The sequence below is a fragment of the Bacillus rossius genome, chromosome 15 (assembly GCF_032445375.1).
Source record: "Bacillus rossius redtenbacheri isolate Brsri chromosome 15, Brsri_v3, whole genome shotgun sequence".
NCBI classification, from domain to species: domain Eukaryota; kingdom Metazoa; phylum Arthropoda; class Insecta; order Phasmatodea; family Bacillidae; genus Bacillus; species Bacillus rossius.
The window spans coordinates 36,342,241-36,414,329 of record NC_086342.1 but is presented as its reverse complement, the minus strand read 5'-3'; the positions used below and the strand labels follow the sequence as shown (position 1 = coordinate 36,414,329).

The window sequence follows — 72,089 nt, the reverse complement described above, 5'->3', positions numbered from 1 at the left end:
TATTATGATCACTGTTCAATATGTTATTATTCATTTAAATATAGTAAATATTAGATACAAGATACCTCTAAAAAAATTTAATTAAGAAGCCATTGTTAATATTTAAAATATCTCTGAGCGGATATTGATGATTTTTATGATAATGTTGTTAAAATGAATATAAGTCACTTTTGTTCCAACATAAAGAAATATAAACGTCGAAATCTACCTGCTCCTGTAGGCTGCGCCGAAAGGGATTTTTTTCCACGTTTTATAGTGTCAACCTTGTTCAAACAACTAGGCTTATATATATATATATATATATATAAGCCTAGTATATATATATATATCAGCCAGTGAAGCAAATTGACGCAATTTTAAAAATCTGGATACTTTTATAAGTCACTATAGGCAAAACAAATGGTAGTTTTCACTTGCAGGTCATGACATATCTTTTAGTACACCTGATTGTTATTGATGAGTTTTTTCCGTCTCGTATGACCTCATTTTGACGAAACGTTACCCACCCAGATTAAAAATTTTGTTGGCCTATATAAAATTAGAAGTTCAACGAAATTTGTTTTTAGTAAATGGAATATTAATTTTATTAAAACTGTAATCGAAGTCACAATATTCTCATTTTAATACATCTATAAAAGAATATGGACATTAAAAGGGATTACAAATAGAAAGGGTTAAAAAAGCAATGAAATGTGATGGGTGTGAAAGAGGTCTGAAAAGATAATCCAATTAATTGAATACAGTTTTAGGTAGATATTGAATAAAGACTAGCTATTGTAGCCATTATATTAATATTATATTAATAAATAAAAAAGTTAAAGATGGCGGTTGTAACGGAAATTGCAACGGTGACGACATTATCCATGATGACGTCAGAGGCTTATCGGAGGCTGTAGACATGGATTCTTAAGCCTATATATGGACATTTCTAGCAGCTGGGATTTTTAAGGACTAAAAACAGGAAATTTTCCCTCGAAACGGGAATTTTTTCTTCAAAAAGAGAAATTTTTAATTTATCAAGATTTTTGAGATTTTTTGGCGGAATTTTTTTCACAGAAATGGAAATTTTTGGCGATTTTTGAGGAATTTTGGGCAATTTTTTCCAAATTTTGGCAATTATGGCAAGTTTTGAGGGTCGAAGGTCGAGGTCAAGGTCACAGGTCAAGGTCACACACATCCAAGATGGCCGCCGTGACGTTACAATCCAAGATGGCTGCCATGACGTCACAATGTAAACAATCCCCACAATCCACAGCCAGACCCGTGCCAGTAGCCCTATTTACATACTACTCACCCTATTCACATTTTTGGTGCAAAATATGTAAGTTACAAATATGGTGAGTAGGATTTCTGCGTTACACAGTTTAAACCCCACTACAGCCAAGATAAATGCAACACTACTTCCACAAACCCGCAAGAACATAGACAAGTTTTCACGGCAATCTTTATAAAAGCTCAGTACTATCCCTATGCGAATGTCAACAACAAAACTATCGTGTGCCTGTGTGCACATCTACGGCCGTACAAGTCGCTGTAATTCCCACTGGGTGTCCTTAAGCTCCGTTGTCTTATTCTGTAATAGTACCTAGCAGTAAGTTGCATTATAATTTTATTTACTTTGCATTTCCTTCACATATAGCTTTATGATCTCTTGGGTGATTGATTGTATAAGCGTCGATTTTGTTTCTAATGGTAGAAATCAGTCAGCCGATAACTATAATGCTTAAATAAAATATTATAAGTAAACTAAAATTGTTCTTTTGTCGTACACCATAAGTTGAATAATAATTTGTATAGACATACATTTATTGCATTTTGTGTGTAATAGGGTTTTATCTGCGCTGATCATTCAACAATAGGGGACTATTCAAAATTGTCTTGGAATAAAATAAAGAGTACAAACTGTCTGAGTAGCCCATCAGGATTTTACGAACTGATTGCGTACAAGAAAAAAACCTGAAAGGCGGCCATTCCGATGGGGCAAAATTCAGGGTTTACTTTCGCTTAAAACAAAGCGAACAGCCAACTCTGGAAAGGCGGCCCATCAGGATTTTACGAACTGTATGCGCACAAGGAAAATAACTGAAAGGCGGCCTTTCCGATGGGGCAAAATTCAGTGCCCACAACGATCTAACGAAAACTAAAAATTTCTGAAAGGCACCTTTTCCAATGGGGCACAATTCAGGATATTTTCCCGCAAACAACAAGGCAAAAATCAAGACCTGGAAAGGTAGCCTATCAGAATTTTGTAAATTGATTTGCATATGAAGAAAAACATGAAAGGCGCCCTTTCCAATGGGACATATTTCAGGATAATTTTTGTCTTAAAAAGGAAGTCTATAACACGTTATGGAAAGGCAGCCTATCAGGATTTTACATATTCTTTTGCTTATGTAGAAAAACCTGAAAGGCACCATTTCCAATGGGGCACATTTCAGGATTATTTTCAGTTTAAAATTCAGTTAATAATTCGTTTTGAAAAGGCAGCCTATCAGGATTTAAATAATTGTGTGTGCGCTTGAAAAAACCTGAAAGGCGCCCTTTCCAATGGGGTGCAACTCAGCGTCGCCTTTAGAAAGACTCTTAATCAATACACTTTCTTAGAGCTTAAAGAATACGCAAAAATATTTATACAGAAATTTATCACATTGTGCTCTTCAGTTCGTTACAAATCTTATTTTTACCTGTTAGGGTGGCAGAGATTAAATATAAAACTTCCTTTATAAATAATTTGAATTAAATCTTATCCTAAATCTAAACACACGAAAATATGTTAAATAGCGTTTATACATTATTCCGATTGGTTATTGGAAAAATTATTTTAAAACTGCATAAATGGGAAGCATTTTAAGGGACTGCTTTAAGTCGCTGTTATATAGAACTTAATTGCATGTTTTCGGTGATACGCACAAGGTCTATAACAGTAACTAACGGTATGTTATTAAGCATAGTCAACTGTACCAATGTGCAAAATTTCATATTTGCACAAATTTTTCACACGTATGTCCTTTTTATTTCTTTGTTTCCCGGGCGAATAGCTGTTTTGAGCGGCAGGAAATGGGTGCGGTGCTGGATGGTTTATTTCTTGGATTCCCTGTAAATCTTAACTTTACATTTACAGTGACCATGACCTGTCCGTGTATTTTTGTTCAGATATTTGTTCCCTTGCCGAGAGTTAGGCTAATCCCACCCTTGCCTTCATAGTTCGGCTACTTGTGGCTGCCACTGTCGATTTCTACCTCATCTCGCAGCGCAAATTTTTTTCTTTCTTCAATGACTCATTTGCATTAATTGATGTTGGATGTTCTGATGTGTAACATGTTATCTCTCAGTATAAGTTACGGCTGTGTTGGCCTGTGGCAGGTCATTAATATAGACCAAAATTTTAAAAACTTTACTAGTGATATTATGTATAGCATTTAATGTTGATTTATGTTATTGAAAACCATATTGATTTTTGTTCAAAATATGGCAGTCTCTGAAGAAAAGTGATAGTCTATTGTAAAGAACTTTTTAAAAGATTTTGGCAAAAATGGGTAGTAAACTTATAGGTCTATAGTTTGCTGCATCTGTTGTAATTTCTTTTTTATAGACAGTATGGTACAATACCTTCCAGAAAATCTTTATTAGTTTTGATAGTGGCTTAGCAATGCGATGTCCAGCAACTTTTATCATTTTGTTCGATAAGCCATAGATATCCGAAGAATATGAGTTTTTTAATTGTTTTATAAATTTTATTATTTCTTTTGCTGATGTTGTTGATTCGAATTGGTCTTATTGTTAGAGGGACAATGATGTTTCAGACTTTGAATAGCTTCTGTTATTTGTCTGTTTTGTGTTGAATTTAGTGTATCAGCAATATTACTGAAAAACATATTGAATTCTGAAGCAATCTGCTTGTCCTGTATTACCTTACCATTTATTTATAGTTAATCGATTTCTTTTGCCAGTTTATTGTCCCTACATAGTTCATAATTGATATTTTTTCATGTGGTGGTCATTTTATTTTCACTAAGATTTATCCTGTTCTGTAAATACATCCTCTTATCCTGTCGTATGACACTCCTATAAATGTTTTTTTTTTTTTTGTAGTTCTTGTAATACTGCTGAAAATGTGTGGTCTGACTATAGGTTTTACTTAATAAATGTAAGCTCTTTAGCTTTTTACTGGATGTAATTATTCCCTTGGTTAGCCATGGTTTGGGTTTTTGGTTAGTTGTAACGTGTTTTAACGGAAATGATGCATTTATGATTGTCAATTTTTTTGTTATGAATTAAAATTTTTGTTCAATGGTTGTCATTTCATTGATATACAAGTTTCCTTATACAAAATATTTAAAAACAATGTTTTATTGTGCCTATTAATGCACCTATATTTTATTTTAGTTTTCCTATAAGGTAGATGCCATTGATGCACTTTAACTATCTGAGCCATATGATCTGAGAGTCCATAGTAAACTACATTATTTGTAAGGTATTTTGGGTCAAGGTTGGTAATGAAATAGTCTATTGCAGAACTGGTTTGTTTAGTGATTCTGTTGTGCTTATTAATTGTGTTATGTAAGTTATATGAATTAAGGATGTTCACTAGTTTTCTTTTTGCATTAGTCTCTTTTAAGAGGTCAATGTTTAAGTCACCATAGAGTATTAATGTGTTTTACATGCTTTGTTTATTATTTTATCCATCATTAAAAAATGAATCAATGTCTCCGTCAGGTGGCATATAAATACATAATATAATACATCTGTCAAATGCAAGTTTGATTTCAATATAGATACAACTACCTCCATTTATAAGTTTAGTTCGACAATAATTGGAAATCATGGTGTAATTTGGTATTGGGTAAAACGTAATTTCTTCATTATTTAACCAATGTTTAATAAAGCATGTAATATTTGGAGTAGTTGCTTCACTTTTTAACAGTGTAGTGTTAAATAACAAATCGAGATCGGTGAGTATGTTTCTCAGTGACTGAATATTCTGGTGCAATATGAGAAGCATAGGTTTGTTAGAAGCATGGTGTTTGTCTTGTATATTGAGAATATTATGATTAGTTTGTGTACCATATGTATTGCTATTCCTAGATCATAAATTCCGGGACTTTACATTAATACTTCTGTTATTCGGAAAAACATTATTACCATTGTCAGTACTTATAAGTAGGTAGTGTGAATGCAAGCTCACCAAAATCAATTTTACAAATACTTGTGTTTGAGTTTGAGAACCGAGCTTTACTGTATTTATTATTTATTAGTTCGGTTCCATTCTCTAGTTACCCTGTACAGTAAAGCCTAAAGGAATAATCTCGGTTATACACTCCCCACCTGACATTGTTTTGGTAGAGCTATGGATTAGAGTAGTCAGTTTCTGTTTACCTTCTCGGTTCAAGTGCAATCCATGCCTGGTAAACAATTTCCTAGCTAACGTACTAGTTTCTATAACTTGAACATTTTTAAACAAATTACAAACATTGTTGATTCTCCTATTTGTGTCCTTTACTGCTACATTAACACACGACCAAGTTGGTTGATCGTGAAGGAGGGGGTGGGGGGTGGGGGGTAGTTCTGTAACAATCACATTTGTTTCACTAAAAAGTTTCTGTTTTTGTTTCAGCACATTTATCACTTTATCACCTTCATTTTTTTAAACATCATTATTTGATCCACCAATGATTACAGCTGAATCGTTATGACCAAGTTTTTTTACTCACGTTTTCACTTTTTTCCAGGACGGTTTGTATTCTTGCACCTGGTTTAATCATACCAAATACACATTTTTAAGGCATTACATTACTCAACACACCAGCTATGACTCTGCCAAGTTTTAACAAGCATAATATGAATGAATTTTATAAGAAACTCTCTGATGTTTACTCACGTCACCCATCAGGGCTACTTCCTTCAAAAATTTGGAACTGTTATGAAACTGGAGCAACTACTGTGCTGAAACCAAATAAAATTGTCGGAGGAAAAGGAGTCAAACAAGTGGGAACAGTCACATCAGCATAACGTGGTAAACTCGTAACTGTCGCTGCAGCGGTGATTGCACAGGGAACCTTTATTCCTCCTATGATTATCTTCCCAATAAATAAATTCTAAGACCACTTCATATGAGATGGACCAGCTGATTGCATTGCCGCTACTACAGGATCTGGAAGGATGGCTGAGGACAGTTTTGTGCAATTTATGAAACATTTTATTGCCTAAACCAAACCGAACAAAGACGATCCACTTCTATTGTTACTAGACAACCATTCCTCTCACCTTAGTGTTACAGTTTTGGATTTGTGTAAAGACAACGGTGTAGTACTCTTGTCATTTCCACCACACTGTTCACACCGGCTCCAGCTCCAGCCACATTCGTGTTTACGTACCATTCAAGAAACTCTGTAGCAGGGGAGTCGATTCCGGGCTAAAAATAAATCCAGGAAAAACTCTTAATATCTACGACTTGCCAAGTATGATTAAAGAAGCATTCATGAAATCATTCACACCTTGTATTACGTCAGGATTTTCAGCTGCAGGCATTTTCCCACTGAATGTTGATAAGTTTCAAGACAGTGATTTTGCAGCTTCTTTTGTAACAGATCGTACTCTTTCCGAGGAAGGCATACAAAAAAATATGTCAAATAATGAAAGTGAATGAAGTGTTTTCGGGCAGTGATCACCAACTAGATATCGTACCTGGGCCCAGCGGTGTCCAAATATCAGACCCTGGAGATTTAACGCAAACATTTTCACCTTAAGCTGTTCGCCCGTATCCTAAAGCAGGGCCACGGCAAGAATGCAGTCGAAATAGGAAAAAAAGGAAATGTGCAATTCTCACAGATACACCAGAGAAAACATTGCTGGAAATGGAAAAAGCCGCAAGAGAGAGTAAGAAGAAAAATAAACAAAAAAGTAAAACCTGCCAATTAAATGCATTCCGACGAATATCTAAGAAGAAAACAAGAATAAAAAGGAAACTTGAATTCAGTGATAATTCTTCCGAAAATCATCACAACACATTCACTGTCTGAACTGTGGATAAATATATAAGAACTAGCTGACCCGGCAAACGTTGTTGTGCCATATAAATTATTTCTAGGGATTTTATAGTGTAGAAAAAAAAACCTAACTTATTGTAAGTGTTTAAGGATGTGGTATATGAGGATGTGGTGAAAGAGGCATGCAGCGCTGTGAACGATGAGGGAATATAAAAATAACAAAAAACCAAAAATTAATATTTTTAATTTATTTTAATGTATTATTTAAAATTATATATATCATTAGTTTATTACGATAGTAACAGTAACAATCAACATCCATATCTTAATGCTATAGCGTGAACAATATTTTTTGTTAGCCCATATTAGCTAACACAAACAAACTGGATGGCTCGAGAGCATGCCACGTATAATTGTCCGTGCAGTACCCGGCGTTGCCCGGGCTGAACACAGGGTGAAGGGGACCTTTTTCGAAATCAGATGTAGTTAGTAATTGTCTTCTTAATTTGAATGTCAAGTGTGCAAAATAATTTATATCACTTTCAGATCCCGACAGACGTTGTTCTGCCAGTGTATTGTTATTTACCTGTATATATCTAAAAATTTGAGGTCTGTATGTAATCTAGACTCTATAAAGCACTATAGAAAAAAGCTTAAAAATAAAAGATTACTAATATTGAAAAGATTCCATTATCTAGCTAATGCTCGGCATGCATTGCAATGCCTCATTCAGTTTTGTTTTGTAATATGTTTGAAGTAGTTACACATATACAAATCATCTATTGATCTCTCTAAATATATATTTATCTCTATCTACATCTATATATATCTATTTATCTCTTTATATCTATATATACATATATAACTCCCACTATCTCTATCTCTTCTATATATAAATCTCTATATAGCTCTATATATCTATATATCTCTATATCTAACCCATTTCATTCTCTATACCTCGCTCTATCTCAACGTATCCCTCTGTCGCTCTCTATCTCACTCTATATGTATACTCTATCTCTATCTCTCTTTTAAATTTAAATAAATTGTGTCATGCATGCGCACTTATACAACAAAAACAGACGAAGTGCCGTTATATAATAATAAATAAACAATTTTTTTAAAAACTATTTGTGCTACAACTATTGCAAAATAGTTATACCGTCTCAGAAACCTTCACGGGCATGCGCATAACAGCTCACCAAAATTTCATCGCAATCGGATGAATGGTATAGGAACGCATACGGCACAAACAAACGAAAATTAAAGACATGACAAACGCATCAAACGATGGTGCGTTTAAAATTCAAGGCAACTAACTCTATCTATTGACGAAGTTAAGAAAAAATCTGTTATGAGCGCCTTTATTTTGCTAGCCGCTGCGAGCTCCACTAAGCGGGCTGGTCTCACCAAGGAGAAAAATATTAATTTTCCAGACCTTACTATGTGTATGATCGTGTGGCAGACATAGAGAAATGACACTCACTCACTATTTGTATGTCTCTGACCTATGATTTTTTCTGTTAGAAAAATGAAATCATCACTTTTTCACTCCCTTAGGGATGGAATTTCATATTAATATGTGGTCGGTGTGTTAATCCAGGTAATGAGCTCGCTGTAGGCGGGGAAGGTTGATCAAGTGTTAATTGATCAGCTATCGACCGGGGTTGAAAAATATAAAAATCTATTAAAAATTAGGGGTTGGTGATAGAAGGGTGAAAATTTAGGGTTGTATGTATTTTTTAATGCCACATTATAAAAAAATTAAAATTAAAATTTTGTCCAAAAAATTAAAAAAATAAATGTTAGGGGTGGACAACCCTTATCACTTAGGGGTATGAAAAATAGATAGTAGCCGATTCTCAGACCTACTGAATATGCATACAAAATTTCATCAAAATCGGTCAAGCCGTTTCGGAGGAGTATGGCAACGAAAACTGTGACACGAGAATTTTATATATAAGATAATTAAGAATGAGTACAATGTTTAAGATGCAAAATGTGGTCACATTGGTCCTGTGCTAAAAACAATCCTTTTTTTGTGTGTATTGACTGTGCAGATAATGACACAGACGATTTAGAATCTGGAAATTCCGAATCAGATCATGTTTCAATGTGACCCTTCCAATGGTGCAATATGCCCCGCATGTGGGGCAAATTGCAACATGTGCAAGTGCTTTTTAAATACATTATGTCAATGATAATTTTTTTTGCAATCATTATATTATATTGAATACTGTGGTTTGAATATCATAGTATTCATAGGATGTAAGATTTTTTAAATATAATATTCATAATACAAAACCAGAAAAAAAATTACAACTAATTTTTGTTGCAATGTGCTTCCTCTACGTATTCAGATATAGTTCTTGTTCTGAACTCTTTCCAAATGAAAAAAAAAATATTCATGATAGAAATTTGTTTTTTTACTTATTATATAGTTATAGTAATTTGGTTTCTAGTAGAATTATTATTTGGTACCTAAAACCACAGTTTCACTCCGCAACGTCCCACCGACACTTTATTTTCAGTTTTGCGCAAGTCTTCCGCTGCTGTTCTTTCTTAGGATAATACTTTATGGTTATTGCTGGACATTAAACTGAAACCTAGTTTTAAAAACGCACGATTGCAACATATTTTATTTTGTACAAATACGTTAATTTCAGCTATGTTTCTTTCAAACATTAGAATCTTAGCCAGCGTAGCAAAATGCAGTGCAGCTTCTCTGGCAACACCGGACGGTGTATGTACACTAGCATGCTCGAATGAAACGTGTAGCTTGGCTTAGATTCAGTGCACAATTATTGATGAGATCCACAAAGAACTGTTATGTATTAAGATTGTGTACCATGGAAACGTACAAAGCATATCATACATTGATTTAATACAGCATGACTACAATGTTTACACTTATAGAAAATACCTCTAAATTACTGTAGATTACTGTCGTTATAAAAAACAATATTCGTGATAACCTTAGGATATTTAAAAAAATTAGATAATTTTTGTAAAGATGCCTTCTCTACATTTTCACTATCCAAAATACATAATAGTTTGTTTATTATTTTCACTTAAAATTGTAAATTTAAGTAACAAATTAGTTAAAAGTTTTAATTTGGGAAGATTATGATTAATTGTATATTGAGGTCATACAACACACAAAAAATATGGTGAGTTAGCTTTTCAAAATAACTTTATCTCTTCATTATATTAAACGCAACATGTTGCACTAGAAGCTGCATGTTATATTAAAAATGTTTTCTATTATAATAAATATTATTTCGATGTTTCTCTGGTGCTCAGCCACACTTAAATTGTTGTGTTTTTAAATATTTTGGTAGAGATCTGCGTGAGCTACCCTATAACCGTGTTTGTAATTAGTGTTCATTTCCGTATACAATGAAAAATAATAATAAATAATACAGATTTAAGTAAAACCAATTATATTGCGATTTTACCACGAAAAGCGCTTAACTTCGGAACTAAATGACATACAGACTTGAAATTTTATTTTAAGTATGTGATTTTATAGCTTACTGGATGACGAAAATTTCTGCGTTCTGGTCTTATCCAGAGGTTCTCAAATAGGGGCCTGAAAATGCGGCGAAATGGTTCCAGTAAATAATGGTACGGCAGTGTTTTCTTCGAGCTAGACTTGGTGGGGGCACTGCCGTGCCCCCCGAATTGCTGCCACTATGTCTTGTGTGTAAGAAGTTGAGCTGGAAGCAGCTTGTCACAGAAGACAAAAACCTCAGCCAGATGCAGTTGCGCCTTCAATCCGTTATCATTGCTAAGTACCCTGCCGGGACAGGACGACGCCTTTCACCCCATCCCCATATCTACATATTTTGACCAGCTTTGTTGGGAATGGGAAAGATACATGGTTGTTCCAACATTACTGAGAATGCAAAGCTCCTCCAACCCCAAACCCCGACTAAATGCAAGTGTCTGGTAAACCTATCTGACGATCCTAAACAACCAAATGTATGTGGCTGGCCACCGACTGCTTGTGCTTGGCCACTGATTGTACGTTGCTTCTTAATCGACTGTCATGTAGAACTGCCTTGAACATACATGTCAGTGCATGCAAAGAACTCGACCCGCCTTCCAAGAAGAATGAAGAGTCCGAGAAATGCTAGTAATCATTGTTTGTACTTGTGGAAATTATGTAATAAATTTTCTTATTTGTAATTTTGATGCATTTTCCCTTGAAAATTGTTATTCAATATTAAGTTTAAATAGAGAAATATTTTTGAACCTAAAATTATCTGCGCTTTACTGGTGGTTGGTGTATGATGAATATATACCTTAGAATTGTTTTGTTTGATTTTTATTAGATCTTTTTTTCCTGATATTACCATTTGCGAATAAGGAAATGATCGAATACGTGGAGGAATCACTCGAATTAATCAGTAAAATAACAAGCGAATTTTTTGATGATTTTTGGTCTTTTCCCCGAAGTTTTTGGTCAAAATTAAATAATTTCAATCTTACAGTCCATGTCGAGGCAGCTCAGAGTGGCTTGCTTTCAGGAGTCTTAAGCCATATTTAGGACATAAGGTTCTTTCAAATAGAAAAACCTTTTTGGTTTTTAGATGTTAGAATTTTTAGTTGTTTTTTTTTAATAAACCGGAAATTTTCTCTTGAAACGGAAATTTTTCCCTCGAAATATGGAAATTGTTAGGAATTTTGTCATTTATAAAAAATTCCGATAGCGCACACGCCCAAAGATAGCTGAACTCGTACTATCGTTGAAATTGTTTTACTTGTGATGAAAGTTTATTCAAGCAATGATATGGGTAAAATTTTAATTTATATGGTGGCTGCAACCTCTTGCAAACGAAAACAAGTTGATAGATTCAAGATGGCTGCCATGAAATCATACTGGCTGACCAATCTGTTCTGGCATTAGAAGTGGAATGTATATATGCTGGATAAAAATGATTTTAACTTAAAACTTAATCCAGCACAATAAATAAAATTGGGAACGAATAATAACTATACAAAAACCACCAAACTCAACATTACCATTTTGCGCAATTCAAACCCTAAGAAATATAAAAGGATAGGGTTGTTTTTAAATAAAAAACAAAAGCTTCCATTTGAATAAGAAAAAGACGTAAGATAATAAAAAAAATTGCATCTGAAGTTACGTATTAATTTTTGTCGTTTATTAAAATACATCTTGTAATGACGTGGAAAATAAGGTGTTATGTTTTTAAACATCAAATTTCGGTAACTAAGTAAGATGTAAATAAAATGGTAAAAAAATAAATTAAAAATTATTATTTTACTTAGTTGTATTTTTCCGTCCTTACGTGGAAAGGGCGACGTTTCATGTAAAGACAAAAAATACTTCCGAAATTAATAACCATAAGAATTAGAAATTTAGAATCAACAACAAGCACATAAAGGTAAGCACTAAGCATATAATTTTTTCTTTAGTTTTTTTGCCTTCATTTTTAATGGTGCGAATAGGGAGTAAGTTATGTTTATAATATAGAAAAATTCATATCTCCATAGCAAATACAGCTGGCTGTAAGCATCTTCACATGAATTACTTTATTAAATTATTATCTGGAATACTTTAAACATTTTTCGATATTCGACCTCAAAGGCAGTGCGTGAAACGGGGCACGTTAGTTTTAATAGTAGTCTACTAAATCATATATTCAAGCAAATTAAGATGTTAAAAATGTAGCAAGAATAGCTTTCAAATGAGTTATTATGATTTAATATCGGTTTTAACGTTTATAATTTTCCCACATTCTACCACAAAAGGGGTAAAAAACCATTTGAATTTGTTTTTATTATTAAAGTCGTATCCCTAAAGTTAATGAAGCGGAATGTAAGTTATGTGGTATGATTTACAAACATGCAAAAACTAACAACTCTTTTCTACAAATTACAGAAGTTAACTTTTTAAGATGTTAAATATTTCAATTACTGTTTTAATATTAAAAAAAATATTATGATCAAATCCCACAAATTTGTGCTTAAGGAAATGATAAATGACCATACCTTAAGCTACCTAAGTTACTAAACATTCTCCGAATTATCACTTGTCAGTCTTAACAGAGGTTAATATTATTTTAAAAAAAGTAATAAATTTATTTAATCTAATAAATAAGCTAGGTTTGGTTTTTTTTATGGTTAACCAATATTGCTACATTTACTTAATTCTTAATATTTACATCAGTATCCTAGTGGGAAAGTTTTGTGGTAAAAATTTGGATATACTGCTTAGTTAATAACAAAAAAAAATAAAAACTAAGATTCAACTAAAAAGTTCGATAGTAAACTTTATACATGTACTCTACATTTAAACAAAAGATGATGCGATTGCATTAAATATTCTTAAAAACGGGATTAATTTGTCTAAATGTCAGATCCCTTGATTAGTCTAAGGTTATATCCAACCATAGAAAATGAATGTGACATTGTACAAGATTCGTAAACTTAATTGAAATATTATAGATGTAAGTTTAATATATATAATTTTTAATTGACTACCTCATGAAATGACAGGAAGTGTAATTTCATCAAAGTAAGATAAGATCAAGGTAAGGCTAGATCAATCTAAAAAATAAGTTTTAAAATCCGATACCTAATCTTTACTAAAAATTAAAAATAGCATACCCATAACTACTTCGAAAACGGTTATTTTACAAAATATATTTTTAAGCACCTGACGATTTATTGTGTCTTTTTATTTAATACAAATATTGGGAATTAATCATATATACACTTTTTTAAATTGTAAGATTTTAGCAAAACTCTTAAAATTGCATGAGCGAAGACGCGAGTTATTAGCTATTCATTTAATAAGATTCTTCTGAGCGAAGCTTGGTCATCCAGATATTGTAAGGAAAATTTGGGTCTCGCTTGACACCTCGAATGTTACAAATTTATTTACTTCCAGTTGTTATAACATTTTGAAGTCTTGTTCATGTAATTTTTAGACGAAATAAGTGAAGCTTAAATTTACTGTCCATGCCGAACATTTCCAGTGAATATTATTGTAACAAACAATAGTCAGCTGAGTCGTCACTAATTTCAGCTCCAATGATATTGTCAAACTTAAGTTATTATGGACATAAATAATTTCAAATAATAAAACGTAAATTTACAAAATTAAAATAATCTAGTTTTGTTCTGCACTATAACATTTTATTTGCAAATTAAAGCTTTTTATGAACTCAATACAAACAAAAAAGAATGATCACTGCCTTGTAATTGAGTTTCTAACGAACCTTAATAACGATAAACCATTTTCTCTACCTGAGGAAAGTTAAATACAAGAAAAGTGTGGTGAAAGCTTAACTGTTGTTTGAAACGAAGAGGTAACATTTAACAGTCGTTAATAAAATACTTAATGATGTCACCCATGTACTGCTACGTTGGTCACATTTATTGTAATATCTATTGACCGGGTGGTTATATAAACAATGTTTTTCCACAGGAATGCTTATTGATTAAAAAGTAATTAATCTTGTGTATGTGGGACCAGCTGGTGGACGAGCTGTCCCTTCATCCCAACCCAGCTGTCACCTTTCAGGACACTCAGGTATGGGAGGATCTCCTGCCCCCCATCCCATCAACCAAACAGTGAACCATTACACCTTCTCTTGCAGCACTCTATGCTACCCAGTAGAGACCCCCTTTAATGTGGTGGCTTTGGTAGCCCACATACTTCTAGCTCAGCGAGACGATCCCGATACACAGCAGGGCCTAGCCGCATGTGTAGATAGTGCTATTTAAAATCATACAATTATGTAATGTAACAGTTTAAACGTATTTAAATTATGTGATTAAAGGTTTAATATTTTGAGAAATAATGAAAATGTAAAAAAAAAAAAACACATTACCAGTGAGTATCGCACGTGAGCCGTCTGTGCGCTTCGTCTTATTTAAATGTTATCTTTCCAGAACTGCCAAAAGCTAGCTTGTGTAAATTATAAACTACACTGCGGTAATCGAGTGCGAATGGCACCTTATCAGTGTTAAGAAGACATTAGGTTAACACACCACGCTTCGCCAAATGTACTCTTGGAAATCCCTGTTCGTGAAAGCATGTAATTTTACTGACTTATGAAAGGTGAAATATCTAAACTAGTTTCAACTAATTCAGTGTTCTTAGAATTTGCCATGTAAGGATGAACAATGGTTTGAAAGAAAATACTAATTGTGACATTCAAACAGCTTTAACACTTTTAGACCTAAGGTGAATAAATATATTTATTTTTTCTTTAAGCAGTGCGTCCTGTTTTAGGTCATATCTTTATATTTACGATATAAATTACTCTGTTATCCATGTAGACTTTTGGTAATGTATTAGGACCTAGCAACGCTTCTAAAACAGCATGTTTTGTGTGTCAACGAGTTCCTTTCTTATAGCGCACAGCGCACAGTACTGGGTCCCAAGAAGATAGTGTAAAAAATACATACACCTAACGGCACGAGCCAAAGTAAAATACTATTCTGAATAAAATATTTATTTAAATAATACAATGTCTGGAAACTGCCTGGGCAAGCACTGCTTGCCTTGCTTGCCCTGACGAGACGCCACTGCTGGGTAACTATCAATACAAAAAAAAGGCAAAATCTGAAATAGGTATTTCACTCCAAAAGTTGCACCCGGGCGGTCGAGCTATGAAAGGGAGAATAATGACAAACGTACACAGCAAGACTTTGGCTCATTAATTAACTGGGCAACTTGCAAATTGACTCGCACCGAAACTACTTGCGGTGCAAGCCTTCACTAATTACTTGAGTATTAATAAAAACTCTTGTAATCATCTTGTAGTCTTGTAGTCACTATCACACAGAAAATATTTTTTTATACTTTGGCAAAAGATTCCAAGTTGCCAAGAAATATTCTGGTATACTAAAAGAAAAAATTATAACTTTGTAAAAACACAATTATTGATAGATTAAACTATTACTACTATCATTACCTAAATTAGCAGGAGCAATCACTATATTATTAACTGATCGTAATATAAAGACATCATTCTTTGATCCATCAGAATATATTTTAGTTATACGTTTTTAGCTTTTAAGGTTGTTATTCATGAACGTATATCATAACTTATCACCTCTAATTTTATTTCTGCTTGATGTAAGCAAATTCACACCCTTGAAGCTATCCATCTGCCTTCAGCAAACTTTTTGAACACTGTCATCTATGTAGGTTCTATGAAATCGCAAGCACAGCGTAGATCTCCTTCTTTGGGATTGATTATCCACCTTCTTGTAGTTCCATGACGAATTATCATCCCGATTTTCCAACTTCTTCTGCTGAAGTTTCTTTTGAGGATGTTCCAGGCTTGTCTTCTTTTCTACGTAAAACATAGGGAGTATAAGGGAGGAGAGATGGGCTTTACCTTGCAGTTTCTCGGTCGCGTGACTTGCCTCCTTTCTGTTTTGGTGGTGGAACCTGCCAAATGCAATTTTTTTTGGGAGGGGGGTTGGGGTTTTAAGAGTTCTGGCAGTGTTCGCAAGAATTATTTGATATTTTTGCTTGAGCGTTTACTTTAATTTACCCTAGAACTTCCCACAATATCCGGGAAAAATTTTTACTTAAATGTTTTGTTGCCGACCGTCGTTAGTATGCGCTTCGTCGTTTTTGAGATGCAGAACACATGCTGGAGTATTACTGAAAGGGTTCGGTTTCAGCAACTTTCTTATGTTAGTAAGATTTTTTTTAAGTAGGTACCAGCATCCGATAGTGTTACGAATTGCATTTTTTTTTAACGGCAGGGGCGTGGGTACTATAACCTATAACCGAGAGGAATACTGCTTGCTAGCCGAATTTAATATATATATAAGTAGTATAGGAAAGTATTAACTGGGACTGGGTTCTGGGTGTGGATTGTGATTGTCGGTCCGCTATCTTGGATTGTGTCGTCACGGCGGCCATCTTGGATGGTCTTGACCTTGACCTTTGACCCTCAAAACTTGTCAAAATTTGCCAAAATTGGGCAAAATTTGCCCAAAATTAATCAAAATTCGCCAAAATTTCAATTTAAAAAAAAAAAATTCCGCCAAAAATTCTCAAAAAATTCCAAAAATTATAAATTTATCTTTTCGAGGGAAAAATTTCCCGTTTCGAGGGAAAAATTCCCGTTTTTAGTCCTTAAAAATCCCAGCGGCTGAAAAGTCCTAAAACTGGCTTAAGCATCCATGTCTACAGCCTCCCATAAGCCATTTCTAGGAATAAGGATACCATGACCGCCATCTTGGATTATGTCGTCACCGTCACAAATATTGTTTAACGACTGTGGTTCAATTGGCACTTAGCCTTTTATCATACACATCCGTTTTATATATATAATATATAAATATATATATAAATATATATACCTATACATAGTTATATATATATTTATATTTTTATATTTATTTATATATATTTATATTTATTTATATATATTTATATTTATTTATATATATTTATATATATATAAAACTGCTAGTGTGGTGCATTGATATTTTAATTTTAAAATATATCAAACGTGAATTGTTTCACCAATGAAGGCACGATCAAGCAGTATACGTCCATGCAGTTTCTAAGCGCCGGATACTTCTGTTGGTTCTGCTCCTCTCCTGGAAAAAAAAAATATCTTGCGGGAACGATTAGCAAACGTTCCTGCTACCTCCATCTGCCTTGTGGTCCCCGGATACTTTCATTAAGAGAATGAGCACTATTTCCATTATTTACAGTTAAGAAAAAGGGCAACATAAAAATTTCCTTAAATTTTTCTATTGGCTTAAACATTTCGTTGCCCGCCATTTTACGAGTCTATGCCGCCGCGCGGGGGGTCCCACCCCATCTGCGGGGCAGACCAAGGGCTGGCAGGATGTCTCGTGAAGGGTTGGTGTGTGGGGGGGGGGGGTGTCCCACCCCTTCTGCGGGGCGGACCAAGGGCTGGCAGGATGTCTCGTGGAGGGAGGTCAAAGCAGTGCAGGGGAAACGGTCGGGGTTATGACGAGGTCGGGGAACTGTCCACTGGCCAGTTATTTCTTTTATATAAATTCTTTTTTAAATGATGGAAACGTGCTCGCCTGCCGCGTATTCGCGATCTTAAAATCCGGACCTGCTCCACTTCTGAAGCTAGATGGCAATTTCCCTGTCTGGTGAGTTACTATCAGCGACATTCCCCAACCTCCCCTTATCTTATGCGGGCATTTTCTGCCCAGTTTGCTAACTGTCTGTGTACTAGTTCTGATCATGTTTGATTCGGACTGTTCACAGACAGGGTCCAAGAGCCGGACGCCGAATTGGCTTTTTCATCCTCTTCCTCTTCAACAAACAGGCACCCAGACACCGTGTTGAATACTGGCCTCCGGGAAGCGAAGCACTGACCTCCGGTGCTACAGTATTTATAAACCTTTTTTGGAACATTCTTTAAATTACGACGTTCGAAGAAATTAATCCTATAAACATCAGTTATAGACTTTAAGAACATAAACTGGGATGGTTTGAGCATATTTGTATTTATTTATTGGTTATTTATCTGTAATAAGTTTCCTAAGTACGGAGTAATTATATTCAGATGGAATCACACCTTGTTTCCGTTCATTCCTCATATCCTTGTGAAACCTTAAAGATCCCCAGCACAATAATATATGTTTAAGTTTTATGTGGTAGAGTGCAGTAATCATTTATTATTACTGAGGTGCCCGCCATATTGAAATTTGGGTGCCATCTTGGAATTGTTTTATTACTTAGCTATAAATTCGGGAAAAATGTTCTAAATTCATCAAAAATATAACTTAATATACTGATTGATTCGATCAGTTCCTGTCCTTGGCTCGAACCCTGATCAATGCAAAAAATTTGATTTTATGTAAAATACCACAAAAGTGACATGTTTGAGAAATAAAACACCACAAGTTCTTTTACAATGGTAATATTTATTACTTAATTGCTATGCTACTACAGGAACACTTGCGAAAGCCGGTAATCTTAAAACATTTAGGCCTGCATAGGCGTGAAATGACTCAATCTTAGCTCCAATCGGTTTGTATTAGAGACCAGCCAGAACATTTACTGATATATTCCTCCTCTTCCTGACAGAGTTTCTGGATACTGTGTTTAACAGTTTGCTTCACATCTTTAGAATTGTAAATTACTGCAGCCGATGTCTTGAATGCACACTTCTTCACTTTGTCATCGAATGAATATGTTTTTTCATATAAAGGCCTACAATCCAACCAAAAGTTATTTTTTAATGGACCGTTTGTTAATACGTCATCAGTAATTTCATTTTTTATGTTCTGCCTTATATGGTCAAGAAAATTATAAATGTCCTTCGACTTATTGAACGTTTTTAGTTAATAGTGGTTTTCAATGTCCCACGAAAATCAGACTGCGCCAAGTAGAAGCCATTATCATTCACCTGTAATGCACCGAACACAGACTTAGTTTTAGGTTCATGTCCAGACGTCATAGCAATCGGTTGCTGCTCATCTGTTTTTTTTTGCCTGTACGCTCACGAGTATCCACTTTAAAGCGAGAAGTCGTAATTTCTGCAGATAGTTCAACAGTAGGCACACGGACTTCACCTTTATAGTTTTTCGCATGTCGTCGCAATCTGTCAATTCGTGTAAACCATTCATGGCACTCATCACAGCGAAACTTCATGCGAAAATGATTCGTCGTACATTTACTGTCTCCGTACATCGTGAGCAAATGCAAACATCATATCGTAGTAGCCTCAAGGATATCTAGTTGATGAAGACGAACCCAAACCAGATTCTGATTTTACTGCAGTGGAACCATTTCCAGGCATACTCTTATGCAAATCGATGCATCGTTGTTGCACCTAAATCTTTACTTTATGTCACTCAGCAGGGCCTTTTCATGTCTTCATGTGCGTTTTTATATTATCTTTCCGGCAAACTGCCTATGACATTTCTCACAGTCAAGCATTTTACGATAAAGGTTCTTAGCACATTCTCTCTTCTCGTGCCGACGAGCATTGCTGTTGTTTGAGAAAATCTTGTCGCAGTAACAGCATCGATGCTCGGTAGTTGGTGACGAATCACCAGCCATTGAAGTCTCCATCGAGGGCGAAACATCCTAATTGTCAAGGTGCGGATTAGATGAGCTAGCCGTTAAGAAATTTAAGCCGTTGGTTGTAATTACGAAGCCGGTGGCATTTTTAACGACAAAAACGGGAAATTTTCTCTCAAATATGGATTTTTTTCTGCGAAAACGGGAATTTCAGGAATTTTGAGTCATTTTGAGTCTAAAATTGCTACCGTGACGTCACAAATCCAAGATGACGGTTCAGCTCCGGCTCCACTATCTTTTACCCTGTCCCAGTATTCCCATTTACATACTATCGCATTTCCACTCAGTATTAACAGTAAATAAATATAAATATCACCCTAATCACTCTCCCTATTTTAGGCGTGAACCTGAAACAGCTAGAGTGCAGGAGTATAGCTCCAAATTTTGTATGAATGGGAGTATAGAATATCAGAACGAGTACTATTATAGTTATAGTTTGTTTGATTTTATTAATACGAGAGCTTATGTTACATCACCTTTCGCCCTGCGCTATTGATGGTGAAAACTAAGTGTCTATGAAGGGAAACTTTTTTTTAGCATACATTCAATACTGAAACCAGAAACTTGAAATGTCTCTGCTCTAACTCCTTCCAGTGGCAATAAGACCATGGGAAAGTAGGGAGGAGCTGGGAGTCTATGACAGTGACGACTAAACGCAGTGGAACACATGTACGCTCTAGCTGAGGGGGTCCGTTTTCCTGAAGGCAAGTCACTACAGCTGGGATGAAAAGAATGCATACTTTTTCCCGACCCTTATAATTTATGATGAGTTAAAATCGCTACGGATATTCCCATAATAATGCAAATAATCAGTTTGTTCTAATAAATGACTAAAAAATTATTTTTAATTTGGAATTGTGGGATTCTAGCCGAGAATCGGAAACTTAGAGAAGGTAATTTCTGAAGCTGCGCTGAACAGCTCGAACACCTGGATCTGAAACAAGTCAAGACATATTTTGTTGCTCAGCCAATCTGCATGTGTTCATTGTTCACATATTTATTAATACATCTTGTAACCTGCTCTTTCTATACTTTCGTATGTATATAAGGCTTTCGTATACACCACATAAATGTACCTGTGATATATATTCGTCTGAAATTTAATAGGTTGAAAGCATCCACTGGATGTGTAATAAATGGCACAGAAAATAAAACAAAATGATTACTGGTCAGGATTACTATGTCAATAAAATAAACAAATGACAATTTTATTAATAGGAAACTTTATATGTGTGTCTAACATAGTGGTCAGAACCCTTTAATGGATGTAATTTACACATATTATACTTAGACACTTAGGTACATAGACATTTGTGATATTACCATTTGAATTATAAATTAAATAAATCATTAATTTCATTTAACAAAATACACCTTAGAACAACTGTACCAGTCCAATTTACAAATAATCGGGAAATATATGCTGTGCACATTCAAACACACAAGAGTTCTGTGTATAGTTATTACAATTTAACTGACATGAAATTCACTATATTTCATAGACGTATGTGTTTCTGATCTGATATCAACGTTTCTTAAATTACTCGTTTTAGTTACAAGTAAAGGGTCCTCTGCTCGTAATTGTCCGACTAGTTAGCCTCAGGGTGACATGACTCTCCGCAATCCCGAACTTCTGGGGAAGAAAGTAAAGTTAACTTGCTAGTTATGTCCTTATAGGCAATGTTACGTGTTTTCATTAAAACGTATGATCACTGAAAAATCATTGTAAATCAACATTATGTTTACATTCAATACGTAAATATACATTTCAGTACTCATGATGGCTTTCGATTATCCTTGAATTATTTAAAATGAAAGTATTCTGCAATCAATACTGTCAGAAAATTTACAACACTTATGCGTATCAGCGTAGGTTGTACATTCATATTTCACAACTCTTTGTATAGTTGCCGTAGCTTTAAACACTGTAATAGGCTTAGATTTACTTATATACAGAAATTTAAAGTTATGATTGATGAAGGGATCTAGACTACATACGCTAATCTGTGTCGAGGCACTATTTTCGTCCGTGTCTGGTAGCGTCTAGTCCCAGAAGAATGTTCTTTTCCCAACATTTTAAAAATGTGCCAAATTTTAAACGAAATAATCTGATTCGCCATCTGGCTGTGGCCCAAGCCAACATATGTCAAATACAGAAGTTCATAAAAATAGACTTAAATGGGTGGAAACATAAAACAGATAAACATCATATTTAATTTAAATATTGTTTTTAATTCAATAAAACTTTAAAGTTAATGTTCGTGTTAAACATAACATAATTTAAAAACTGCTTAGAGAATGCAGACTATTGTTGTGAAATGGCATCTCTAGCTGGAATAGTGTAGTACAGTTCATAGATATGTATACTCTCAAAATACATAAACATTAAGGAACGAAAATATTTATAAACATAATATTGTGTAGATATAAATGAACAGTTATGAATTGCTCGCAGTGACTCGTTTGGTCCCATTCTGTGCACGAATTCTCAATAATGTTAATTATAGTTCTTACAACTTCACAGAATACATATTTACCTCATTCTCCCCTTTCTTCAGCAGAGGCGCAGGAACATACAGCGTCTTGGTTGGGCCGGCGGCGGAGAAGTAGCGGCCAACATTGAAGCCGTTGACGAAGACACTTCCCTTGCCCCAGGCCGACATGTTGATGAACGTGTCGTGTGGCTCTGCGATCTCCAGAACAGCCCGGAAAAGTGTCGGCTGTGTCATTTCACCCAATGTGTTCCATTTGCTCAGTCTGAAATGTAAGCATACCCTGTAGAACCTGTTTATCTGTACTTAAAAAGCATTGTTCTATCATATTATAGTTTGACACGCCTACCTGCGAACCCAGTTGCCTTTGAACTGGAGAGCGTAGATCTGCCAGTTTCTGATTGTGTCATTATTCAGAATAACAGAGCCGTTGACAATCCCTTTAAGGCCAGATCTTCGACCCCAGTTCTCAACCAGGATGTCTAGGCGTTGTCTCTTTCCGACAGTTTTTCTATCTAGAGCCAACTGTGTGGATCTGAAATAAACATGGCAATCTTATAATGTGATACAAATGAGTATAACAATATTTTCTTTTTTTTTGCCTTATAATATCACGGATGTGACAGTCACATCAAACACACATTTCAAGTTCTTAATTAATAGTGTATAAAATGTGTATGAGATAGCAACTTAGATTTTAAAAAATTCCATACAGAATAAAATGTATTAGTTTTTAAATTCTCTAGATGTTTTGCATTGTCTGCCAATTCATGTAGATATTAGACTTCTAAGTTTGCGCGATTATTTCTCTGAGTATCTCATATTCTCCGCTTCACGAAGTTGATTCTAACAAAATACTTTGTTTCATGTATTTAATATTTGGTGTCTGTCTTTGTTTATGTAGTATTTACAGACGACACTTTGCCAGTAACTACAGTCACAGTGAATCCAGGTTTTACCAATATATACACTAAATAACTATTAATGATAGTTTGTTTAAGGACTAAGCTATCTAAAAAATATGCCTGAATCTGCTAAGAGAACTTTGATGCTTCATGAGTTAATAATTCATCTACCTAATAGTAGATAACGTTAGTCGTGTATAAATGGGAAGTCTGGTTTAGGATTCAGACTGTGGTGTAGGCAATAAGCGACCGCCTTCTTGGATTGTAACGTTTCTCTAGCCAAATAATCCACAACATTTCTCAAAAGCGACTCTAAAATTTTCAGAATGACTAAACATTACCCTACTTCGAAGGAAAAATTCCTTTATGCAGGGAATATTTTTCGTTTTAATCCACACAAATGTCGACGATAAAAATTAACCTAATCTGCTTAGCGTTCATTAAAAATCAATAAATTAAGCCACTGGGACCGAGCCTTGACTTACGTTGAAATATGATACGAGTGGAATTTCACACCACGATTCAATTTTTTACCTAAAGCCCCGAATAATAAAGTGTCACTAAAAGATGCCCTTAAAATACACACAAGACATGCAAAGGACAGATTTCCAAATCATTGAATGAATTGTGTGTATGATGTGTACGCTTTGTATTTGTAGTAGAGTAGAATTTATGTTATAAATTATATATGTGTAATAGATGTTCACATTTTATGGTAAAAGGTTAAATTTTGGGTGATTATTAATTAAAAAAATATTTCTTACAAAAATCAATTTTTTTTGAGCGACCAAAGTGATTTTTTATGATCTTTTTCAGAATTTCTAGGCAAATAATTAAAAATATTTCAATATGGCAACCAAGATGGTCGACAAGATGGTGGACGCTACGATAGTTGACTATATAGTGATTGATATTGGTGCTCTCTAGTAAGTAATTTATAAGCTAAGATGGCGGGTGCACACTCTAGCAGACGTAAACAAGATGGCGGATCCAAGCTGGTGGTGTCCAAGATGGTAGCCGTGATGGTTCATTGGTTGAAAGTATAATTATGCATTTTTATGAGTCAGTCGGTTTAGTGGAATTGTTCGTAGAAAGTTTATATATTTAAATTTATAAATATATTCCCCGGGAATCAAACCGAGGTTTTAGAAATGTATGATGTAAGTGTAGTTTTAGTTTTAGTATTTTAATAAATATTTTCTGATTTTTTGGGAATTTTTATTAAAATCTTTTTAATTTCCCTTCTCGCGATTGAACCGAGGACTACGGGTTCGATGATAAATTGAATCGGTCAGTGAAAAAAGGAACTAAGTCAAATTTATTATGTTTTTACATTTTAATTCATGTGGACAATATAATAATAGACGCTTCAAATAGGGGTGAAAAGAACTAAGACATATTGTTCACTGTCTCTTAAATAATACATAAAAAAATGTTGGAGAAAGGAACTAAGTCATTGACTTAGTTCATTCCTTCATAAAATAACGTTACTATGACTTACGTCGTTTCTACACCAAATTATGGTGAGTATTTAAAATAGAATGTACTCTTACAGGTTGTATATTTCTGATTTGCATCAGCAGAAAGTAGTAGTGATGTTTGTTTTGCAATGAATCTTATTTATAATTATTTAACTATTGGCTGTTTATATTTTTGAAGATGCTTCTATAGGAACAATCTCCACAAAATAAAAGAGGGAAGAATCTAAAAGGACACAAAATCTTTGAATGCATTATCGAACTAAATCACAAGCATGTTGAATCTTTTGCACTAAAAGTGACTTATTATGGTGGCAAGGGAACAAAATAATTTAATTTTCACTTGATTATCAAGCCAATATTCCATCTACTCCTTCTGAGGCATCCATACAGTGCAGTTAAAAAGAACTTCTACAGAGAATACTTTTCACTGAATTTCGACTAGAGATTTGGACACCCACAGGTTGATAGATGTTGAATATGTGAACTACTGAACACTATTTCAAAAATACATCACATAAATGATAGCATAAACCAAGCAGCAGAGATCTAGTTAATTGTACACAAACGAAGAAGTACAAAATTTTATGTCAGTAAAAGAAGTGGAAGCCCTGTGTTATAAACATAAACATGCCGGAGGTATGGTATTCATGGTCTTCGAATTTATGCAGAACTTTCCACTTAAATGAAACATCAGTTAAATAAAGTTTTTATCTACATTACCTATGGGTAAACTGTTTCTGTGTTTTCTTCCTCAAGTCTAGACATTATGTGATATACATGATCATGAAGGTGAAGAACACAAGGGTGCAAATAAAGTGTGCCCTTTATATATGTCGCTATCCACACTGTCATGCGAGTAAAATTACTGTTCTCATTCTTTTCTCAGTTGGAGCACATGGCCAAAATCAAAATACATGTTTGTAAGAATGTGTATGGAGCTAGTGTTATCTGGGCATTAAACTTAAGACAATATGTCATTGAATTTCGGAACTAGGAAATGGAGGAGTGCACTTATTCTTGTCCTGTTGTAACTGACTCTCGTGCTACAATATAAAAATATCATTGCCCAAGTGGCTGATTAAAAACTGGAAGTGTGTAAGCAAAAGACTAAGTAAATAACAAACAAGTATCAGAGGGAGCAACGAGAGGTCAGACAAGCTAATTTAGATTTCACCCTAAAACAATTTTTTTTTTGGGGGGGGGGGGGGGGGGGGGAGAAAGAGGATCGTTATTTGTTTTAAATAAAAACTGCAAAAATGTATATTGGCATACTTCGTTTATTAAGAAAAAGAACCTTCTTTAGTTATGACATTACTCTAGAGCCATTGGCGAGAAATAAAAAAATCACATAAATAGGTTAAGTAGCGCAGTTACATATAAACACCATTTCATTAATTTAGGTTAAACAAGGGTAAAGTTAGGTAAACTATGGCCGGCCCGCAAATTACTATGACAAAGCATAATTCTAAATTAAAGAAATAAAAATTTCATAATAAATTTAACATTTAACAAAACAAGACTAGTTTTAAGCTTTTGCTGTCTTATGCATTTTTATATTAACACATAAATTATTACATAATTTCATTTGGTGTCCGAAATTCCCATACTGTCCGATGCTTTTAAAAAACAGTAGAATCAGAAGCTTGGGGAGGAAGTCTTGCCGTGAGAAATGGCTCATAATGCCGGCTACTCGCAAGCTGTTGCTTGGAAATTATTATGTGCACGGTGGTCCTTGAATCTTGGGCTGGAATCCGTCTTTTGGATCATGGGACCCTGCCTGCAACAGAGATCCATTCTTGCGAATAAGACCTGTTTGCAGACAGTCCCGAAAAACATTGGCCCAAAAGGCCCGAAAAGGGTGTGGGGGGATCTAGTAAAGCGAAAATAAACACTCACCAAAGCAGGGTGGATGATGCAGTCACTCAGGGTGGAGTCGCGCATTGGAGTCCCGACACTCGCGACGCGATTTTTACACAGAATTACATCATTTAATATAATTTAAATAAAACCAGAAAAAGAAAACTACTCTAACTTTTCGACTATGAAACACTACTGGCTGGCTAAACAATTCTATCTAAATTAGGGAGTTCGTCCCTCGTAGTCTGTTGACTACATGGTACAAGTAACGGCATTCTTTTTGGCGTAGTCAAGCGTCGACGATTCCGATATTACCAGCCAGAAAGGACCCGCGCACCGAAGTGTCGGTGCGCGCGGAAAGAGTCATAATTTAAAACAGTGTTCTGCCCTGGAACAAAGGTTGGGAGGCGGGGGTGAGCCGAAGGTAACCGAAGATGCCCGAAGGGGCGGGGCGAAAACAAAACACAACTCGAGTAGTTAACTCGGACTTCGCGCGATCACAGCGCTATCTAGGGGGAAACTCCGAAAACAACCGCCTATCGACTCTAGCCAGGTCGAGGTAGTGATGCCTGTGTTCTTAAGAGTCTTCTGTACCACCATGCGAACATACTTTATTATTGTTCTTGAAAAAAGTGTTTTTAAAAACACTGGGGTGAGATAGGAGACTGAGATTTTAAGGGAGTATAAAGGAAGAACGTCCACATGTCCGTATGAAATCAAAATATAAAAAATGTTCATAAAATTTAACAGAAAAATTAATTAATTTGCCAGAATTCACTTCATTACTGCGTTTAGTGCATTGCTCCGAGTAAGGATATATTTACACCAAAACATAGAGTATTTTTTGCTTAATAAAATGGTATATTAAAAACATACTGTCGCCGCTGAAAATCACGCGGGATTCTCTCGCAAAGAAACGCTGTTTTTCGCTTTTCTGGCCCTGCAGTGGCCCTCCCTGGCGGGGCTCGGTGCGTGGTCAAGTCGCGCGCAGCAGGCCTGCTTCCTGGGCTGGGTGGAGGGGGGAACATTCCTGCGGAGGGGTGGCAGCGAAGGCTGGGTCTTGTGCTGGGGGTTGGGGGGAGGAAGCGACAGGTAGCGGGATGTGCGAAGGAAGAAGTGGACGGAGCCTATTTCCCTGACCAGCCGAGTTACATACTTCAAGTTGATAGTGTTTGGTTTGTGATACAGTAACCCGCACGTGGCGGGAAACGTCTGATTTTCGCGTATTTTTTTTTTAAATTTTTATTTAATCCTCTCCAAGCATGGAAGGCAAACCCTACTGGAGAAGAGGTAAAAAGGCGCGTCTTCGCCTGTGTGCATCTCGAAAAAAAAAAAAAAAAGCTCTTTCCTTGGTGCATACAGAAGTGAAAGGTAAACTAAAAGTTCACTGAGATGTAAAACCAATAATTTTTTTAAGTTGGCCATCTGTTATGAGTCTATAAATGTCGAAGTCAGTGTCAAGGTAACAGTATCTTATAACAATTTTTTATGCCATAAATGTTTTCCTAAAGGCCGGGATACATTTGTAACAGCACACGTACAGCAAACACAAACGGAATTTCAAACAAATAACATCTGTTACATTGGTAAAAACGTGCAAGCACAGAAAAACAGCACGTAAACGGCGCACAGAAAGTTGTAGGACTGCTAAATTTTCTCCATGTTGTGCACCGAATTTCGGTACGCCATCAATCAGCATACGATACACACATAATCACTAAGTCGAACGACCAACACAAGAGTAGCTAGCGATTTTTTATATGTGCGTTTCAAAGATAACATGTAAAACATAATTTTAATGTATTTATTTGCGAAGCAATCTTTGTAGTTAATTATTCTTAGTCTTTCAAAACTAAATGGCAAAATCAAGTATTTGAACTTAAGAAATCAACTGCTTTATGTAACAAAAGATTTAAAAATTCAAAAAATTCAAAATAAAATTAACGAAGAAAAAAGATGATAGTTTTCGAACCGCTGTGTTGTGTGCGAATGTAGCTTCTAAATTTGTTTTAGACAAAAGTTCTTTATAATACTCACAATGTTTATAACACTGTAAAAAGGGACTTTGTCTTTTGGGTGGACGACCGGATCCTTATTCTTGCCATAACGCATTACCTTGGCAACTGCATCGTTAAATGTGATTTATTCATTCAATAAATTTTATCTATAATGTGCCACACACAACTAAATAATGCTTTTGTGACTCATTTAATATATTCACAGGAAAAGACTGAATCTTCAAGCAACATTGTGCAGAAATAAAGTAACTTGCGAAGAAGAATTTCAGGTTACATAAAAAAGGCCTGAGGAAGAAGAATTTATTAATAGGTCTACTGATTCCCAATTTTCAAACAGAGATGAAATTCATGTCGTAGATCAAGACAACGGACAAAAAAAAAGAGTAATCTTTGGAAAAAAATGTAGTTATAGTAATAATAGTTATCAGAAAAATATTAAAACATTAAAGTTATGTGTTCTTAAAATCATAGGTATGTTTAAAAAACAACAGAAAAATCTACAGCCTGTGCTGGTGTTCCCACTACCGTTATTACAATTTTTTTTTAATTTTTAAATCCCGAATAATGCTTACGTAAATTGTTGTCTAACTACTCCAGCTAAAAAGAAAATGTTACGTTAAGTATTTAAAATTAATACCTGTAAAAATAATTTCTGTCTCGCTCACACTTCCCAGTCTCACTCAAACTAGAATTTTAAAGTTTGGGCTTTGAGGAAAGACTTGGGTACACTAGAATAATTTTAAGTAAGTAAGAAAACGTAAAAAACTGTGTTTTTTTACTAAAAAAACAGTGTCCAAGAAATACCATGTTATAACCATTATTAAATGCGCCAACTTTTACAGTTAACTGCCAAACTAGCGTAGTACTAATTTTTTTCAGTACAATCAGCTGAAATTGGGTGAAGTATTAGTTTTTAATACTTAGTTGGACGAAATGTGACATTTTCTTTCAAGCTGGAGCCGTTGGCTTTAAATTTTAGGTGAAAATTTACGGAACATTACTCACATGATTTCATCCAGCTTTATTTACTGGACATACACAGTTCTCAAACAGATGCCACCAGATGATCCAACCTATTCGTCTGGGCCTGAGAATAACGAATGCGTGGCCGAATCTTCATTACAACTCAACTGCCTAATGACCAATTCTCCTATTGTTCACGAACATGAGGTATGTTGCATAGTGAAACAATATAAAAGTGAATAACTTTTTAAAGTCTAGTGCTGATACAGTTGTTTAGTTTTTTTTTTTTAAATAGTGACGTTTAAAAACATTTCTTGATTCAGTAGAGTATTAATTACGTTCTAAAAAAACATCAACGCGTTATTTGAATGGTTCTTGCAATGGAAAAGATTTATTCAAAATGTTTTTTAGGGTACACATCATTGCTGGTTGCCCTGTGTGCCATAAAAATTCTCAATAAAGGACAAGCCGTTGCCAGCACACTGTTTTCGTTTGCGCTGTGATGTTTTTCTGACTATTCCCTCCACAGAATTCTCTCTGCGGTATTTGCATTTAACCTCTGATATAGGCTGATTTTGGCTTGTTTTCTTTGTGTTGGTTATATTAATCTGTTTTTTTTTTTTTTTTCATTTTTGGGTTCCTTTTGACATACAGTTTAACCAGAAATTGCAAATGTAAAAAAAAAAAATCCTAGACTTTCATGATACGTGCATGAATTAGAAAAACAATTGCTCAAAATATATAAATTTGTAACACAAGAAATAAAAAGTGTGTAATGAATGGTTTTTATATTTCAAAATATATTTTTTACAATTAACGATGTATATTTCTATATGCTTTGTAAATTTTTTGGAACAAAAATTAAAAGTTCTTTGCCCTACATAAAGGTTTACTTAGAACAAAAATTGAAACAATCTTTGATCAAAATATTGATTTATAAAAATGAAATTATAAATAATATTTTCTTGTATTTGCTGAACACACACAGAGAGAAGTATTTTTTGATTCAGTTAATCATAATTCAAAATACTGTCATATTAAAATAATAACAATATCATGTGATTATTTTATATCACCGTTTACAAAACAGCTAAAATAATTTGAAAAGTAGTATTGTATAAATTTAAAGTAGTACTAGATAAAAATGACCCATTTAATTATCTTAAATAAACTTAGATTTTTTTTATACCTAACTCTCAAAGAATATGTTTGAATAAAACTAACACAGTTTTATTTCCAAAGTAAATCCTTACTTATATTAAAATTGTTTTCCGTAATTAAGTTTTACTTTGAGGTTGTATAAGTGGGTTGTTTAAGACCTAGCTCATAAAGTCGTACCCTATTTTCAAACTTTGTTAACACTTGTCATTAATCTTGCTATTTCATATAGGTCTATTAAGTAGAATTAACGTGTTAGAGATAGTAGGTTGGAAAGGTAATACATTACATGGAGAACAGTTGTCTGCGTAGTGTATTAAATTTTAATTTATCATAATAACATTGCCACATTTGATCCAACATAGTTTTCGTGGCTAATAAATTAGAGGTTTTTTTTAACGTTGTAGTGGGAAAACACAAGTTATATACCTATATTTATAACGTTTGGCATTATCTTAAAGAATTATTTTAAATTTCGTGTCCGAGTTGAGTATTATAAATTTATTTGCACATTACCGAGGTTAGATATTTACACACCTCTGGCGAGTACTGAAATATTCGCTTTCATTTTTTTTTAAATTTAAAATAGGTATTTTTACATTCATGTAGAGAGCATTTCACAAGTTAATTCTATCATATATTTCCCAAAGTTCTAAATATGTTGTTATAAGTGAATATGAGTATTATATATATTCTTAACTCATACATTAATTTCGTGTGTCTTTGATGGAATTTTATTCCATCATGATATGTGTATTTAGAAAATTAGAATGATCATATAGCCTATATATAATGTATTTGTTTACAGTTGTGTTTAAATATAATTGAACTATTTCTTTATCTTTTAAAAAAATAATGCAACACTTTTTGTTCAGCTTTGTATAGTACCTATTAATTTAAAAACGCAAATATATACAAAAAATGTAAGATTTTCATACAATATTATTGAAGATATCCTTCGCTATTTTTCGTTTTGGTAAATAGAAATATTTAAACAAATTTAAATGTTTTTTTATCTTTGTTTGTGTTAAATACGCCACCTACAAGAAAAAATTCGTAGCTAGTTGGACTCATGCCGACTTCGGGTGCGAGGGTGTAGGTTTCAGAATACTCTGACACCACGCAAACTACGTCTCAAGGGAGAGGGGCAATTAAGATTCAGATCTACAATAAAAACAGATATAAAATGGTTTAAAAATATGTGTAAGTCAATGACCTTGCATTCCGAAGGATTCGAAATCGAATTCCGGTCTCGTAATTCTAATTTAGGTTTTGTTGACAGCCCTAAAAATATGGTTATGGTATATGTTTGTAAAATTTAGCGAGTTTGAATTCTTTCTGAAAAACTTTTTTGAATAAGTCTTTATAAAAACAATAATACAGCTTATAGATAACATTGTATGAATAAAACCATAAATAATTACATTTATGAATATGTTATACTCCCCATTCTTTGCCTAGGAACATATTAAATTGCAGGCATTATATTGGGCGTGATGTCTTCATAGATATTAACTTCCATATAAGAGTTATTCAGGCAGGTAAGCGAGTGTCGCCGAGGCCTGTGGACGAGCGCTCCCAGCGCAGCGCGCAAGATCATTCCTCCACGGCTAAGGAATGCACAGTGAAGGAAAGGAGGGGTGGAAACCCTGAGACTCTCCCCACCCCGGCAGCCGGCCGCACGTACGTCACGGTCGCGTCTGCCCTTCTGACTCCACCCCCGGCTGTAAACCACGCCTCCCGGAGGGCAGAAACAGGTGGCCGGCCCGGCTTATCGCTGTGAGGGCTCCGCTCCATGAGTCTTAAGCTGTAGCCAGTGCTACGCTCTGGCGGCCTAACTGAGAAACTGGCTGAAAGGTCACTGAAACGTCCGCTAGAGTTCCCTGAGCGCACTCGCAACCAGCGAACAGAGCTAAGTTAGCGCTTTTTGCCACTGCTAGAGTTCGCTGAGGGCTTTGTCGGACAAGGGCGAATGTCCTTGGAGAGAGCATGTACCCTGCGCGGGTTCACTGGAGGTCGAACCTCCGGGTAGGAGTTCCCGAGAAACCACAGGGAAAGAGGGGTAAAAACTTGCTATGTCGCCTGGGAAAGGCGTCGTGTGGATCGTCCCGAGGCGACGCCTCGGACTGTAATAATGCGACTCGACATGCTGCCAAACAGCTTACCTATGCTGGCCTCTGAGAAATGGTCCCAACTCGTCAAGAGCGCTTGTATGCAAATTTAGTCATGCAGGTTTAGTCATGCATAAAGTTACAGGTCCCGGGCGTGACGGCAAGCGGGAGAAATGTCATCCTGGCTGCTAACGTCGTCATTAGACTTGCAAAAGATCGGATTGGTCCCTGAGAAAAAGAAGCCTCGGGCCACTGCCACAAAGTTTAACTAAGTAGAGTACACCACCTTACAAAGTGTAAATTACCCTTTTGTAGCCGAATTATATAGAAAAAAAATTTATAAAAAAAATTTAAAATTATAACAAAAATTTAAAAAAAACTAGCCGAAATACCTAATTTCCGGCACACTGTGTTTGCTTTTTGGTGTTATTAAACAAAAACTTAAGAAGTGTGACCATTTTATAATTCCAAATAATATTTTCAGGTGAATGCTAATAGTATTCATTATATTACAGTAAACATAGTTGACAGCAACCATTGAGGTGTTTGACTTTGTCAAGTGGTGGCCGAAGTATTTTAAAAATACAGTTCTAGCAAACTGAACTGCCCCATGTTACATTCCTCAAATTGAAAACCGGTTTTTAAACCTGCCAGTCTGGGGATTTAAGTATACCTACTTCAGAGATGTCATTGCATCACTTATCAAATATATTGTACAGTATTTCATACATTAAAACTTCGAAAGCACACAAACATTTCTTTTGGTTTGACAACTCCTACTGCCTATGAGTAAGGTCAGTATCAGTCAATTAAAAAAAAAAAGGACATAAGCAAACTGATCTGATATGTCGAACCATTAGATAAAACACAGGAATTTTACAAAAATATAATTTCTTGGCTTAAGACATCCTAAACAGATAACTAAGACTGACATATGCGTTTACATTTTGTGAGTTTAGTTAGTGAATAATAACTCATAATGTTAAAATATGTAAAAGTCGCTCTTCCAGATTTAGTATTGACCTATTCATTTTTTGAGTAGAGATACTTTAAGAACTCTACATTATGTGTAAGTTATTTTATACATAATGATAATAAATTTTCTAATACTTTTTTCTTATGCTATTAAAATATTTTGTTACATACATTAATAATAATTTATAGGTAAATAAGTAAAATAGTTCGGAATATTTTGCATGCATAGCTTCTGGAAGCATGAAATCAGTGGAGAAGGAACTAACTACAAATTTAAAAAAAAAAATGAAATGTATAAATATTTTAAATTTTCACATTAAATATGTTTTGTGTACGTACCCCCAATGTATAAGAATATGATATAATCAAATCAAATCGCTAGATGTTAAACACTACGATTTATAACGTTTTTCGTTCCAACCTGAAAATTTTGATATTTTTACTTGGTTCCTTTCTCCTCAGTCCGATTCATTTTATTTCTTAATAAAATGTGTTATATTTGTGTTTATATATTTTTTGCGTTTTAGATGAAAAAAAATGATCGTGGTGTCGAATTTCACTGAGGTATAATATGTCAACTGAGCTCACAGCCGAGTCCCAGCAGCTCGAGTGATTGATTTTGGGGAATGCTGAGCCGCTTCGGGGACATTTCAAGCCATCGAATATTTTGTGCAATAAAAGAAGAAATTCTCCCTTGAAAAGGGTATTTTTCCTTAGAAAATAAGGAAAATTTATCGTTATCTTGATACATTTCGAGGAATTTTTGACCGCCATCACAATTTTTTAATAGCCATTTACCTAAAAATTATATGCTTAATAAATCTCAAATTTGGTACACGAGATGCTCTGCGTAGGATGAATAAATGTCATAAAGGAAAACAGAATATTTTTTGCGAGCAGCCCCCTAAATAACATAAAGGTCAACATATTATTCTCTACAGATTTACTAAGGTGGAATCTACAAATTTAATTGATGGAAGGAAGGAAGTCAGACCAAGAACAGGTAAGGGCAAGAAAATAATGTAATGATTTCCGCTTGACGTATGGAGTTTACTTATGCACTGAAAATGTTTGCCTGACAACACTCAGTGAGGGTCCTCGGGGGCCGTGATGTATAATATACCATGTTCAGGCGGCGGGGGTCGTGGGTTCGACCCTAACACTCCAGCACAGCTCACGTTTTTGAGCTCCGAATCGGTTCCCTAGGGGTTGGTGGTTAGATTTAACTTTGGAGGTCTCATTGCTTTAAGCCTCTGTGTATGTCCGTTCTCTACCAAACAAAGCATTCATTATCACAGTGAGGTAATATAATAATATTCACATTTGACTAATAAACCAATTTTTTTGGCATGTAGTTGTGTCTTATTTTAAGAATAAGAGTGTCTGCCTTTATGTTCATCATCACAAAATACAGCTAAACATTTCGAACAGAGACTCTTGAGAGTGTTAATAATGACACGAACAACATAAAGCACTCACTTTTCGGCATCAAAGTACCCAAAACTCTTCTGTTGGTCTGAAGTCTTAAACACTTCAGTTTTTCTGACGCCATTTACCATCATCACAGCCAAGTCGTTGACTTTCCCACTAATCCTCACAGTGGAGTTTTCTGGAATGTGGAGGTCTGTCTTCCGGTACAATATGAAGCCATAGCTCTGTCCACTCTTGTTGTTTATATCTAACATCTCCATAGGCAACACGTCCGTGGAGTTCACATGGTCCAACTCATCCTGCAGAGGAAATGATTCATTGTCAAACACAAAGCTTATCTATAGGGTTATTGTGGCCTTGAAAGATGTAATGGATATATTTTTGATGTTAGTTGGTCAAACTCACGGGATGATAACCAAAACAAATACACGCCACACAAATAAGGAAAGTTATTTAGTCATTCTTTCATTACCATTTTCACTAAGTTAACAAAATATCATCAAAATATACAACATGGCACTCACCAATTGATCCACCAAGTTACCAAGGTTAAGGCACTGAATTACTTTTGTTAATGGGTAAGCCAACTTGACACTTTCAGCGGGCATGGCTGGCAGTTTGGTCTTCACAGTCAAGTAGTTGGCGATCAACTTCACTGTCTCATTGTACTTCTTTGTGTAGTCTCCCGCTTCATTTAGGGGAGCATCATAGTCTGCAAGTAAAAGTTGCTACAGCACACCAGCAGTTTCAAGTGTTGCAAGCAGCTTAGTACCAATTTCAAATTAAAACTTTTTTAAGAAGGAAAGAAGAACAGCCATAGTCCAAAAAGGGACTAAATTAATATTTTGCCATGGCTATATACTGAAAAATTATTCAGCATTCAAAATAACCATTGTCCAATACAACGGAATTTAAAAATATTGCCGATTTTGATACAAATACCATAGTTTACATTGATTTTCAGTAAAAAAAAATTATAGTCTTGGGCAATGACAGTCTTATCAAAGAAAAAATTTCCACCATCACCGGTGATATTAGGTTATATTCTATGTTGTAAGAAAACTGCACTATAAAAATTTTAACTTTGAAAATTAATTAGGAAATTTTGGCCAACCTAAGAGTAAATGGTCCATCTATGCTCTGGCAGCAATGCTTTCTTTTGGTGTGTAATATACTCTGACTTCAGCTGCAAAAATTACAGCATGGAATAGGCATAAGGATGAAAAGAAAAGGAACCAAGAATTAATCAAGAGAACAAAGGTAAAAGAAAATGCACATATAAACAGCAAGGAAAAATATTATTGCATGGATAACAGGACAAAATTTCAGGAATGTTCAATGAACAATTAAATACATAATTTGAGGTTATTGATATTTTGTGTAGTTCGTGCAAAATATATGATAATGCTATCTTGGTATTTTTGGACAAAAAATGAAAATTTTAAATATTTTCCGAATCTGTATTGACATTTGTTACAGATGAACTAGATTTCACTGTTTCCAAACCACACCAGAAAGTGCAAAGCATGAACGTTTGGCGCAATTCAATGGGATAGAAGAAAATATGAGCAGGATCCTCACTTGCCTTATTCCTCTAAGGCAAATTGATTAAGATTCAATTCTCAGTGAGTGTAAAAAACATGCAATCCTAACAGTTGTTATTATACATACATGGTAAGAGCTCATTATTAAGGTATTCCTATATGCTTCAAAGCAATGTTAAGTTTCAATGGTATTCAGCTAGGCACACTGAGAATAATTCGGAATCACACAGATGATTCGGTTACAGCCCCTAAAGACCGGAGATGAAAACACAAAATAACATTGATGGTCTTATAATTTACCACATCCAGTAATTGAAAACTCACTAGTTGAATTATTCTAGACGATGCAACCCAAATCTGGTTTATCTTCCTGAAACAAAATCTGTCAAGGAAATGCATAAGATATTCTTATATTGTTATCGCGTAAATGTTTCACACCGGGTGTATTAGCGAGTTTTTAAATGGGCATTCAACATTGTCATTAGATTCCTCCAAAGTGACTGGTGTCAAATATGCAATAGAACAATAACATATCTGCCAGTGAGTCCACAATGTTAAAGTATACAACAGAAAAAAGTCGTATTTAGCAAGGCAGATCAGTTTTTATTTATTAAATCAACCTCGACATTATCAAATCTGCAGTTGGAGAGGTTATTTGTGTATAATTAAATTTCATGCAACATCTGCCCCTGCCACACATATGGACAAGTGATGTGCTTTATCCATGATGTCAGAAATAATACAGTTTTCATTAATGTGTATGATGAGCTAATAGGTAAGTAAGAGCAAAATGATGTGATATCTCTGTTACTGAAGTGATTTAACATAAAAGGAATACAGCAAGAGCACCTCGTTTTGATTTTAGATGGTTGTCATGGCCAAAATCTAGATTATCATATGCTGGTGCACTGCTTGCAACTTTTAAAGAAAGTTACTTACATATTTACTACTAAAGGGAACTATTTACTGAGCGCTAAAGAGAAAGCACACTACAGAGGTGTGAAGTGACTGGGACAGCCTAATCAGGTCGGCAAGAGAACATCCTGAGCCTTTTTATGGCGTTAACATTTCACATGCAGTTTTTTTATGATTGACACAATGCATTCAATCAGTACTTCTTTAAGATAAGCCACCCTCCAATGAAGCTTAAAAGTGCCCATATGTTGCTTGCTGCGAACCAGTCTCTTGGGTAGGCCAGTGTGAGTCTTTCTCACCTAATAAACATGATGAGCAACAACTGAACCATAATTTAGAACATCTACTAATGCGATGCCAAAATAATCTAACATTTGAAGAAATAGATGTGACAGCTTTTCTTGTAAGCAACCATGATGTCTTTTCCTTAGTAGATACTGAGATTGGGAGATCAAGCCTGGTCAACCATCGCATCAACAAAGGTGATGCAGAGCCAATCCGACAAGCACCATGGTGGCTGCCTCTAGAAAACAGGAAGAAGCAGAGACGTTGATCGCAGGTATGATGGAGAATGGTGTAATAGAACCATCAGCGAGTCCTTGGGTTTTCCAAGTTGTTTTATTGTGTAAAGGATGTGTGGACTACCAGAAGCTGAATGACATCACCAAAAAACACAGCTACTCCCTCCAATGTATCGATGACATACTTTATACACTCTCTGGCACCAGATGGTTCTCTACACTGAACTGAAGAGTAGTTATGGCAAGTAGAGTGGCACCCCAAAAGCAAAAGACTGCACGACAGATAGTGTGCTGATCCAGTTCACTATTACCATTCGGGTTAAGTAAAGCTCCTGCAACTTTTGAGAGATTAATGGAACTTGTCCTGTATGGTTTAACTTGGAAAACATGCCTATACCTGGATGACATTATTGTGGTGGAGAATACAGTGAAGGAACATTTGCGAAATCTCCAGGATGTATTCGAGAGACATCGCCATGCCCCAACTTAAGTTAAGTTCTATGAAGTGCTTCTTGTTTCAGCATGAGGTAACATTTCTGGGGCATATTGTATCACAGGATGAAGTGCGAACAGATCCTGAGAATATCCGATCTGTTAAGGAGTGGCCTCAACCTAAGAATAATTTTGGTAGATAGTTTGTGACTGGGTTCTCGACAATCGCAAAATTATTGCATCCGCTGACCGAAGACAAGAGACTATTTATATTGACTTCAACATTTGAGACTGCCTTTCAAGACCTCAAGGAATCCCTGTGTACTAGCCCCATTAACATGGAGAGTATGTCGTCGACACAGATACAAGCGGGGATGGGTTAGGGGCTGTACTTTCCCAGGTTGAATATGGAAATAAATGAGTAATAGCATACTACAACAAAGTTTTTTCTAAGCCTGGACGCAACTTTGTGTCACACGATGTGAACTCTTGGCTGTAGTGAAGTCTCTGCAACATTTCCACAAATATTTATATTAGAGAAAATTCGTTTTACGCACTGACCATGCCACACTACATGGCTACTATAGGTCAAGAATCCAGAGGGACATTTTGCTAGGTGGATTGAACAGACACAGCAAAATTAATTTCGGATAGAACACAGGAAGTGTAGAAATTCACATCAATGCCAATGCCCTCTCCCAAAGAACTTGCAAGGTAGACTGCTACCATTTCAACATGGTGGAGAAAAATGAGGGGAACAAAGATATTCGGCGAACAACGATAACTAATTGGGAAGATAAATGAGATAGTGCAACATGAAAACAGCGCAGCACCAAGATCCTGACCTGGCAACTATTACAAGCTGGCTAGAGAGTGGTACTGGACATCCAATATAACATGAGATCTCCAGTGACTGAAGGGCTGTAAAAGCTTACAGGACATAATGGGATTTCTTGAGGATGATGAATGGGCTACTAATGAGGGCATGGGAGAGTCTAAATGGAAAAGTAGTTACCATAAAACTACTCCTTCCAAAGAGTCTAGTGGCAGAAGTGTTGAAAAAAATTCATGATGGTTCCAATGGTGGTTATCTAGGGAAGAACCAAAGATCCAACAATGCTACTATTAAATTGTTGGTGGCACTTGCTCAACTTTATTTACCTTATACTTATTTTTTTTTGTTTTAATGGCAAACTGGTTTCCACACATTTTTATTATTCAATTTGGTATTTATTAATTCAATATGTCATATTTAAATATTTAAAGTTTACTACTGAACTAAGTTGTAATTGTTTATAATAATTGTAATTAAGTGTAACTTAATTATTTCGTAACACATAAATTTGTTATTGTGCCAACATAACTTCAAGTTTATTATGAATCATGTTTAATTCTCATTTAATTTTTTTAGCAAATATGTAAAAGAATAATTTAATAAATTATAAGTTAATTTATTGTTTTGTGGTAAAATATTGTCAAGTAATAATCGATACTTATGGTATTTCCAAAAAGTATTCTCTACTAGTACTATGTTCTATGTTCTTCGTCTTACCGTGAGCAAGAGAGAACTTTCTTTTTCAACACCTTGACGCCATGATTACATAGTGATAATTCGTGCCGGTTGAAGTTTGTGAATTTAACATGCTTTATGCATTTTATACCGCACTAGGTGGTGAGTTTTTCTGATCTTTTTATTAAGAACGTCTGGTAATGTTTGTAACACCGGACGTGTTAAAGTATATTGGTTATTTTGTTAATAGCGGTCGACGAGTACCGGCCATGCGGTTCACTTGAATCTACCTTGTGCTGTGGTGTATGAGTCCTGTCCTCATCGGCCCTGAAGCCATGCAGTGACCGCATCTATCAGGAAAGCCGGCATCTAAAATACTTTTTTGGCATGATATACTAACCTCAAAATAAACCATGTGTTAAATTTTTTTTTTAACTGAATCACATCGGATATTTTCGTCTAAAGTCTACTACACATTAAGTTAAAAAAATTTTGGAACAACGTTACGACAAAAAAATATAATAATTAGAGAAAGAAAAATAATGTAACAAGTAATATTTATAGAAAGAGAAGTTGTGTAACAAAAATTTAAGATACGTTTTTCATAAAAGTCTGTTTCTGAATGTTCGTTAATTACCTTTTGTGATAGCAGGGCCCTTGCTAAAAACATAAAATATAAGTATATCTAAATAATAATTTTAAAATGATTACGTAAATAACGATACTCAAATGAAATTATGTAGTTGGTCAAGGTGTATAAGTAAAAATAACAAATTTATTCTTGAAATAAATTGTTAACATGAAGTTATATTTTATTAATTAACTACCCTAATTGTGAAAGTGTGCATGACCAGTCAGCCAATATTGTCTCAACTAACCTACATCAAAACACTTCATAGAGCCTTTGGTTCATGGGCTTTCAGTTTTGTCCTACCTTTCACTCCTAACCTAACTAGGTTGTTGAGAGAGGTAGTTGATGGCGCAGGTGTAGCCAGGATGTGGAGACTTAGTGAAGACAATGCAAAGCATACTCTGCTAAAAAAGGAGCCTCAAAACCTGAGTCGTGGGAAAATGAGTGCCTCAAATGCAGGAGACCCCTATTAAAGGATAGCCATCGACATAAATGAACCATTTTCCAAAACTAAAGATGGTAACCAGTATATTCTGGTATCAATGGATTACTTCAGTAAGTGGCCAGAGGCTTATGCACTTCCTAACCAAGAAGCCACTACCATTGCGGATTCAATAGTCAACAACTTCATTTGCAGATTTGGGGTACCAATGGAGCTACAACCAGACCAAACCCGCAATTTCGAGTCGACAATATTTTAGGAAGTGTGTAGGTTGCTCGGAATAAATAAAACCAGGACTACAGCTATACATCCTCAGTCTGATGGCATGATGGAGAGGTTCAACAGAACTCTTGAGGAACACCTTGCCAAGGTTGTGGCAGAGCATTAACATGACATTATCCACTTATTACTAATGGCATATAGATCTGCAATCAATGACTCCTCTGGGTAGTCCCCTGAGAGTATGGTATTTTGACAGGAGTTAATGCTGCCCTGTGATGTCAAGTTCGTTCATCCTCGCAGGGAGCCGACCAGCACCATTGATTATGTAAATCGTCTAGAGGAGCAAATAATGTTTATACATGAAGAAGTCTGCAAAAATCTTCCTTTAGCGACGAATCGTATGAAAACGAGGTACGACCTAAAGGTTAAATCAACCGGTTTTCAGGGGGGGGGGGGGGGGCATTTAAGTGTGGCTGTACAACCCGCAACGAAGAAAGGGTATGTTCCCTATGTTTCTAGCAGCGTGGGATGGCCCATATAAAAACCTCGAAGCAGCTAAATGATGTGGTCCACCTCATCCAGAAAGGAAAGAGGGGACGGATTAAAGTGGTCTTTTTGGACTGGTTGAGGGAATATGCCAGAAGGGATGCATTACATGTTCGTGACGAACAGATTTAAGGATGGGGTGGTGTTACAAAGACAGACAGGACCGGGATATGCACCAGGTTCGGAGCTGGCTGGCAGCCCTGCACGTCCACTGGAGTCACGCACCTTGTTTCGTACTGTACACTGATGTAAGGCATGCCATGCATGTCTGGCCAGATTACAAGGGTCGTCGCTACCCCTTTCCCATCTGAACCCCATGCAAAGTCCTGCCTCTGCGCCGTTATCTATCGCTGAGCGGCCTTGAGAATTCCTCGGGCCGCCGCACGGAGTGGCGAGAATGGAGGCCGCACTTCTCGACTGTTCGGCCCGAGACGACGCGACTCTTCACAGCTGCTCTCGTCGCTTCGAGAAGGGACCCAGAGTACTTTAGCAGCGATGCCGTCCTCCGCGGTTTTTCCGAGAGGATTCCGAACGAAGGGAAGTGTGACATAGCGAAGAGGGTGAGAGACAAGCACCCCTCCCCCACTCCCAGAGTGGTACGATGCGGAGTTAGACTGGATCATGAGAGTGCAGTAACTGAGTTGCGTGAGACTGTATGTGTGGACTGGCACAAGGTAAGGGGCGAACCACTGTTGAGCCTAGCTCCACTGAGGAGTGCGAACTGTCGAACTTGACAGACATTGAGTGAATTGAGAATAAACATGTTTTAAGTGCCAGTAACTTGTGATCGGAAAATTTTACGTACAATTATTTATTATTAATGTAAATATTCATAATCAATAAAACTGTTATAAAACCTTACTGAACTATCCTTTACGAACCCAGTCCTCCCCACATTATAGGTCGTAACAATATCAATATGATACATGTCACATTCTTTTTTGCTTCTCCTGAAAAATCATGTTTTTGGTCAATGTCAGTTTTTTCAAAAACCTTTGAAATATTTTGTTAAATCCTCCAAATTAAATGTATGGTCATACTAATCACATAGCAGAATGTCCCGAATAACTGAGCTAATAATGGTAAGATTTTTTAAAAATAATAATGATTTAATGTGTGAAATAATATGCACAAAATATTTTTTTGTTGTTTCAGACATTTTCTTATTTATGTCAACAGTCTAAAATTGATAAGATGTCTCATTAGACATGCTGACAATATATGTCAATGGTTTCAGTATTGCAATATATCAATACCATTTTAGAATGGTCAAAATTTATGTTTATATAGAATGATACATTTTAATCTAATACCAAAATGTTAGTGAAAAATATGTATAAGAGTCAGTTAAACGTGATGTCAACGTAAATTATCAACGCTCGCTCAACTTCAGAGTATATTTTAGTACAAAATTTGCTCAAACAAAGAATGTAATAGAGGTTGCTATGCTTAGCACCAAAAAAGAACTACTTTTGACAACCATTACATTACTTTTAATAATCTTTATGTCACAGTTTGGGTATACAATTAAGCTGGAAGAGAAATATATGATTCTGCTACAAAATCAGTACTCTTGCCCAGTTAAGCAAAATGCTTTGCCAAAACAAATTATTAAAATTAAAATCCACAAACGAATAATAGCAACAGAGCCAAACCAAAAACTCTTTTTACAGGAAGTTTAATAGTTGGTGCACACGGTTTTTTGTCTGCAAAGTCGCTAGTACAAAATATACTAAAAAGAAAGCACAATTTTTTGTCGAAAGAATCAATACGTTAAACATTCGGAAAACTTACCATAGCTGCTGACGTCCGACTTATATGTAGGGTACTTGTTGTGCATTGTGCCGCTGTTCATGAAACCGAAGGTGGTACCTCCGTGGAACATGTATGTGTTGAAATTAGACGGAAAGTCCAAGATCTGCTTGAGGTACTTGACATATACTGAAAAAATATTCATCTACATATGTATTTGCTTTTTACATACTTAACAATAAGTGTCATTGTATAACGAATATTTAATCATTATAAATTTGATTGGCTTCGTAATAGTGCACATAAAAAACTGGTAACAGTAAAAAAAAATATTGTATTGAAGACTGAAAAGTTAAATATTTTATAGTTACTGCTTACACACTGAAATATTAAATGCATAGTTTTAAATCTTGCAAAGTAGAGTAGATGAGTGTTATACGGGAGGATCATACAAACGTGAAACCAGTACTCACGAGACATATTGTCTAAATGTAAAACATGTGAGTGATGCCGAGTAGTTGGCATCGAAGAATAACCCTCGTGAAATTGGCTGACGCGTTAGCGATTACGGCCACCACGAACTCCGAGCATTCACTGAGACCGGGTTCAAACACCGCATCGGCCGTCCTGTTTCCGGTTTGCCATCGAAGTCCCTCCAGGCGAATGCCATGATGCATCCATGCAATGGACTACGACCGGTCACTTTCCTGGTTCCCTTGGACAGCGAGTTTGGTATTTCCATGTCTGGTGACCTAGCTGTCAGCGCGTTGTTTTACATGTGTATATATATATATATATATATATATATATATATATATATAGTAGAATCTTATCCAAACAAACATACCGCTTGGCCAAGTTCAGAAGATGGCTAGGTAAGAATGTCAAGACAAAGGTTTAACTGAAAAAGAGAGAATAAAGAATTCGACGGAAACCAAGAAAGATATGAAATTCAATTTAATTACAAGGGAAAACACAATAGAGTGGTGAAGAGAAAGAAAGAGAAAAGAAGAGATTGTTACAGACCAGACGACAAAGATGGCGACAGTATCTACGTTGAATAATGATTTGAAATTTACAGCAATTAAATATATATTAGTGGTAAAGATTTTTCTTGGCTTACACTTGAGTGTTATCATCTGGTAACTTAAACCTGAAGATATATAAAACAAGCATTCAACAAAATAGGCTGTTAAATGTATGTTATAGGTAAGTGTTAAAATTCTTAGGCACATTATATTACCTTGACATCTATATTTAAGTTAATATGAGTCTTGGTATTTGGGCATTAAGTGTCATGTGCCAGTGATATTCGAATAAAACATTCGGTTACGAGTCTTAGATGTGTGAACAACATGTGAGTGCGAAAAACATGTGGGTGTGAACAATGTGTGAGCATAAATATCCTTTGAGTATGAACAATATGTGTAACAAACAACATTTCGGTGTGAACAACATGTGGGTGAGCGATACTTGGGTGTGAAAAACATGTGGATGAGCAACACTTGGGCAGAACAACATGTGGATGAGCAACATGTGGGTGTGAACAACATGGAGGTAAACAACATGTGGGTGAGCAATGGGTGTGAACATGTAGTTGAGCAACATGGGTGTGAAGAACATGTGGGTGAGCAACACTTGGGTTTGAACAAAATATGGGTGTGAAGAACATGTGGGTGAGCAACACTTGGGTTTGAACAAAATGTGGGTGTAACAATTTATGGGTGTGAACAAAAAATGTTCAACACTGTGTAACATTATCGATTCAATAATAAGCATGTAGTTTATAATAATTTTTGAATAATTTCAAGAAAAAGGACTGAAAATGGTTTGCATGTGAGTAAATGTTAGAGTGACAACTATCACGTCCGATTTTAATACTTATTTTCATTTTGATCCAGTTTTTAATAAAATTGTACAAAATATTGGAACTGATAATCACTATGCGGTTCATGACAGTAAACTATTATAACTTATAATGCATCATTATTTAGTACTTTCTCACATTTATTTAGCACGAGTAAAATATATTTTAACCCCCCGAGTTGTAGAGTGTAATGTTCACGAATTCTTAGCAGTTTTGCAGTGAATGCTGAAAACACTGGATGCGCGCCGCTTACTATGGTGAACACGCGATCACTAGTCGATTTTCCAGTCTCTCTGTTAATCTTCATCCCTCTCGCTAGCCTCGTCGGCGGGGTGTTTCGTAACATTTAATTACGACACATCAAATATATAAAACCTAACGACTTCTAATGCGCACCATGCCTAAATCTTATAAATTCTTAAGAAAAGTCCGAATGCGGAAAGGAATATTTCCTTATGCGCACTATGTCAACAAATTTGGAATAAAAAATGTTGCCTTTTCCTGAATCCAAATTGGTAGTTTAATTAATAGACACAATGCATTTCTATTCGACAATACGCCTGTGTTCTTGCCTTACCTTATATCACTTGCGAAACTACACGTCGCCTTTCTATGCTGCACGTAGAACGCCTTCAGACAGTGGTAACTGAATCTGTTTCGCTGTTACAAGATACTGCAAACAAATCAGTCTTCTCAAGTGTACGTATCTGCATCGTCGAGGGCCATGTTGCGCCACGCGCTTGTCAGCATGGGGGAGAAACTCTTGTCGAAACGGAGACCCTTTTTTTTTGAAATAGTTTTGGGCCCATCCGCTAGATAGTAGCTTATCATATATATTATTTATCTAGCCTGTTTTTCTGTCGGTCCGCAAGATCTTCCTTATTCCTTTATCAAATTCCATGTTTTACCCCTCATTTTAAACTTATCGTGTCGGCTAATGACGAAAAATAGACCCACGGTCTAAAAATGTACCGCTTATATTAAATTTTGATACACCCCTCGTGCCCTAAAAGTATATTATTTTAATTTAGTAAAAAAGGCCTAGGAAAAAGCTGAGCAAAATTATATGGAAAAATACCAGTATTACCAGAGGTGGCACGAGGTGGTGAACAAGACAATTTTATACTCCCTGCACACAAGCAACTTGGGAGCTAGTGGATCGTTTAAATAGATATAGGTAAATGGTAAATAAATAAATCACTACATAAGTAGATTGGTAGTAGTGTGTGATAGCCGGTCTGGCGCTAGGCGTCAGGCGGTGGAGCCGGGAGCTGGATCAATGACCGATTACTCTGACGTCACGGCGGCCATCTTGGACTCAAAAATTCCTCAAAATTCCTCAAAAATGACTCAAAATGACTCAAAAATTCTGTTTTGAGGAAAAATTTCTCGTTTTCTTTCACAAAAATTCGAAAATTAGGATTTCGAAAATCCTAAAAGTCGTTTTGCCTTAGAAACCACTAAATTACTGAAAAAGGCTTAAGCATCCATGTCTACAGCCTCGGATATTATTATGACGTCACATTTGCAATTTCCGTTACGGCTGTCATCTTGAAAATCTTTTTATCCGATTTTAATGAAAAAGTTTTAAAATTAAAAAAAAAATTTTTTAATAAAACATATTTAAAAACATACATTTACGGTACGGAGCTCGGAGTCCTCGGTTCGTACCCAGTGAGGGCAAAAAAATAAAAATGGCGGCCAATCCTTCCCTCAATGTGGCTGCTGGCAGACTGACACCCGCCACTAATGTAAAAGTACAGGGTGTCCACAAATGATTGGAGCGATTTCATGAGGTTGTTGTGGGTACATTTATCAACATATCGGGATGAAACTTGGTGGTTATGTGCACAAACTCAACAAGTTTTATTGGGACTTTACAAGTGTTCGATATGTTGACCCTTTGCGATCCTGCACACATCAACCCTAAAATCAAGCTCTTCCCAAACATTATGAAGCATGTCCGTGTCAATGCGATCAAAAGCATTCCTGATGCGAGCTCTCATGTCCGCTAAATCAACCGGTAAAGGAGGCACAAACACCAGATCTTTCACATAGCCCCACACAAAAAAATCACACGGGGTTAGATCTGGGGAGCGCGGAGGCCATGCAAGGAATTGTTGATCATCAATCCCACCAGGGCCTATCCATCTGTTTGGCAATCTGTGATTCAGGATTCGCGGACATTGCGATGGAAGTGGGGTGGAGCTCCATCCAACTGGTAGATAAAGTCTTCACTGTCTGTCTCAAGCTGAGGCATGAGCCACTGTTCTAACATGTCCAGAAAAATGTGTCCTGTTATTGTTTTTTCGCAGAAGAAGAAGGGCCCATAAATCTTCGATCTGGAGATTGAGTTTTGGGGCGTTCCGAATATGCTCTATGATGGCATGGGGATTCTCTGTTCCCCAGATACGCACATTGTGTCTGTTCACTGTGCCACTAAGGGAAAATGATGCTTCATCACTAAACACAAGTCGATCGCAAAAGTCATCCTGCTCCTCCATCAGTTTTTGCAATCGAGTGCACCACTGAAGCCGGATGGCTTTGTCCGCAGGTCTTAGCGCTTGCAGCAACTGCATGCGGTATGGCGTCTGCTTCAGACGTTTCCTTAGGATCTTCCATACAGTTGATCGGGGAATATCCAATTCTCTGCTAGCTTTCCGCGTATACTTTTTAGGGCTACGCAGAAAACTAGCCCGCACACGCTCAACTGTTTGATCAGCCACTGGTGGACTTTCCCTTACAAAGACATCCTGTAGCTTTGAAGTGTTTGTACCATCGCCGTATGGAATTCGCAGACAGTGGTTTTGCATTGAACTTCGTCCTGAATCGTCGTTGAACTGTTTTGACTGATCGACTTGCATAAAATTCAAGGACGGCATATGCTTGCTTGTCGTTTGCCTCCATATCTCTAATGCTGTTCTATGTGCCGAGGAAGGCAGGAATCTGCAATACAGAATAAAACTTGTTGAGTTTCTACAGATGACCACCAAGTTTCATCGCGATATGTTGACAAATGCACCCACAGCAACATCATGAAATCGCTCCAATCATTTGTGGACACCCTGTATATATCGTCACCTAGTATGAGGTCATGTCCGCCATCACAAAAATCCGTAATTTTTATGTTAGAAAATCGGGAAAAAATTTAAAAAAAATTAAAAAAATAGTAAATAGAATTAAATAATAAACATTTAATAAAATATTACTGAAAAACCACCACTGCACTTATCATTATGGTCGCCATATTGGATTATATAAATGCTGCTTGTTTCATTTTGCCCGCCATCTTGTTTGAGTACAATGTCATCGTTACACTTTACGTTACGACCACCATATTGGATCCTATTAATGTTGCAATTCGCAACAATACGGCCGCCATTTTGAAAATCCGTAAATTTAATGCTAGAAATTCGGGAAAAATTCTAAAATTCATCAAAAAATTAACTCATTCAAGTAATGATTGATTCCAAACTTGGTGATACGTCCCTCGTGACCTTTTATTATATTATTTAGATTTAATAAAAAAAACGCCTAGGAAACAGCTGAGCAAAATAATAAAAAAAGTATTAGCAGAGGGGGTCATGAGGTAATGAAAAAGACAATTTTACACTCCCTGCACACAAGCAACTTGGAAGCAAGTGGATCGTTTTAAATAGATAAAGGTAAATGATAAATAAATAAACACTACATAAGTTGCTTGGTCTATAGGTTCCCTGTTTTATTTAAAACTGTAAATTAAATATTTTGTTTTGGTTTCAAAATAACATGGTATTCACAATTAATTATAGTTATTAAAGGGAGCTGGCCCGATATTATTAAAACAAGTTATACAATGCTTTTAACAAAAAAAATATCACAGTAACCAAAACTTGAAGTATCCCTCCTGACATATTATAGTTATTGTTATAACTTTATATATTCGTTTTGGTTAAGTTCTCTATGGCACTGCTCGCTGGTATATAATTTGTTTCGTTGGCTGTAGGAAGGAGTTATATGTTAAAAATCACCCGGGGCTTCAAGTTGGACATCTGGCCGGGGGGAAGCTCTTCTTAAAGAAATTTAAAGCTGGAGGTCCAGGACAACATGATGGGTGCAATTTCGCCGCCCAAATGTTGGACCCTGTCTGAAAAACAAGCCAAATTCCAAACGAATTATACCTGCTTCCAGACAGTGAAACACAGTTGGCGCGAAAAGGCCAACAAACAGGAATTCGGGGAGGAAAAATAGATCGAAGTAACTCACCAAACAGGGCTCAGGAGATGTCTCGCGCCGACATCAGAACGGCATGGACCGAGAATTGCGCGGATGACGTGGCAGAAAATATCATTTAGTAAGAAAAATAAAAAATTTAAATAAACTTTAAACTTAGAAATGACTTGTTTCTAATTGTTACTTCTGACTGGCTACTACAGAAATTTTAAGTTGGGATCACATCCCTTAAGACAGATGACTACATTCTTGATTCGAACGAGTATGTCGTTGCCGAGAAAAGCCTCTTAACACAGAGAATGCCGAGATGACGTGGTAAGTAGCCGAAGTCAGAGTACCAAGTGCCGCAGTGGCGGACAAAGCACCTAATTAAAACGCGCGGTAGGCCCCAAGGAAAAAGCGGAAGAAGGTTCGGCTCTGGACCGAACATATCCGGAGGTGCCCGAATCACGTCAAGTCAATGGTCCTGGGCTAAATTCTTAGAATCAAGGCGGGAAGAGGTGGAGTAAGATTGGGGGGGGGGGGGGGGGCAGAAAACGCAACCAGGCTGGGAACGAGCGTCCACGGGATCCTCGTTCGTGCGGAGACTCGCTACTCTCAGCGGGTCTCTGAGAAATAGAGCCTGCAGGCCAGAAGCTGCTCTATGTGATTTTAGTCATGTAGGGAATTAATATTACAAACCCCGGACGTAACTGCAGGCGGGAGAAATGTCAACCGGGCTACCAACGACTTCATTAGACTGAAAAAGATCAGATAGGTCCCTGAGAAAAGGTGCCTCGGTCCACTGGCGCAAAGTTTAACTAAGGAGAGTACAGCAGCCTAACAAAGTGTAAATCACACTTTTATAACTAAATTATATAGAAAATAAAATTTCCAAAAATAATTTAAAATTATAATAAAAATTTAAAAATCGTCCCGAAATGCCTAATTTCCGGCACATTGGTTCGATCCCTGGTCGATACAAAAAAATAATTTTATATAAAAGTACCTCAATAATGACAGGTTCGAAAATAAAATACCTCAAGTTCTTTCACAAACATAATATTTATTACATAATCTATATTTTACTACAGGATCACTTGCGAAAGCCAGCAATCTTATAAATATTTAGCCCTGCATAGGCGTGAAATGACTAATTCTTAGCTGCAAACGGTTTATACTAGACAGAGACCAACCAGAACCTTTACAGACATTGTCCTCTTCTTGACAGTGTTTCTGGATACCGTTCTTAACAGTTTGCTTCACATCGTCAGAACAGTAAATTACTGCAGCCGATGTCTTGAATGCACACTTCTTCACTTTGTCATTGAACGGATATGGCTTCCATATAAACAGTCCAACCACAAGTTATACTTCAAAGGTCCGTTTGTTGCTACATCATCAGTAAGCTGATTTAATATGTTCTGTCTGATATTGTCAAGAAAATTACAAATGTCTTTCGACTAACTAAACGTATTTAGATAATAGTAGTCTTTAATCGTTCCACGAAATGCAGACTGCGCCAAGTAGAAGCCATCATCGTTCACTTATAATGTTCCGAACACAGTCTTAGGTTTTGTTCCATGTTCAGACGTCATAGCAATCGGTGCTGCGCATCTGTTTTTTTTTTTGGTTGTACGCTTCCGTGTCTCCAATCTAAAGCGAGGAGTCGAAATGTCCGCAGGTAGTTCAGCAGTAGGCGTACAGACTTCACCTTTACATTTTTTCGCATGATGTCGCAAACTGTCAATTCGAGTAAACCATTTTAGACACTCATCATAGCGAAACTTCATGCGAGAAGGATTCTTCATGCATTTGCTCCGCTCATGTCTTCGTGCATCATGGGAAAATGCGAATGACGTATCACAGTAGCTGCAATGATACAGTGGTGATGAAGACGAGCCTTTTAGACCTGATCCAGATACTGGCGTTGCAACAGTAGTACCATTTCCAGGCATACTCTTATGCACATCGATGCATCGTTGTTGCAACGAAACCTTTACTTTCTGCCGCACAGCAGGACCTTTGCATGTCTTTATGTACGTTTTCACATTATATTTTCTGGCAAACTGCTTATGAAATTTCTCACAAACAAACATTTTACGATATAGGTTCTTGGCACATTCGCTCTTCTCATGTCGTCGATCATTGCTGTTGTTTGAGAAAATCTTGTCGCAGTAACAGCACCGATGTTCGTTAGTTGTCAAATTAGCATCCATTGAAGTCTCCATTGAGGTCGAATTGTCGTTCGTCGTGGTTTCCTGCACAGCCAGCTCTGTAGTCATTAAGTTTCCTTCTGCTGGTGGTACCACGACTGATGAAGTCTCCTCCAATGTTGACGTCGTCTTTGCCAATGGGATCTGCTCCACCATCGTCGTCGCTGACATCAAGGTTCCCGTAGATGATGTTACAATGTCCATCAAGTTCGTCGTTAAAGTCGGTAAAGATGCCATCGAGTTCGCAAGTACAGGTAAGTGACATGACTTATGCACCAGAAAAAAAAACTAGGTGATCCTTACACCATCTACGACAGTAACAAACTGAGCGACCTGATGTCTAGGACATGCTTATATAAATGCACTGAATGGAATAATACGACAGTCAAATCAAAAACAATTTACTATAATACTAGAGTCAAAACAACATTAAAAATAGAAACACCATCAAAAAGGCAGCATATTTTCGACGCACCGTCACTAAAAAGGAAGCACATTCTACAAAACGAAAGCTCATTTAACGAAAAGGAGGTACATTCTCACTTACATTCAACACGGAAGGATGCGGTCGACAGTGTTAAGTTAGGATATAATGTCTCCATCAGTCTATGAATCCACCAGTTTTTGTTCCATAAGTCTATGGCTTCAATATTCATTGGCTCCAATAGTCATTGGTTCCATTATTCATTGGCTCCAATATTTATTGGCTCCAATATATTTATTGGCTCCAATAGTCATTGGCTCCAATATTCATTGGCTTCAATATTCATTAGCTCCATTATTCATTGGCTCAAATATTCATTGGCTCCAATAGTCATAGGCTCCAATATTCATTGTCTCCATCAGTCATTGACTCCATCAGTCATTGACTCCAAATGCCTTTTGTCTCAACAGCTCCAATGATATTTGGCTGGAATGCTACGTGTCTAAAAAACTATGAGGCCACAAAGCTGAGTCTAAAAGGATCTAGCTGGTTACGAGTTATACATGGCTGCGAGACTGAGTGGCTAAAAGACTGCGTGACTACGAAACTACATGTCTTTGAAGCTACAAGCATACAAGTCTACTCGGCTCCAAATGACTGAAAGGCGACATGGCTACAAGACCACTTGGATACAAAGCTTCAATTCTACGAGTCTACATGACTCCACCAACTACCTTCGAGTGTATAAAGCTCCAAATAGTCCAGCAGCATTATTTTATAAGATTACATGACTACTTGTTTACGTAGCTACAAGTCTACGAGGCTGCTTGGCTACGTAGCTACAATTCTACGAGGTCCAGAGACATCATGACTACGCGACTACGAGCCATGAGGTTACGAGACTACGTGACTACGAATATTCAAGTTTACGAGGCTGCGAGGCTACAGAGCTACGAAGCTTCTAGAACACAAGCTTATGTGTCTGCGAGGATACAGGACTACAAGTCTGCATGAGTACTTGACTACGAAGCTACTCTTCTACAAGGCTCGAATTACCGCATCTATCTTCGACGGAATTTTCTCTTTTGCTCCAATTTTGTTCATAATTGAAACTTTCCCCTCGTTTGAGCCTAGATCATACATTAAGAGTTTTATAATGTCCAGAACATAGTTTCCATTAAGAGAATTATTACAGATGTAATCATTCCCAAATTTTAAATTTAAATGCCATCGACTTCACACTGTAAACTATTTGTAGCAGTGATATATTATTAGAATCAGTCATTCCATTAAATAATTTGCTTTCAAAAAGATAAATTTTGAAAATCAAATGACAGAAAATTGTAATGGCCTGAAAAATTGTTGAAGTCAAGATGGCGTATCTGGTTCCTACCAATCATCCTTAAAGTATTAGGTTTTCCAATTCAATGGGTGACAATCTCAATATATTCACGTATGTTCCAAGCATTCACGCCAAGTTCAAAAGGTAAAATTGATATTTTATTTTTTTAAACTGACAATTTATGGAACGTCACATCTTAGTGACCTCACGTTGTACGTCGGTCACCAACATTGCCGCCCAAAAAAAAGGGGGCAGAAGGGACACATTGCCCCGGGCCACGAAATATTCAGCTGTTAAGCGAAATAATAATAAAGGAAAGATAAACTGTTGATTAACTGAAACTAACATATAGGAGAACCAAAATATTATAAATTGATTAATGGAGTTTTTTCACTTAGTAATGAAGGTTAGGTTAAAAGGATTTAAAATGTTAGTTCATAGGATTACCTAGGTACTGCAAATTTCAACGACAACAAAACAAAAAAACTACCCTGTAAGGACCTGAGCGGCTTCAGTCGATATATCCCGCTGTACGGTACAGCCCAGTCTCTGTACGCCCAGGCATGATAGCAGTCGAGGCATTATTGGGGTACGGGACTGTACCCCGTACCCTCTCGTTCAGGCTACAACCCTCCTGTCAGTCCTATTACGTTTACACTTATAGGTGCCAATACGGCATTTTCTGCTGATTGGTAGTCTACTGCATAGCATTGTGCATACTATCTAGTCTACTTTGTTTGTGAAAAAATAAGGCCGAGTTTCTCTATATCACTTTTTCAGTGCAATTTACCGACATAACATTTGACTACAGGGAAACGTTTAAAACCATACTGTCTTTATTTGAGAAGCCTTAACCCTCCAATATTCCTAACAGTTACAACCTCCAATAGTTGACTAATGATAAACTAAGGTAAGCCTTAATGTAGTTTTAATGTTTTACTGTTATGAGTACAATAAACAGAATATAACGTTTTATTTTATGTTATTAAACATCATTCAATTGAAGCTATTTTGTAATTTTTCTTCTTTGTTAATTGTTAACGAATCCTCTTACTCCTACTGTGCTCAGCTAATGTATTATTTTTGAACAGTCAAATGTTAAGAAAAGTTAGGCCTAAATATTCATAAACATGGGAACACCACTACCAAAGTTTAAAATAGTCCTTAGTTTAGATTTTTGTTAACTTATAACAATAACCATTCAAATTAAAACCTATTATGTAACAACAAACATTACATTAATTTAGTGAAGGTTGCAGTAATAATTTAAAGCCTAAATTTAATACAGCGTAACGAAATGATAACCTATCCTTACTATGGCTGCTAAAGTAATGAACTGTTTTATTGTGGGAAAAAAGCTTCTGGTCCGCTCGTCCGTATAACAAAAGAGTACCAAGTCATGACTTGGCTTAAATTTTTAAATCTAAAATTAAGTGTGTTTTTATGGTTTTACTTTTAATTATCAATAGTTGTTCTAATCCTAAAGATGGGATGTCATTGCCTCCCCCTGGGTTGGGGTTTCACCACTGGTTTTAATAAGTGTTATGTTTTTTTTGGGCAACAAAATAGAAGATAAAATGAAGCGATCTTTCAATTTGGTGCGACAAAAAGAAAGGAAAAAAAGGAAACGCCTGAGGAAAGAGGAAAACGCACCCTTCATGACTTTCTAAAAGGCCACTATGAGTCTCCAAGAAACTAAACTTGTGAAAAACCCCGGTAAAAGAAATACCTGAAGATGACAGTATGGACCATTTGAATGAATGTGAAAGATCTACTGAAGTACAAAATGATCAGTAGTATATAAAAGGGACTCCGGGGACTGGAGTCGGAGTGTGGAGCGTGGCGCCGACCACCATATTGGATTGTGATGTCATGGCGGCCATCTTAGATGAGCGTAACGGGAAACAGCGTAACAGGACAAGTAGTACCGTGACCTTGACCTTGACCTCGGTGGCCATTTTGGATTCACGATCTTGGATCCGCCATTTTGGATGACATCATTTTGTTTTCTCGAACATTCCTGCATTTTGTTTTCCGCAATTTTGAATTATGACATTACCGCTGCAATTTCCGTTACGGCTGCCATCTTTAACTTTTTATTTATTATCCGATTTTAATGAAAAAAATTAACAGTTAAACAAAAAATAAAAATAAAAATTAATAAAAAATATAAAAAAAAAAACTACATTTATGACATGGAGCTCTGAGTCCTCGGTTCGAACCCGACGAGGGCAAAAAAATAAAATGGTAACATGTCTCTTTCCCCCGTAGTGGGTGCAGGCAGACAGACACCCACAACTTATGTTATAGCATATATATCGCCAGTTAGCATGAAGTCATGTCCGTCATCTTAAAAATCCGTAATTTTTATGTTAGAAAATCGGGAAAAAATTATAAATCATTAAAAAAATTAATTAACCAAATAAAATAATAAAAATTCTTAAAACCACCGTTGCACTTTACGTGACGGCCGCCATCTTGAAAATCCGTAATTTTAATGCTAGAGATTCGAGAAAAATTCCAAAATTCATCAAAAAAAATTACTTATTAGAATACGATTGATTAGTTCGATTACCATCCTTGGTTCGAAACCACTAAGAGCAAAAAACAATAGGTCCTTCCTCCACAGAAGCCACCTACAGACTGATCTACCGCCACCAATACCAAGGTATACAGGTATGACGACATGTCCGCCAACTAGTCTTCATCCGCTGGAGACCACCATCTTGTTTTCGTCCGCTAGAGTGTGGCGATATCATGTTGGTATAATTTTCTGGTCACCATACCTTCGTCCTCAACTGTTGGCATTGAACCTTGACCTTGAACTTTGACCTTGAATTTGAAATTTGACCGTGCGCTTGAACTTTGGCCTTGACTTAGAAATTTGATCTTGACCTTGAAATTTGACATTGACCTTGAAATTTGACCTTTACTGTGAAATTTGACATTGACCTTGAAATTTGACCTTTACTGTGAAATTTGACCTTGACCTTGAAATTTGACTTTGTACTTGTCGACCATCATGGATCCAACATTTTATGTTCAGTACATGCTACCAATAGCTACCACCTGCTGGAGTATACCATCTTGTGTTTGTACTCGTCTTATAGAGTACATTTCCATCTGGATAATTTTATTCTAACCCACTACAGTGCAGTAATCATTTACTACCAAGGTGCCCCCGCTATCTTGAAATTTGGGCGCCATCTTGAAATCGTGTAATTATTTAGCTAGAAATTCGGGAAAAAATCCAAAATTCATCACAAAAATCACTTATTAATTTACATATTGAATCCCTGGATTCCTGCCCTCGATTCGATACTTGAACAGTGACAAGTTTAACTAAATATTAAATAAATTTATTATTCTGTTCTATTACCTTTCGCGGAGCTTATAAATCATTCTGTCTACAAAAATAAAACACAAGTCAATGTATGACTATGTTCGACGAATTAAATACGTTGCCGATAAGCCTAACATGAAAGTCTAGTTTTTTCAATAATCTGAGTAACCTCTAAACCGTTCATGTACAAAGCCCTACATACATATAGACCAAGCGTCATCGGACCGAGAGACCGGGTCATAATCAATGTCAGACGTATATAACAGTAATTTCCGAACCTCACGACCTTCATTATCGTCAGATAATTATATTCAATTGAACCAATGGATCATGTTTTTTTACACTTACAAGAGGACCAAGAATCCAATCAAAAAGGCAGCACCATTAACAAAAAGGAAGCACATTTGGAAGCACCATCAACAAAAAAGGCAGCACATTTGGAAGCAACATCAAAAAAGTATGCACATTTTGGAAGCACCATCAAAAAAGGAAGCACATTTGGAAGCACCATCAACAAAAAGGCAGCATATTTGGAAGAACCATAAAAAAAAGAAAGCACATTTTGGAAGCATCCTCAACAAAAAGGCAGCATATTTGGAAGCACCATCAAAAAAGGAAGCACATTTTGGAAGCACCATCAACAAAAAGGCAGCACATTTGGAAGCACCATCAAAAAAGGAAGCACAGTTGGAAGCACCATCAACAAAAAAAGGCAGCACATTTTGGATGAACCATCATAAAGAAAGCACATTTTGGAAGCACCATCAAAAAAGGAAGCACATTTGGAAGCTCCATCAACAAAAAGGCAAAAAGGAAGCACAAGTTACGAGAACTAAGTCTTAGTTAGAAATCAGAATACAAGAAATAAAGACATTAAATTTTTATAATTTAAATCAATTATTTTAATTATTTTCATTATACAAATACAAGTAAAACAAGCCATTATTGTATGTAGCCAGCTTTCCTCAATTCTTTGAGTATGAAGGATATTTCTTTTATGCATGAATAGTTACCTGCACAAAGCGAGCCATGAAGAAGTCTTAGCCGGTCAACCAATATGTTTGGATCGTTCGATGATGTGTAATCATTATCTTCTACCACCATCTTCCTTGCACGTTTATAATAAATATTATGATCTCTGGTGTCTTCCGTTTTACCAACAACCTCAGGGTTACTTTAATTTTTTAGAAAATGATCATCACAAGCTTGATCCGATTTATTTAATATATCACGACATTTCCATCGTTTCTGTCTCAGGACACCGCCACATTCTTCGATCGTGTCAGTTTTAGGTGCTTCATCACAGTCTATGTCTTTGTCAACAGCCTCAGGGTCACTGTAACAATCACCGTAGAAGGCATCGTCTTCACCCAGGTTACCGTAAGAATTCGATGTTGATGATGTCGAAATGTCTTCATCGTCTTCATGGTTCCTTTTTAAGATTTCATAATTTTTACAAAGTAGGATAGATCTACTTGAATTCGGCTGGAACATGTTCTCACTTATCACGTTATGGATTCTTCCATTGTCTTCATTCTTCCATAAATCATCAACCTCCTTCAATTTAAGTTCTTTGTCGAGATCGGAAGAGCCAGGAAAATTATTGTCGTAATGCAGATCACTCTTCCTTAGTCTAGTAGATTCATCGTTGTCCTCTGGCTTGTACGCAGGCTTGGCGTTACAAGTTCTGCCATGTCTTTGTAAGCTAGCTTTCTCTACGCGTAAACTACTAGCTACATCGAACACAATTTATCATATTGCGTAGTGGATTTTTAACACAGTCATTCTTCTCGTGTTGCCTTTTATTCTTTCTCAAGATAAACTCTTTGCTGCATAACTCACACCTATGTTCTTTCGATACAGCGTCAGATCCCAAATCGGAATTCATATTAGTTACTGAGACTAATGCCAGATACCAATTGAGTGTTTTAAATTAGATACATTACTTAGATAGAATTTTTTTTTTAATATTTCATCATCGAGAATTAATATATCTCATGCAAAGGTTTCATCGTGTGCTTCCGATTATTCTTGTCAGTATTATGGTGGTTTTCTCCGTGTGCTCCTGATTATTCTTGACAATATTTTGATGGTTTTCTCCGAGTGCTTCTGATTATTCCTGACTAGACATCTGATGGTTTTCTTCGTGTGCTTCTGATTATTCCTGACTACACATCTTATGGTTTTCTCCGAGTGCTTCTGGTTACAGATTAGAAATTCATCTCTGCATGAAGGATTTTTTTACTTAATGAGGCATGTCATTTTATTCAAGATTGCATTTAATTAGTGAATTTCTGCTTCTTAATCAACACTTGTAATATTTTTATCAAGTGGAAATTAAAAAAAAATATATCATTACTCAGTCAAATAATAATAATCTCTGAGAAATCTATGAATCACTAACAGGAAGGACGAACTTCCTTCTCCTTGGAGTGTAGCGAAGCCATCCTTCTTTTGCGATCGTTAGTGAGCATCCCGCATCCCGCATAAAAGAAATAAATATTATTTACCTGCAGGCAACATGTGGCGACATCTGTTGAAAAGCAGAACTACATGCATCAGGTACCTTTGCTTGAGATATATTAATTCTCGCTGATGAAATATGAAAAAATTATATCTAAGTAATGGATCTAATTTAAAACACTCAATTGCTATATGGCATTAGTCTCAGTAACTAATATGAATTCCGATTTGGGATCTGACACTGTATCTAAAGAACATAGATGTAAGTTTTGCAGCAAAGAGTTTATCTTGAGAAAGAATAAAAGACAACACGAGAAGAATAACTGTGTTAAAAATCCACTACGCAATATGATAAATTGTGTTCGATGTAGCTAGTAGTTTACGCGTAGAGAAAGCTAGCTTACAAAGACATGGCAGAACTTGTAACGCCAAGCCTGCGTACAAGCCAGAGGACAACGATGAATCTACTAGACTAAGGAAGAGTGATCTGCATTACGACAATAATTTTCCTGGCTCTTCCGATCTCGACAAAGAACTTAAATTGAAGGAGGTTGATGATTTATGGAAGAATGAAGACAATGGAAGAATCCATAACGTGATAAGTGAGAACATGTTCCAGCCGAATTCAAGTAGATCTATCCTACTTTGTAAAAATTATGAAATCTTAAAAAGGAACCATGAAGACGATGAAGACATTTCGACATCATCAACATCGAATTCTTACGGTAACCTGGGTGAAGACGATGCCTTCTACGGTGATTGTTACAGTGACCCTGAGGCTGTTGACAAAGACATAGACTGTGATGAAGCACCTAAAACTGACACGATCGAAGAATGTGGCGGTGTCCTGAGACAGAAACGATGGAAATGTCGTGATATATTAAATAAATCGGATCAAGCTTGTGATGATCATTTTCTAAAAAATTAAAGTAACCCTGAGGTTGTTGGTAAAACGGAAGACACCAGAGATCATAATATTTATTATAAACGTGCAAGGAAGATGGTGGTAGAAGATAATGATTACACATCATCGAACGATCCAAACATATTGGTTGACCGGCTAAGACTTCTTCATGGCTCGCTTTGTGCAGGTAACTATTTATGCATAAAAGAAATATCCTTCATACTCAAAGAACTGAGGAAAGCTGGCTACATACATTAATGGCTGGTTTACATGTATTTGTAAAATGTAAAGAAATAAAATAAATAATTTAAATTAAAAAAATTTAATGTTTTTTTTCTTGTATTCTGATTTCTAACTAAGACTTAGTTCTCGTAACTTGTGCTTCCTTTTTGCCTTTTTGTTGATGGAGCTTCCAAATGTGCTTCTTTTTTTGATGGTGCTTCCAAATGTGCTTCCTTTTTTGATGTTGCTTCCAAAATGTGCATCCTTTATTGATGTTGCTTCCAAATGTGCTGCCTTTTTGTTGATGGTGCTTCCAATTGTGCTACTGCTTTTTTTTTGATGGTCCTTCCAAATGTGCTGCCCTTTTGATTATGGTGCTTCCAAATGTACTGACTTTTTTGTTGATGGTGGTTCCAAATGTTCTTCCTTTTTGTTAATGGTGCTGCCTTTTTGATTGGATTCTTGGTCCTCTTGTAAGTGTAAAAAAACATGATCCATTGGTTCAATTGAATATAATTAGCTGACGATGAGGAAGGTCGTGAGGTTCGGAATTAACTGGTCTATACTTCTGACATTGATATGACCCGGTCTCTCGGTCCGATGACGCTTGGTCTATATGTATGTATGGCTTTGTACATGAACGGTATAGAGGTTATTCAGATTATTGAAAAACTAGACTTTCATGTTAGGCTTATAGGCAACGTATTTAATTCGTCGAACATTGTCGTACATTGACTTGTGTTTTATTTTTGACGACAGAATGATTTATAAACTCCGCGAAAGGTATTGGAACAACAAAATATTAAATTAATTTAATATTTAGTTACACTTGTCACTTTTGAAGGAACGAATTGAGGGCAGTAATCCAGCGATTTAATATGTAAATTAATTAATGAGTGTTTTTTTGATGAATTTTGGATTTTTGCCGAATTTCTAGCTAAATAATTACACGATTTTAAGATGGCGCCCAAATTTCAAGATGGCGGGGCACCTTGTTAATAAATGATTACTGCACTGTAGTGGGTAAGGAATAAAATTTTACAGATGGTAATGTACTCTTTAAGACGAGTACACACACAATATGGTGTATTCCAGCAGGTGGTAGCTCTTCGTAGCATATACTGAACATAAAATGTTGGATCCATGATGGTCGACCAGTACAAAGTCAAATTTCAAGGTCAATGTCAAATTTCAAGGTCAAGGTCAAATTTCTAAGTCAAGGCCAAAGTTCAAGGGCACGGTCAAATTTCAAATTCATGGTCAAAGTTCAAGGTCAAGGTTCAATGCCAACAGTTGAGGACGAAGGTATGGTGACCAGAAAATTATACCAACATGATATCAGCACACTCTAGCGGACGAAAACAAGATGGTGGTCTCCAGCGGATGAAGACTAGTTATCGGACATGTCGTCATACCTGTATACCTTGGTATTGGTGGCGGTTGATCAGTCTGTAGGTGGCTTCTGTGGAGGAAGGACCTGTTGTTTTTTGCTCTTAGCGGTTTCGAACCAAGGACGGCAATCGAACTAATCAATCGTATTCTAATAAGTAATTTTTTTGATGAATTTTGGAATTTTTCTCGAATCTCTAGCATTAAAATTACGGATTTTCAAGATGATGGACATGACGTCATGCTAACTGGCGATATATATGCTATGACATAAGTGGTGGGGGTCAGGCTGTCTGCACCCACTACGAGGGAAGGAGACTGTAGCCATTTTAATTTTTTTGCCCTCATCGGGTTTGAACCGAGGACTCAGAGCTCCATGTCGTAAATGAATGTTTTTTTAAATATTTTTTATTTAAATTTTATTTATTGATTTTTTTGTAAATTTTAAATTTGTTCTATTAAAATCGGATGATAAATAAAAAGTTAATGATGGCGGCCGTAACTGAAATTGCAACGGTAACGTCATAAATCATAATGGCGGAAAATAAAATGCAGAAATGTTCGAGAAAACAAAATGATGTCATCCAAAACGGCAGATCCAATATAACGGATCCAAAATGGCCGCCGAGGTCAAGGTCAGGGTCACGGTACTATTTGTCCTGTTACGCTCTGTCCCGTTACGCTCATCCAAGTTGGCCGCCCTGACGTCACAATCAAATATGGTTATCGGTGCCACGCTCCATACTCCGACTCCAGTCCCTGGAGTCCCTTTTATATAGTACTACTAGCTGCCCGATCCGGCTTCGCACGGTTGTATTAATTGGGGGGGGGGAAAATGAGACCAAATCTCTTATTTACAGTTATAATAAATGAAATAAAATGAAAATTAATTAATTTTGACAAAAATTTAATACAATGCTTTGTAATGTACCGAAGAAAAAACGAATAGCACCGATGGTTTCCCGACTCTCGAGCACGCAACGTTGTCATGGAGACGAAGTACCCACTGTTTCCCGGGCTTAAACACCAATCAACATTGATGATCAGTTTATTATGAATAATAAATTTTTAAGACCATTGATCGAAATAAAAACTACCCTATCTCTCAAGTTGGAAAAAATTACACATAAATGCCCATTTTCATCGAAATCAGTTGACTTGGTGAAGGGGACCTTTTTAGAAATCAGATGTAGTTAGTAATTGTCTTCTTAATTTGAATAATTTATATCACTTTCAAATCCCGACCGACTTTGTTCTACCAGTGTATAGTTATTTACCTGTATATATCTAAAAATTGGTGGTCTGTATTTAATGAGTGATGAGGACTACACTAACAATGAAATAGTCGTTGCCATGGAGACGAATGAAGCATCAACAATGCTACAGCCGTTGCCGTGGTGATTTTCTGCCAACTCATACATACATCACATTAGAAAACTCTAAAATTATAAGATTAAGACCATTAATCGAAATAAAAACTATCCTATCTCTCAAGTTGGAAAATATTACACCTAAATGCCAATTTTCATCGAAATCGGTTAAGTGGTTTAGGAGTCCATTGAGGACAAACATTGTGACACGAGATTTATATATATTAAGATGATCCTATTGTGGGATTATGTGATGTGATGTGACGTAATGTGATGTGATGTGATGATGAAGTTAAATCGTTAAAATTACAATCACTACTATGTAAAATTGGTGTTGACGATGAATTGAAAAGTAAAAGCCATAAATCGAAAGCTCGTCATTAAAAAAAAAAAAAAAAAAAAAAATACACCATTTGGAAAGACCTTAGATATCCACTTCAAAGAATGGGAGGCATTAACTTTGTTTTACAGCTAAGAATAAAGCAGGAAGAGGAAACATGGAGAAAATTTTTAAAAGGTGATGTTGATTCGGTTTATATGCATTGCATTCATATCTGGACTGTTGTCAGAATGTTTTGGTGATCGATTTTCATTTCGCACCTCGTAGTATCTTTGTGATGGTTTTTCGTTTGCGAATGATTGCTGAATTTCCCTGTGTGGTGACGAAATATTTTCGTTCTGCTGCGATTCCGCTAACGGGTAGTGTTGGTAATATTCATTATGATTTCTCGAATGCATGAATTGATTCCTCTTATGTTCGTCATAGTATCTGTTATCAGTGTTACGATGTTTCCATGAATAACCTGCATTTCCTCCTTCTAAGTAATTTGGACGCCATTCTGTTTGTTGTGAATTTAGGTTGTTATTATCATACCAGTGATTTTTGAACTTATTTGATTTATTACCTCGCCATATGAAAGCATTGACACGGGGTGTATTCAGCGTGTGATTTTCGTGGTTATTGTCATTTTTACGTTGATTCCACGGCTGGTATAATGGTGTAGTCTTAGGGTTGTTCGACCTATCGTGGTCCTCACGAACATTCGTATTCAATCTACTTTGCCGATCCAATCGATCATATCTGATTAGTTGCTCGCGGAAATCAGAGATATTTTCAAAGTTATATCCTGACATATGCAATTGGTATCGCATCGGTAATTGCCCAAGTATCATAGCAATAAATTCACTGTCACACATTTTGACATCCAAATATCTAGATCGTTCAAACATTTCACTCAAATGCGACTCCAGTGATCTATTCTTTCTAGGGTCAAATTTCTCTCCATGCAGTGTGGCACGCAAATTTCCTTGAATTTTAGAATTCCAGTACTGCTGCAAGAATAGTTGTTTAAAATGTTCGTATGAATTTATGGTGTGTTGATGCATCTCCCACCAATAGTATGCGGTGTTTTTTAAACTACTGCTCACTCATTTCAATTTTTCGCTATCAGTTAAATTGAATCGCGAAACGTATTCTTCCAATGATTTTAAAAACTTTCGTGGATTTTCACTTATCTTGGCTGCGAATACAGGTTTTTCCTCAGCCCAGTGTCGTGCGGGATGATTAAATGCTGTAGTAGAATTAATCATAATCATCTGTTGTCCCTCTGTAGTATATAGTGTTCTACATCGTGCATCGTTGCTCGAATTCTCCGTCTGTATTGGGATCGTTATGTTATTAATACATGACTCTAACTGAATCGAGGTATTAGAATTAGTAATCGGTACATCTGTTGTTCGTGTCGTAATATTATGTACTCGATTTTCTAAACCGTCTATCCTCTGGTTCACCGTCCTAAATTCGTCAGACGTAATTACTTTGTGTAGTTGTGATTCAGTAGCCATTTTCGTGATTCTCGTTTCAATCTCTCGTGTATGTTGTGTTATTGTTTCTTGTGTAGTGTTCTTAGCAATATCATGACAACTAGTTTCAGTACCTACAAGTTTTTGTTGAATATCTGCTATTTGTTCATCTACACTCGTGAATTTTACTCTAACCAATTCACTGACATTTCGTATTTCTGTGTCTGTCTCATGCAGCTTAGTATTGAACTGGTGTATTACATCTGTAAGCCTGTCGTTCACCTGGTCAATACGTTTTGATAATCTTTCTGCTAACTGTTCAGCGTGTTCCCTGTTTCCACGTGTGTTTTTGCGTGATAGTTGTTCAGCGTGTTCCCTGTTTTCACGTGCAAGCTGTTCGGTTTTGCGAGAAAGTTGTTCGCTTTGGTTTTGGAACATTCGTTGTAACATTTGTTCCAAACCATGACTTAGAAGTGTGTTATTTCCCGAATACTCTGTGTTATATGTTGTGTTAGTAGTATTCGTATTCTCTATGGAAATAGAACGTTCGGTTTGTAAATCGCTACTAACCTGAATATTAACTGCTGCGGTTTCCTCCTGCGGACCAGCTGTGCTAGCAGTTTCCGAGTTCTGTTCGCCACCTTCCCCTCCATTGTTTCTCCGTCTTAGGAAGTAGGTAGCAGTCTCGTCGTTTTCTGACATGTTTATTTTTTCTGACTCTGATTCTAGGTCGTTAAACAGTAATTCCTTGACTCTACTTTGTGTACTGTGATTTATTCAGTCCTATGTTAAGTAGTCGGATATGATCGGCCCCGCATAGGGTAGACAAATTTCTTTGTGATCGCCTATTTCAATCTGACTAGCCCGGTTATTGGCAGACCAACAAAGAAAGTAATTTTGTTAATACCAAATTTGAGAACCTCTAAAGAACATATGTGATCTCTGAGTATATGTTTATGATTATTGGTGGTAAATCAATAATAATCAGTAACACTTTACGTTAAGGTGATCCACTGTGTTATTTATAAACACAAAATTATACTTATCATTAATCTCAAATTTTACTCCAATTTCCAATAATAACTCAAATGATTCACTGTTGTAATATGAATAGTTGTATTACTGGAAATGATATTGTTTTCACATTACAACATTATAATTGGAATTTTTACAAGAATAACTATATTCAGTAGAATGGTTTAAAAGATTAATATTGCACAACCTGTGTAATAGGAAACCTATTCAAATAAAAATTTAATATTTATATTGCAATATCATCTTGAAACTTGAAATTAAAAATATTGCTATATTCAAATGTAGTAAAGTTTTAAAATATTCTAGCTCAATCGGGACTCTTCGGTTAGTATCTCAGGTTATATGGGTGTAAGTAAGTGAATCAGACATAAGATTGATAAACTGATGTAGGGTTATGTACTGCTACTAATTATAAGCTTGTGGAGTTGGCAAGATGTAAAAATTTCTCGTAGTTCATAGTTACCTCAGAATATGCCGCAAGTTAAGGACAATACCACCTTAAGATATGGTATTTCAACTATACCGTGAACTGCGCATCTCAGTGACTACATTAGTACTGACGTAGTGATGTCCTAGTTCTCGATCTTCCTGATGATGACTCCACAGGAACAGCGGCTTCTCGATCTTCCTGATGATGACTCCACAGGAACAGCGGTTTCTCGATCTTCCTGATGATGACTCCACAGGAACAGCGGCCCTCGGTGTGTACAGCTAGATGTGGTACAGGTCCCGATGTGGACAGCGATTGTTATTTGATGGGTCTCCAAACCGGCGATTCTTGATGACGACGAAGGGCAGTTGTTCACATTCTTGATAATGATGCAGTGATTTACTATTCTCGATGACGCATTTGTAGTTCTTGACTATCTTCGACGACGACTATGTAGTTCTGGTCTATCTTCGATGATGACTATGTAGTTCTTGAATACCTTCGACGACGATTATGTAGTTCTGGTCTATCTTCCATGACAACTATGTAGTTCTTGAATACCTTCGAAGACGATTAAGTAGTTCTTGACGAATATTGACAGCGATGAACTATAAGTTTTATATTAATTTTAGATTCGTACATTTCTCGAAGTCTCAGTCAAGTCTGCTGCTTATCATTTTATTTCATGCTCGCCGTTCGAATTCACCATTCCTAATAAAATTTCTCCATCGACCTTGTAATTCAAAAGCAAGAATAGAGGAAGTAGGCAAATAAATATTTTTAAATCCAAAGATATCGTTGTTAAAAGTTACTATGAAGTATAATGAAAAGAAAAAGAAGAAAGTTCCCCAAAACACAAGTTGTGGCAATACTTCACAAATAAATATATACAAATTTTGAAATTAAATATCATTATTAATTACTATAACCTACTGGTTGATTTATAGCTCACCTCCTAGTTAAAAAAAAAGATGACCTGAAGGAGGAACTTCGTTTGAAAAAAATTGAAAAGTAATAAAACTGTGAGTGGTCATATTTCGACTGCCCTATACATTTTTAACATGATTTACAAACGAGGATTGCAGTCTGGTTTCCTGCAATCTGTACGGCTCTTCGTCTTCTCATAGTGGCTCCAGTAACTGTAGCATCTGATGAGAGAATTTTTAGTAGTCTGCCATTGATCAAAAACCGCTTACTATCAACCACAACTGAACATAGACTTGATCCCCAATTGTTATTAATTATCTAGCACGAGCTTGCAGACAAGCTGTCTTTTCACAATATTATAAATGACTTTGCTGCAATGAAGGCTAGGAAAACAAGGTTTTAATTTACTTATGTGTGTAACCTGAACTCTGTCGTGTGTGTTTTTTCTTGCTTTTGAGTTAATTTCTTAAGGAACAGATACTGTCTAACATAAAGTTTAAAAAAGTTGAATTAGTAATTAGAAGTACTATTGTGTTATGCTATAATTTAATTTTAAGAGCTATGACACAAAATTTGTATACAACTGTTTAGTTTTAAAATCATTTTTTTCCAATTTTAAAGTTAGTGATATTACTTTTTTTAAAACGTTTTCACATTTATTTGTCCTGAAATAGTAACCATAATCATTCCAATACATTTTTCTAAACCAGCTACATACAGGTCTGGTGGTATAGTCCTATCGAGAGAGGTCGAAACCAGGCCCCATGTTTACTTGTGTGTTATTTATTCTGTTAGTTTTAGAGCGTAATAACGTCCTTGTGTTGGAAGGCTTTGTGGGAAATGACTTACTAACTATTTAACTAACTTATCCTAACCAATTTTGAGCCAGAACTGGCACTCAAACGGGGACGCACCAAAACGCCGAAATACCACAACGCCGAACGTACAATAACGCCGAATGCCAAATTGACTACAACGCCGACAGCTAGAAAACGGCTGTGTACCACAACGCCGAAATACATTAACGCCGAAAAATGTCATTGCAGGACCGCCACAAAGGTTAGGTTAGGTAAGGTAAGGTTAGGTTGTGGTATTTCGGCTTTAAACTACATTTAATAAACACACAAAAATTCATTTCGGCGTTACTGTATTTCGGCGTTGTGGTAAACAGCAGTTTTCTAGCTGTCGGCATTGCGGTCAATTTGGCGTTAAGGTTTTCGGCGTTATTGTACGTTCGGCGTTGTGGTATTTCGGCGTTGTGGTAACAACCCCACTCAAACCCACAATCCCTAAAAAAGCTGGCCCATGACACTGGGGTTGGTTTGTAGGTAATTAACAAGCTGCATTCAGCCCCATTTTTCACCTGACAGTTATTATAAATTGTTTGTTATAAATGATTAACTGCTGTGTCACTGCAGGTATTGTTGTAACAGCAAACATTTTTGACCTCAGGCCCTATATAAATTACACATTTTTCTTAATATATCAAAAATTGAGGAAATAATTCTATTCAAGCCTAGTATTAAAACAATTCAAACCCATTAATAATGAAGATGTTTGTGTCTTCCACTGTATACAGAAACAACTTATATCATTAAAATGATTTTAAACAGTGACATTTACAGAAACAAATTTAGTAACTGTATGAAATCACTGGGCCATAGTAAAATTAGCGGAATGCATTTCAGAGGACCTTTGTTCGAAACCAGGTCCGGCCATTTTTATTTCTGTTTTCAATGGTTTCCAGAAACAATTGTAGCTATAGTTTATTTTACTCAGACTGGCCTGAGATGCGTATCCGTCTCTTAATGACTTCACTGCCGGTGAGAAGTTTATCACAAGTAAATTAATTAAATGTCTAATACCTTGTGCGAGACTTACCTGCAGCTGATTTAGTCGCGTGATGATTATTAAACCAGTGGTCGAACCAACCAGACCAGAACTCCATCACCCATAAGGGCTTGTCTGGCTGCAACTCCTTCAGCTTGGCCAGTGACTCCTCCACTTGGCTGCCCAGGTTCGCCGTCATCATCGCTGCGAGACAACCACGCCCAAGCTCAGAGTAAACCCGTGTCAGATCATAGAACACTGTAGTTCCAATAGCTGCCTGGAAGATCACATCTGAGATAAACTCACGTGGTCACCGACGTTCCGTTTTGCATGCGATTATTTTTGAAAGGGAAACAGAAAATCTGCCGTATACTTTCATGGAGGTTTTGCTATCAGGTTGGAGGATGCACAGTTGCACACACTTCCATATATTCCATGTTATAGTGTATCTGGAATATTTATTGTGTGATGTCCTTCAAAAATATAAGGAATCAACTGAAACATTGTGCTTGCTCTCTCAATAATCCCCACACTAGCAGTTATTAATACAAAATCGGACTGTACAAACTCATCTGAATGTACGAACTCGCCAACCTGAATCCTTCGGTTCAGAGAAACAAGGTGCGCCCGGCAGGCCGCCAAGAGGCTCCAAGGGTTACCGCGCCATTTACCACCCACTCAGCTTTTCTTCAAAGCATTCAAGAGCCGTTGCTGTTGTGTATACAAGTTTCATTTAGTGGTTTCTTCTTTAGCATGTATTTACTGGAGTAGTATGTATTGGCCGGACCTGCGCCAGGCTCCAGGCGGTGGTGATTGGTGCTTACCGCCATCTTGGATTGTGACGTCACGGCGGTCATCTAGGATGACCGTGACCATAAACTTTGACATTGACCTTGACACTTGACCTTCAAAATTTGCCAAAATTTGCCCAAAATTCCTCAATATTCGCCAAAACTTATTTTTTTTTGGAAAGAATTCCACCAAAAAATCTCAAAAAAAAAAAAAATTAAATTAGGATTTCGAAAAACCTGAAAAGTCGTTTTGCTTTAGAAAGAACCCTAAATCCTAAAAACGGCTTAAACATCCATGTCTACAGCCTCCGATAAGCCATTTCTAGGAATAATGATACCATCACCGCCATATTGGAATTTGACGTCACCATTGCAATTTCCATTTCGTCCGTCATCTTTAAAATCTTTATTTATAATCCGATTTTAATGAAAAAACTTTAAAATTTATAAAAAAATTAAATAATAAAACTTAATAAAATAAATTTAGTAAAAAATTATATAAAAAAATAAATGTACACTTACGCCATAGAGCTCGGAGTCCTCGGATCAAACGTGACGAGGTCAAAAAAAATATGGCAACAGGACCTTCCTCCACGGAAGACACCTCCCACCACTTATGTCAAGGTATATATCGTCAGCTGGTATGACGTCATGTCCAACATCTTGTCTTCATCTGCTGGAAGCCACCATCTGGTTTTCGTCTGCTAGAGTGCAGTAATAATTTATTATTAATATAAATGTGACACCCGCCATCTTGTCATTTTGGCGCCATCTTGAAATTGTGTAATTATTTAGCTATAAATACTAGAAAAATTCCAAAATTCACCAAAAAATTTGCAATCAATTTACTGACTGATTCGATCAGCTCATGTCATTGGATTGATAATCGAACGATGAAATAATGTTTAATTTTATGTAAAAAAATAATTTTAATGAACCATGTTCAAAATTCTTAAAAAGACTTTAAATCCTCTACTACCATCATCCTATAAGCCATCAAGAACACCATCTTGGAAATTCGTAATAATTAACCTATAAATTCGGGAAAGATTCCAAAATTCACCGATAAAATAACACATTACTTTACATATTGCATCGATGGATTCCTGTAAACGGTTTGCTTCCTGTCCAGTGACAAGTGTACCTAAATATTAAATAAATTTTAGATTCTGTTTTCCATTACCTTTCATGGAGTTTATATATCATTCACACTTAAAAAAAAACTCAAGGCGATGTACGACAATGTTCGACGAATTAAATACGTTGCCGATAAGCCCAACATGAAAGTCTAGTTTTTCGATAATCTAAATAACCTCAAAACCGGTCATGTTCAAAACCAAACATACAGACCAGTTGTCTCCGGACCACGAAACCGGGTCGTAAACAATGTCAGACGTATAGACCAGTTATTTCCGAACCTCACGGCCTTCTTCAATGTCAGCTAATTATATTCAATTCAACCAACATAACATGTTATTATGCTTACAAGAGGACCAATAATCCCATCAAAAAGGTAGACCCTAAACGAAAATTCAGCACATTTTGGAAGCACAGACAAAAGGCAGCACA

General features: G+C 36.2%; 1 protein-coding gene across 1 annotated transcript; it reads right to left on the bottom strand.

Annotated features, from left to right (window-relative positions):
* Positions 1 to 18,885: 18,885 nt before the first annotated feature.
* LOC134539260 (beta-galactosidase-1-like protein 2) lies at positions 18,886 to 70,559 on the bottom strand. Its single transcript, XM_063381084.1, has 8 exons — positions 70,517 to 70,559; positions 69,781 to 69,933; positions 44,016 to 44,162; positions 35,983 to 36,170; positions 35,507 to 35,757; positions 22,909 to 23,094; positions 22,605 to 22,824; positions 18,886 to 21,001 (listed from the first exon to the last, which is right to left on the bottom strand). Exons 1-8 carry the CDS (start codon positions 70,557 to 70,559, stop codon positions 20,933 to 20,935), a joined length of 1,257 nt encoding a protein of 418 aa, XP_063237154.1. The 3' UTR covers positions 18,886 to 20,932.
* Between the last annotated feature and the right edge of the window lie 1,530 nt (positions 70,560 to 72,089).

Coding starts and splice junctions, on each gene's coding strand:
- LOC134539260 (XM_063381084.1), bottom strand. CDS start 70,559: ATGGCGGTAAGCACCAATCACCACCGCCTGGAGCCTGGCGCAG. Junction 22,825..22,908: donor AAAGGCAACTGGGTTCGCAG/GTAGGCGTGTCA, acceptor CTTACATTTCAG/ACTGAGCAAATGGAACACAT. Junction 21,002..22,604: donor TGAAGAAAGGGGAGAATGAG/GTAAATATGTAT, acceptor GACTTGTTTCAG/ATCCAGGTGTTCGAGCTGTT.